A 72,089-nucleotide genomic window follows, 5' to 3' on the forward strand; every position below is an offset into this window, starting at 1 on the left:
TGGACCTAAAGTTTTATCCGAGTCCGTTTATATTTGTAAAAGTCTAACAACCTCATTTTAGGCCCTCCATATTATCTTTAAAAATATTTATATTATTTTAATTTAATTTTTTTTATATAGTAATCTTAATATTATTTTAATGTTTATATTAAAATAGTATTATATATTTAGTATATTTTATTTTTATTAATGTGTTATAAATTATATAATATATAAAGATAATATAATATAAAATATTATAAACTTAAAAACGGACTAGGCTTGACCTTGAATGTTCAAGCCCATGCCCGACCTAATATTTTTGCTTAAACCCATGTTTTAGGCGTAATATTTTTACCAAAATTTTCTCAAATTTCGGGTGAGCCATCAGACATGAATTTCGAGCAAGCCGTCAGGCATGGGCAAGTAACCCGACCCATGAACAAGTCTACTCACCATTAAATACTTAACTCAAACACTCACCTAGTTTACCCCAATTGTCCCTAAACTTTGAATAAATTACGTTTCAATCACCAACTTTCAAAAGTTATATAATTGTCATGAACATTATTGAATTGTTACATTTTTTTATTCTATATTTAAATATATAATAACCCGTCTTTCAGTGATTTTAAGACCACAAATTTTGACTTGTCAACTCATAAATATTAATTATTTATTATTATAGTCATTATAGTCGAGTTAAAATTTGGTTAAACATTTTCATTGTTTAGATAGTTAATTAGTTAAAAGGACTAAATTATAAAAGCTACAAAAGTTAGAAGTTAATTAAAAGTATTAAATCACTATGAAATGATGAATTGGTGGCCTGAAATGATAAAAATACCTAATATAATGATAAAAATACCTAATATAATGATGGTGGACGGTTAAGGCTAAACTTCTGGTTTTCCGGATTATGTAAAAAGAAAAAAAGAAGATAAATAAGCGAGCAATTAATAGAGTAAAATCTCAGCACAAATCTGATTCTGCAACACATGAGCTTTTTTTTACAACTTGAAAACGAGATATAAACATACTCTCTTTGGTTGGTTTTATGAACAAACCATATACATTTCTCAAGTCTAAATATGTTCCTTCTATACAATGCGAAATATTTGAAAAGGCATCTATCAATCAACCATTATTAAATTATTATTTAGATAATTTTGCATCATTTTGGGTTTCAGCTTTATAAGAGCTATGCAGCAAAACCAAATGTGCGTGTATTTTATATCAGAAACTGAAAGTTCACTAGAGATGGATTTACACCTTTTACATCTTCTCCTCACCGATGATCCATCGTGTCAACCGACTTGGATCTTCAGTAAATGATTTGCATGACACAGGAAAAATCCCGAGATCAGCACCAATTAGGTCATATTCCTTTAGAGCTTCAGCCATCTCGGCTTCAACAGATGCATCATCTACAACATCAATCGTGTTCATTTGTAGAACATCAGTGTAATGCTTCTCCCTTTCCAGATCATGTTGGAAAGGCTCCATGGCCGGTCCCTGGCATTTCAAACATTTTAAGAAAAGTAGTTAGCAGCAAATGGATAAGAACCCAGCTCCCTTCAACAAAAACTTAAGGATCAGATTTCAATTTTGAATCCTCTACGCCTTGTTAAGAAAAAAAAAACCCTTTAATCAAATATATGTACGTCATCATCAAATTGATAAGTAGTATTACCTGACATAATTCAGCGTAATGCCTATATATCTCACTGCTTTCATCTTGATCACCAAGAAGTGTTCCACCATACCAGCCATTGGCTTCATCAACAGACGTCATTGAGAGGTACCTTAAAGAGCAGAAAATACGTTACTATGAAACCATAAACTAGCATTAGCATTGAAAAGACTTCCAATTACAATGTAAAATTGTATATTTTTATCCTAAAGAGCTAAAGAAATCAAAAGTTAGAAAGAATAGGTTCTCTCTTTCTGTCAAAGAAACGCACGTTTGCATATGGATTTTATTTCCTTACTGCTGTTATTTCATCAGCCTCGGGACTTACGCTTTCATAAATTCCAAGTACTTCACAATGACTGTACAAATGTCATAAGTTCCAAGAACTTTCACTATGCTGTAAGACCATATATTCCTTCCCACATTAAGGCAAGAGCTTTTTGAAAATTTTTCTTTAATAACAAGATTAACAAATAATATAGAATAGTATATATATTTTTCATATAAACTCTTAAAATATTCCAAAAAACTGATAATACACAGAACTAACCTTATACTTCTATAACTACGCCTAAAGGTCCTATTCTTTCATGACTAACAAGCCTTCATCTACTTGGGAATCAACAAATGATATCATCTTCAAAATGTATAGTTTTACGTGTTATGGCAATTTGTTGTCACCTCGCATGTAATTACACTTGGCTAATGCATTCAAGACAAAGGGACCACGTTCACGCATGCACATTGGTGTCACTTTGCATGCAAGCACATAGGGTCTCAAACATTAAACAATCTATCAACCCCACCTTTACTCAATTTTCAGGCCTTGTTCATGCAAAGCCAACATTAGTGGGACACAGCAACAATCTAAACCAATATGATTCCTTCATGCTGTGAAAAAAAAAAGATCATGCATTTTTCCTGAGGTAAACAAGAATGAATGATACGAAAATACCTCTGGAAAATATCCTGTTCATCATCAACATAGGAAGAAAGCCAATTTAAGTCACAGAAATCGTCAAGTTTCATTTCACCATTTGCCCCTCCATTTTTAATTTCACGCACAGAGACTTTGGGGGCTGAGCCAACTTCTTCAAACTTTCTTTGGCCAAATAGCCAATTTGGACTTTTAAGCTGTATTTCACTGCACCAAAATTCCAAGGTTTAGGAGCAAGTAAAAGAATTTATCAATCTTGCCCTAGATATCAGTTGCAGCACGAGAACTCTAGTGCAGACCAAAGTTCCCACCCAAAATTTAGGCTAAAACAATTAGATAAATCCACTTTATCCTCAAAACCCTAACTGGCACTTGAGGGAGAAAAGAATTTCAGCCAGTTTACGACAAACTTGGGAAGTCCTTAAGCTGAATAAAAAAAGGTTAGACCACGTGAAATTGACATCCTTGGGTTAATATTGTATTTTGGAACTGGTACCATAGATGGTGGTCTAGTAAAAATGAACACCAGCACAAACAAGGTTTAAACTCCTCAGCAAGTGGTGCCTCAAAACTTATTTAAACAGCAGAACCTAGATGCAACTAAGATAAGCTTCAACTAGCCAACATAAGGTAAGACATAGAGCACATCCTGGCAAGAAATCAGGACCTAAAATACTCACAAATGGTTCAATTTTAAGGAAAAACATTGACTGCAGATAAAATATCAAAAAAGTATCAGATCAACTGGAATAGGCATGAGTATTGCTATTCAACAAAAGATAAGACAAACGCAAAAGGTAAAAGTAAAAAGAGCTACAAACAGAATATCAAAAAAATTATATAGCAGAGATAAAATGATATTTACGCTGCATCAGGTGCAACACCAGAATTTGCTGTAGGACCACCGGTTCTTTGATCTGGTTCACTACAAAGTCTTACATTTTTTATTGAACTACATGTTCGTTCTATCAGCTTATCAAATGATGTCAACTTCATCCGTGAAAAGTCTTCTCTACAAGCAGGAATGGGGGCAAGGATCTTTCCCACTACTCCTAAAGGCTTAACATTGTCCTCCACACTGCATATGGCAATTGGAAACAGTGAAAAAAGGTAAAAGAAAAGGTCCGAATTTTGATGACGATGATGATAAGAATAATGATGATAATATAAAAAAGGATTATTTATTATCACTGGCAGCAGAGTTCATTAACTCCACAAGTAGGGCTAAGAAACAGCCACAGGTATTTGGTTGATGTTTAGAAAAAATAGTAATAGCAATAATAAATGAGACATGTCGCAGTCTTTTAACCCCTTGTGGAGTTAAATAACTTCACTTCCAGTGTACCTAACAACAATATGGCATCATCAACAACAACACTGATATATGGATAGCTTGAAGATGAAGAGCGTAGCTTTACTGGTCAAAATAGATATGGAAACCTTACCACTTATCAGGGAATAGGTCATCTCCTGCGCCAGAAACATGAAGATAGTAATCAGAATCCAACTCCCAAAGAGCAGGTTTTCCTTCCTGTGGTTGGAAGTAGCCCAAAAATCTGGAAGAAGGAAAAATGGCTGATAGTTATAAGACACAAAAATTGCACAAAAGTACCAAGGCTATAGCATATACTAAATTGTCTCAACAAACCTGAAATGCCCCTACTTTCGGAAGGCACAGTTATCATGAAGATTAAAACCTTCAAGAATATCATTCACTAAAGAACATAAAAAAATGATAGATGGAAATGAATTACAAGTTTATAGCATCTTGCTTTTCACCGTCAGTGTAGGCATTACTATAATATCGCTTGATAGACTTGAGAAACTCTCTAGACTGGGTTGTAGCTTTCCACTTTCCCTGCCTCTCAGGAAAAACCTGAAGTTTGTAACAAATTCAATATTCTATGAGGATAATTCAAGAACATATGAACAACTTAAATACTGAATATCTTATGTTTTAGCTTTTCTTCTTTTTCTCCCTACCAACACAGGAATGGTTAAGATGATAATCTTACTGTGTTATGAGCAGCAGAACCTCCATACTGTTGGGCAAGAGCATCTCCCATGCTCTGGTACATGTCCATGAGAGCAGCAGCAATGCTACTATCAGGGTCCACTTTGGGCTTGTCTGTCAATCCCATTGCATGAAGTTGGCGACCTAAAGCTGCCAAGCCATAAGCATACTGCGCAACATTTGTGCGATCCAAACAGTCGATGCAGTTAGTTCGGAGTACTCCACTCTGAAATCTCGGAGGATCACCATCACAATTATCAGTTTTAATTTGCTGACTTAAATCACCCTCTCTTTCTCTACTGGTTAGAGAATTTGAATTCTCACTGCCGCTTCCAATCTTAACAAGATCGCCAGATTTACCTCTCAGATCTCTAAGAGATGCATCCCTGTAGTAATTGAAACAAAACTAGCATGCTGTCAATAAACTATTAGCAAATTTTATAGAGGTTACAAAGAACTGCCAAATTTCAAAATGAATAAAAATAAATCCTCGATATTATGTCCATAATTGGAAAATAATAATAGCTCTCTCTAAGAAATCTTTCTAGGTTTGATCTTTTCAAAGATATATTAAGAAGACAATAACGTCTTAGCAATCCTTAAAATTGTAACTTAATGGCCCATTTTTAATTCGAACTTCTTTTACTCATATTTGTTGGAATCAAGTGAGCATCATTTTTCCTAAAAATAAATTAGAAAAACCTAAGTATCAACATCTACATCAATATAAACAGGTTACTTCCCAAAAAAACTAAATAATAAGAAAAAAGAAAACACAATCATAAAATACAAAAATTGTAAAGAAGATGACATAAAGATTTGAATTTACAAACACAAATGAAAAATTGGCAGCAAATGAATTAAATTATATAAAACGAATGAAGATGGTACCTCCCAGTGCTTGTTCTATTAAGCTGATTGGCTCTTTTCTTAACAATGGAGGGTTTACCACTATAGTAAAAACTGGTCAAATCAAGAGCTTCACTAGCCACAGCACCCAAAACAGCCAAAACATTGGCAGACTTGCTTGAGATCAGAAAAGAAAACACAATAACATCTGTATAAGCTCAAATTCAGAGAGGGTGAAGGGAGGAAACCGAAGGTTGTGTCCATTTCATGGGAAATTTAACTTACCTCTTGGCGAACTTGTGAAAATCCCAGTGAATAAATTTCAGTTGATTCTCTTCTGAGAGAATTGCGTTCAAATACCCAACTGCATGAGCAAATTCACGCCTCAACATCATCTCTCTAGGTCTTTTCTCAACAGTCTGCATTTCCATATTTAATTTAATTAATAGATAAAAACTATAACAAAACTCAAACTGGTGAATAGTTAATTCGACAAAGAAGATAAACCATATAATTTCAATTGGCTTACATTACAAATTAACGAATCCAAATTGGCAGACCGGTAGTTGACCATCTTTTAATGGTATTAACATAATCATATAAATAAACATATTTGACAAGGAATCCCTAAGGATTCTTAAGTGGTGAAGAGTCGAGCTAACACCTCCTTTGTTGTATACAAAGAACTAGCAGGCTTTGTGCTCCTATACAGCGAGAGTAATATTTCTTTCAGAGAAGACTTTAAGAATATATTTCATGACATACTATTATGAAGTGTAAGAGATGCCACACTACTTATGGTCTGACTCCACAACCATTCCTAATTATTCTCAAAAGTGTTACTGTTATTATTCTAAATTCAGATCACACTTTGTAGCAATAAGAAGCCCACTGATTTTTTTTTTTTTTTTTGGGGGGGGGGGGGGCAAAACAAAAGCACCAAAGAAGCATTATGAATATGAAAGAATCAAAAAAATGTAACTACAAAGATGATTTTGCTACTAGAAGTCATCAGCAATGACTTTGAAAATAACCTTGATTAAATTAAGTACAATTATTGGATTGCCGTATCTCTTTGCCAAGTCCTCAAAATGCAATTTGGTTGCCTGGTATGTAGGATCATACCTCTGTACTGAAGCAAAAACAAAAATAAAGATTTTATTTACCTGAAGTTAGGGGTATGAAGATGCAGAAGGGTATAACAGAACTGTGGAAAAAAATATATAATTAAGCTGATTCCTTACATATTATATCAGGTTTAGGACTAAACCTTGAAGCTTCTTGGGACCAGAAAAGGGGAATTGAGCCACGCATCTGCACAACAGAACTCATCTTTCCCTTGCAAGAACCAGCCTCTTCATCAAGGATAATTTGTTCTGTTTCAACATCATTTGCAACCCTTCCTCGATCATTCACTCCCCTTTTCAAATACCTGAGATTAATGAAAAAGACACATGACTTACAAAGTAAACTATAACTATAAACTAGCAATTTTGGAAAGATTCCAAATCAAACCTCCCCCATCCCTTCTTTCTCTTCTCATCTCCTGGACCAGAAAAGTAGAAGCCAATGACAAGAAATTATTTGTATTTTCCAAGTTACTCTTTGCAATAATATTCAGCAAAGCTTCAAAGGATATAATTGAACAGATAAAAATATGTGGTTACTGTTGAGAATCTTTGATTATTTGATATTATTAAATAATATTTTTAGAGATTACAGCTGATATTTTTTAGAGATTCTAATTAAGAGATATTATTTCCTTAGTTGTTAAATCCTACATGTATATATAGTTCATATTTCTAAAAAATATATACTTTGAGAGAGTATTTTCCTCAATACATTAGAGTTTTTTCCACCCTAGCCCTATTTTTTTTATCTCACCGCCCCTACCATTGGAGTAGGCATCCACTCGCTGGTGAAACCCCAAACTCCGGTGACCAGAAGCCCATGCGCTGCCGCAAGTTTCTACAGTTCTGTTTCACGCGACACGTGTGGACTCCACCTGCTGCCGCCGTGTTTTTTCCGACGCTGTCGCTGTACTCTCTACTCTCTTCCGGTCATTCTCCTCTAAGTAGTTTTGTGTTTTGGCTAAGTTTTTATTAGTGTGGGATCTATTTGGTGTTTTTTTTTTGGCTGGTTTTTTATTCTAATTGTCCAGCATTATGTCTACAGACAAGAAGATCGTGATTCCAACCGATAATCCCTTGTTGCAAATTAGCCCTATGAAGCTTGAAGGACATAATTACTTTGCTTGGTGAAGATCCTGCTTGTTGTTTATCAAGGCTCGTGCCTTGCAGGGATATATCATTGGTAAATCGTCGAAACTTGAACTCACTAATTCCACCTTTAGTCAATGGGATTCAACGAACTCTCTTGTTATGGCATGGCTTATCAACTCTATGCAACCTCATATTTCCAAGCCCTATTTTTTGCTTGATGCTGCGGAAAAGATTTGGAATGCTGCTGCTCTCACCTACTCTTGTGTTGGGAATGATGCGCAAATTTTTTAGATTCATAATAAGGTCCATAGTACAAAACAAGGGAGTTAACGCTTTCTCAATATTTTGTTGAACTAAGTGGGTTGTAGCAGGAACTTGATTATTATCAAGATTTACAAGCGAATTGTGCCAAGGATGCTGAAAAATTTTAGAAGATGGTGGAAAAGGAGCATGTTTTTGATTTCTTGGCTAGGTTGAATACCGAGTATAATCAAATTCAAGTTCAAGTTCTTGGCAAGACTCCATTCCCTTCTCTCCATGTCACATACTCCTATGTACAACAAGAGGAGAGTCGTCGTGTTGTTATTCTCTATAATCCACCTTTACAGAAAGCTAGCCTCGTTGCTAACCAGGATGGTCCATTGGGTGGTAAGTCTACCAAGGATGACTTGACGTGTGACTACTGTGGAAAGCCTTGGCACACTAAAGATTCGTGCTGGAAACTACATGGTCGTCCCACTCTAAGTCGTGGTAGAAAAATTTGCTCGACTCTATGACAACAGAGGATAAGTCCACTTCAGCTGGAAGTTTTACCTCGAACAAGATTCAACATTTTCGACACATCTTGTCTCAATTGGATTCTACCTCAATTGCCAAGTCTTATCATGCGAACTCAAGTACTGTTTTAAATGCTCCATCCAAGGATTTAAATTGCGGTTGCGCCCGCGTTTTCGGTCGCGTTGCGTTTATTGCGATTGCGGACATAACGGATGCTATTGCGGTCACTGCAGGTATTGCTATCTTGAATTTTTTTTAAATTCACACAACCAATAATTAATAACAAAGTAAAAAAATAGATATCAACGGGAATAGCGGAAAAATAACGGGAATAGCGGCCCCTTATTGCTGCAATTGGTCGTTACCCGTTAAATTGTGATCGCGATCCACCGCTATTGGTGCGACTCCACTTCCCACCGCTATTTTCAGCAGTAGCAGTTTCGGACGGCGCCGCTACCGCTATATAACGGCCGCTACCCAACCGCTATTTTAATCCCTGGCTCCATCTACTTCTTGAATTATTGATTTCGGTGCGAACAGACATATGACAGGGTCAAACAAAAGCTTATTTAACCATACTACTTGTCCATCTAAAGATAGTGTGCGACTAGCCGATGGCTTTCTTACCTCCATCTTTGGAACAGATTCTGTTGTTTGTACTCCCAATATCACTTTATCCTCTATCCTCCATGTCCTTAGATTCCCAGTTAACCTTTTATCTATTAGTACTATCACTAAAGCCTTAAATTGCAAATCTGAATTCTTACCCGATCACTGTGTTTTTCAAGACCTCCAAACAGGGAAGACGATTGGCAGTGGTAGATTGTACAATGGCTTATATATTCTGGATCGATCGTCCAATGTCTCAAGCATTATTTGGAGACAATAAAGATATCAACCGGGAGATTATTCAATGGCATAGGCAGTTAGGACATCCATCATCATTTATTGTTCTTACCAAGGTGTTTCCTAATTTGTTTTCAAGAACTCAATTAGACTCTTTAGGTTGTGATGCTTGTGAGTTTGCTAAGCATACAAGAAACAATTATCCTTTGCGTAATAATAAAAGTACTATTCCTTTTGAGATTATTCATTCAGATGTTTGGGACCGTACTTGCCTTACTTCTTTATCTGGTAATCGTTAGTTTGTTACTTTTATTGACTGTTGCACTCGGATGACATGGATATTTTTATTAAAGTCCAAAAGTGATGTTTTCTCATGTTTTCGTTCTTTTCATAAATTGATTACTATTCAGTTTGATGCTAAGGTTAAGAGTTTGCGAACTAGTAATGGAACCGAGTATAACTTTAATGATTATTTGAAATCATATGGATTGTGCATCAGACCAGTTGTCCAAGAACAAACACTCAGAATGGTGTTGCTGAAAAAAAAATCGACATCTTCTGGAGGTGGCTAGATCACTTATGTTCACTATGAATCTCCCAAAGCCTTATTGGGGGGATACGATTTTAGTTGCGGCTTATCTTACTAATCGAATGCCTCTTAGGGTCCTTGATTTTAAAAGTCTCATAGAAACCTTACGGGGCAAGACAGATTACCCAGTTTCACTGAAGGTCTTTAGTTTTGTTTGCTTCGTTCATCTTCGACATGGGAGCAAACTAAATCCTCGAGTAGTCAAATGTGTTTTCATTGGATACTCTTCCATACAGAAGGGTTACAAATGTTATCATCCGCCACCTAGAAAGTATTATGTAAATATGGATGTAACATTTCGTGAGGATGAACCCTACTTTTCTTCATCACACCAATCTCTTCAGGGGAAGGTTATTGAAAATGAAAAGATGACACCTTGTTATGTTACTCTTCTGAGGGAGAATTTAATTCCAGCAGAGATTTTGTTTCAATATAAGACTAGTGGACGATTGTTGGATAAGCCTGATTTAAGGACATACACTAGAAAAGGCAAGAAAAAAGATGCCATCTTACAATCTACTTTATTCCCTGACTCCTCACTATTAGGTGAGTCTACTTTACCTCCGATTGCTACTGATTTGGAATTACCAATAGCCCAATGAAAAGGTGTTAGAACTTGCACTATACATCCTATCTCTTATCTCTGACTCTATCTCTTATGATTCCTTATCCACATCTTATAGAGCTTTTGCTTTGTCTTTATTCTTTATTTCTGTTCCACAGGATTGGCGAGAAGCTATCATTGATCCAAGATGGAAGAAAGCTATGATTGAAGAAATGAGGGCTTTAGCAAAAAATGAGACGTGGGAACTAGTTAATCCTCCTAAGGGGCAGAAAATGGTTGGCTACAAATGGGTGTTTACCATCAAGTATAAGGATGATGGTTCAATTGAAAAACTCAAAGCTAGATTAGTAGCGCAAGGATAGACTCAGACATATGGAATGGATTATCAAGAAACATTTGCTCCAATTGCTAAATTGATCACGATTGGGATCCTTTTATCGTGTGCGGCAAATCTTGATTGGGACTTACAACAATTTGATGTAAAGAATGACTTCTTACATGGAGACCTAGAAGAAAAGAATGTATATGAAAGTTCCTCCAGGATTCGAGGATAAAAATACTCAAGGGAAGGTATGTAGACTGAAAAAGACCTATATGGACTAAAGCAATATCCCATAGCCTGGTTTGACAGATTTAATAAGGCCATGGCGTCATTTGGCTATCAACAAAGTAATGTTGATCATACTCTCTTTATAAAACATCACAAGGGTAAGATTACTTTCCTTATCGTTTATACTGATGACATAATTGCGACAAGAGATGACAAGGAAGAAATGGCCTGGCTTAAAAAAAATTGGCTGATTAATTCAAAATAAAAGACTTGGGAAAGTTACAATATTTCCTCGAAATAGAAGTGGTCAGATCGAAAGAGGGAATTTTTATTTCCCAAAGAAAATATGTCTTAGACCTTCTGACAAAGACTAGCATGTTAGGTTGCAAACCAGCCGAATCACCTATTGAGAGTAATCACAAGTTACAAGCTTGGTGAAACGATGGATAAAAAGAGATATCAAAGGCTCGTCGGATGTTTGATTTATCTCACTCATATTCGACCTATATAGCCTATGCTGTTAGTTTAGTAAGTCAGTTTATGCATAATCCTCGCGAAGCTCATATGCAGGCAATATTGCGAATTTTGTGCTATTTGAAGTCTGCACCACGCAAAGGTATTATCTTCTCAAAAAATAGTCATCTTAAAATAGAAGTATTTACAGATGTAGATTGGGCTAGCTCTCTTGATGACAGAAGGTCTACAACGGGTTATTGTACTCTTGTGGGAGGAAACTTAGTCACTTGGAGGAGCAAGAAACAAAGTGTTGTGGCTTGATCAAGTGCAGAGGCTGAGTATAGGGCCATGGCACAAGGAGCTTGTGAGCTTTTATGACTACAAAAAGTATTGGAAGAGCTGAAGTTGTTGAACGAAAATGGATCAACCTTGTACTGTGACAACAAGGCGGCCATCAACATAGCTCAAAATCCAGTACAGCATGATAGAACCAAACACATCAAAATAGATAATCATTTTATCAAGGAAAAAGTAGCCAGTGTTGCCTTAAGTCTATCTTACCTAGCATCCGAAAAATAGTTGGCTGATGTTTTTACTAAAAAGCTTAACTGTAAGAATTATCATAATCTTCTTTCCAAGTTAGGCATGCAAGACACCTATGCACCAACTTGAAAGGGAGTGTTGAGAATCTTTGATTATTTGATATTATTAAATAGTATTTTTAGAGATTACAGCATTTTAAAGATTCTAATTAAAAGATATTATTTCCTTAATTGTTAAATCCTACATGTATATATAGTTATACATATTTCTAAGAAATATATACTTTGAGAGAGCTTTTTCCTCAATACATTAGAGTATTCATCTCTAATTTCATCAGTTATTGCTTTTTTTTCCAAATTACATCTTAAACAATTATAAACAAGCAAAAAAAGAAGAATAAGAAGGTAAATATCTTGGAAACTCGAGACAGGTACAAACCATCATAGCATGCTTGCTAATAACACATTTAGAAAGGATTTACCTATTCTAGCACTCGAATAATCACCCAGGAAGTAAAAACAAAAAGAGAAGCAACAACAGAAGCCTTCAAACCCAAACAAAACCAAATAATAATTGTAATAAATCAAATACTGATATTTGAACCAACCAAGGATAAAAGGACAGCTAACACACGTTGAAATGTGGAAGAGTGATATATGATTATAAAAGGCATTGCAAAGGAATTCTGGAAAATCACTGATTTTTAGTTTATCTTTCCATTTTGGAGGAGAGTTCAAAATTTTCCCATCCTTCAAAATTCCAGAGGATCCAATCATTCACTTCTTGTTGTAACCATTATAAATAATAACTAACACAAAGGCAACATGAAAAATTATATCCTCATTAATCTAACCACCATCATTCTCATGAATCTCATTCATCGCGGCTAAATGCAGAAATCAATCGCCCTTAGGAACTGCTGGCCATCATATTCAACTCTTTCTTCATTTGTTATTATACCACCAGGTTACCGTTAAACCTACTGTCTTTAGATTCAGTTTTAGCCCTAATTAATCAATCTTCAGATTCTGAGCATTCTTTCAACTCTAGTGTGCAGTTAACTCCCTCTTGTCAACTAACCCTTTTTCTCTGCAAAAAACTCATCCAGAAATATAAGCTTCAACATGGTTGTTAGGTTCATCCATACAAATGTAATAAGGATTTAGATAAGACCATTAGGTTAAAGCTATTGTACTAGGAAATATCACACTTCTAATTCCTCCTTATTCATATCTGTTAATAATATATATCTCTAACTGATACTCTTTTTCTCTAAGACCTACATTAAAGCTTCCCCAGGAAATCCCTCATAAACACTTTATAGATAAATGAAGCCATATGAAGATCTTTTTTTATTTTCCCCATACTTCTTCATCAAGCTCTCAAGTAAATTCCACTGAATATAAACCAACTGATATTATGTTATGCGCCTTGGCGTAGGATCTAGTCACAGGTCTAGACGAGAAAGAATTCTTGCTTCGACCTATGGTTACTCAAAAGGCAAATTCGTCCTTGACTGAACCCCCTCTCAAAATAACGTTTCTTTTGATAGAACAATTGCTTACCTCTTTATTTCATATTGGCAGCCTATTATAGATGGTTAATAACAAAGGAAAGAGTCCTAATTGACATAAAATAGAATTCCTAACTTAGTTTATGAAGGAAACAAAAGCCTAATATAATAGATAAAATAAGTAAAACTAAAACTCTTAGTAAAACTTGATATAATAAATAAATAAAACTAAAAACTCCTATTGCAATTAAAGCGTCCATATCATATTATCACTCCTACTCCTACTCCTACCTCAAACTACTACATATGACATTATAATGAGGTTAATGCCTATCAGTCATAAATTGACCCTTTGACTAATAAAGTGATACCAACATGCCTAAAATTTTAAATTGGAGAAAACCGAGCAAAAAGGAGACTTTATTTCTGACACTTTTCAAGAAAAATGTATTCAAATATTTAGTGCACCAAGGTCTGAGTTAGAAATATCCAAACAAACCAAGTAAAGAATACAATTTCTGAACAAAATGGCAGCCCTTCAAGTTGAAAACATATGTCAATATATTCCAATGGTTGAATTGAAATGGCCTGTAAAATAAAAGGATGAAAGATGCATGCAAAGCAGACCTTACCGTGTTCCAGCAAAATGCCGAGATCGTCTAGAAACTAGGGTAACACTAAAGTCCCTCCCAAAGATTGATAGCCGAATCTGCATTAAAGTAGCCAGAAAGAGAGAGAGAATTGGTTGAATATGCAACAAGTATTACAGCAAAGTTAAATAAAAGTTTTATATACATAACACATCGTTTTAAACAAAGACTTTCAGCATCACTAAAAATTAAACATCAAAGGCCAGCTTCCTTTAAAATAAATGAAAAATAAATCGTAAGAAAAGTATTCAAAGTTTGTTGTGTAACTGTATCAAATATTATCAAAGTTACAGTAAATTATATCTCAAACCTTTCAGAAATCTTACTTCACATTCAAGATTCCAGATTATTTAATTTTACTATGTAGGAACATACGTCTGAATTAAACCTGACTGAAATTTTTCTTGTCCATGTATAGAGGCAAATGGAAAAAGAATATAAATAAAGGCCGACATAGCCAAAAAAAAAGAACCAGAAGCTTATGGCAGTAAACGTAAGACAAGAAGAACCTAACAAGGCATAAATGATGACTTATTACAACTAGCCGTAAAACTAATTCTACAAAATGAAAATGAATAAAAAGTATTCAGTGCAGCAAAAATATGCAGCCAATATTTTAATTACCTGTTTAAAATGCCCATGAACTAATGCAATTGTCCAAATAGTGTTACTGCATCTTGAGCGTATGGCTTGGGTTAGATAGGCATTCCAAACAAATATGTTATCATATGGCATCCTTTCTTCACCCATGGCTAAAACATTTTTTTGCAAACTTTGCATTATGGGATATGTATAACTGTAGAAAAAATCTTTGGTCAAGTCCACACTGGAAAGCAGCTTTTTGTACCTGAAACCAAAAACAATAGATTAAGAATAATTAAAAAGCTACTAAAATTAGACCCTAATTCCATTAGAAAGTGAGAATTATGTAAAAAGTATGGGAAGAAGAAGAAAAACTTAATAGCAGAATGCAAGAAAAAAAGAATAAGGAGAAGCCTACAACATAAATTATGTACAATATTATTTAGTTTCACAAAAATCACAGATCTAAATGGCAAATATAATTGTTGATAAACATATAAGGATTGATTTTCATGGCAGCCCTTACAATTACTAAAAGGTATTAAACAAAAGCAAGATCTTATTAAAATAGATAAATATCCAAACAGGTCTCCACACACAGCACTATATGGCATTCAAGATTGGAAAACTACATATCTTTAAACTTGGGAGACTGTTCCCATAACAAATTGCTCTATGTTCTTATAAAGCAAAGTAAACAAGGCCTGAAGGTAATTTTGCCTGTTGGAGAAGATAATGTCACTGATTCTCTGTTCAAATTAAAGTAGATAAGCAGAGACCAAATATGGAAAGGGGAGATAATGCATTTCCATGTTTCTGCTGCCTCACTGCTTACAAGTTACAACATAATATATCTACAAGATGATTTAGTTTTAACATTCTTTTTCTGATGTAGTTACGGAGAGAAACCATATATTAAAATGATGACTATCATTTCTGATATAGATATAAGGATAAATTTGCACGATAGCAGTTATATAATTACTTTAAAGAAAGCAAGATCTTATTAAAAGGAATAAATCTCCAAACAGGACTCCACACGTATAGCACTAAATATGGTTTAACATCGGAATATCACTAATCTTTAAAACTGGGAGCATTTGTTCATTTAACAAATATCTGTAACCTCTGAGTTCTTATAAAGCAAATGAAGCAAGGCCTGACGGCTGATTCAAGAAGATCAACACAACTGATCTCCATTCAAATTAATTATATTAGCAGAAACCAAAAATAGTGAGAGCAGATAGAGGATTTCCCTATTCTACTCTCATCACTTCTCCGTTGACCCACTTAGGTAACAAAAATAATTCATTATCTCCATAAAGTAAAAATTATGAAACCAAGAAACTATAAATGCTACCTAGCAACCTACTAATAGTAAAAAAAAAACCACTTCTAATGGTACGTTTCAGTGTCAATATATAGATTAGTCTTCCAATTGCATCCATATTCTACAAAAATATTTCTAGGAATGCAAGAGAGATAAATGAATAAATTGGATGCAGGTAATGTCAAAAAGATATAGAAATTCTAGTTTCAAACTGAATTAAAAAAAAAAAAGGAATAAATAAGATCCAGAGGTTTTCACCAAATCCTAAAACTAATTATGAAGCTTGCAAAGTAAAGGAGATACCTCAGCTCAGTTTTAGAATGCGCTATGTCGGATTGAACAGAAACATGAGGAACTGTGATCAACTGACTCTCATCTATGCTATATATTGCATGACCACATATACTACCAATTTGCTGTCGCTTTGTAACCAGAATCAAGTAGTATGATTCCAAAAACTTGATGCAACCTAAAAAGATTCCGACACGTAGTACTGAGTTTAATAGAAACAATTCCTTCAATACCTCAAAAACAAAACAAGAGAGAGTAAATTGTCACTAACCCACAATCCCGAAAACTTTTGCCACAAAGTTTAAGCCCCCAGTGGCACGATTTCCTTCGGCAATCCGCTGAAGCAAGTTTTTGATCTCTTGTGGTGAATAAACCACTGGGTCTTCACTGATATTAAGATCAGATCGTTCAGATCTATCAATTTTCAAGACCCGAAAGAATTTCTTGTTCCTATCACTCCCAATTAAATAATACCTCTGTTTAAAGAAACCAGAAAAAAAAAAACTCAATCCTGAACAAAACAAGATTAAAATCATACATAAAAGTAATCTAATTACCCAGATTGCAATTTTCAGAGCGACCAAACAGCAGCCTCAAGATTCCTTGATAATCAATTTTAGTCGCTTCAGATTTAAGAGAAATTCTTTACTTCTTTCACTTTTTTTTTTTAATATTGTGATTTTGGTTTCTTCTGCTCGAAATTTCTCCTTTTTTCTCCCGCAGTAAGCAGAAAACTTGAGAATCGAATACAAAACCCTAATTTCCACTTTTTTCCATCTTTTTATCTTAAAAGGATACTAATTCAAGAACAATTACACAGCAACTAACCTTATGCAAAAATGAACAAAAATAATAATTTAGAGCATTCTCTTCCTTGTTGCTAAAATTAAGAGAACTGTATGATTTTGCCATGAGAACAAACACAGAAAAGAAAGGACTGTTACCGCTCGGGTTTCGTAAAGCCGGAACTTTTCAAGAGAATAGGAATTGGGATCGGCCTCCGGATCAATGGAAGGATGGATCTTAGCGTATGGAAGAGACAAATTGGTTTTCAAATTCTCCAATTTTGCCATTTTGGTGGAAAAATTTTGGGACTCAATTCAATTTATGCGTTATGTCTTGGACATTTGGTTTTGGTTTTCTAGTTAGTTTTCTTTGACGATTAAAACATTTTTGGATTTCTGGGACTCTTAACAGAGTTGGCTTTGGCTATATAGTCTTTGCCTATTCGATTCCTAACCCACTGTGTTGGCGCCGGCCGCGTGGTGTCATTGAAGTAACTTACAAATATAGAGTAAATTATACAGAGAGTCTTTTAACTATTATTAAATTTTATTTTGTTATAAAATAATTATTTAACTATTCGATTTTGTTATTTTAATTATCTACAGTTAAATAATTAATGGAAATATAACTTGTTATCTTTTATTTGTATGCATATAATAGCTTTTTTATTTACGATGCATATATTAATTGTATGCAATAATTAAATTATATTTGATTATTTCTTATAATTTTCATAAATTTTTAACGTGTTATTAATAATATGGTTATGAAATTAAAATATAATAATATTTAAGTTTAATTTTAAAAATATGATAATTAATATTAGACTAAATTTAAATAAAAATATTTTTAAAAATATTTTTAAAATATAAATATTATAATAATAGATTGGGTGTTTAAATACACAAAGAAAACAAAAAAAAGGGGGGAAGGAGAGTACTTATTTTATATCAAAAGCTCTAATAATCTCAATAGGATTAAGCCTCACATTTATACAAGAGAATAGCTAATGAACCAACCAAGAAACTCAGTCTAACAATCATCCTAACCGATTCTTAGCTGATACATTAACTGAAATTGAAACAGATTACATTGAACTAACTAACTTAACTAATAGCAACTGCTAACAGAATTACCTAACTTACTTAACTAGCAACTACAACATTTACTGGTCCTCCTAGTGACTTATTCTTCTTCTTGTTTTTGTTTATACTTGCTAACAACACCAAAGCTAAACCTAAACTTGTTGAAAAAAGGTGTGAATAAAGGTTTGGTAAGCTCATCTCCAATCTGATCCTGTATTGGAACATGATCAACCATCAATTTGCTTGTTTTCACTTTCTCTTTAACAAAGAATAAGTCCAATTCTACATATTTGAACTTGGAATGCATTACTGGATTGGCTAAAACAACCACTGCACTTGAATTATCACACACACAACAGTTTGGCCTTTAATTCTAACCTTTAACTCAACCAACGATGATTCCAACCAGATAATCTCAGCAGTAGCATAAGTTAAACCCCTATACTCAGCCTCTCAGTGGAACGAGATGTAACACCCCTTACCCGTATTCAACGCTGAAAGAGGGTACGAGGCATTACCGGACTTATCACATTAACAAACATACAATTTTGGGTTATAAATTTTGCACCCAAATTAGAACCATTAATATTCAATCACAATGTGTAACACCCCCTAACTCATATCCGTAGCCGGAATAGGGTTACGGAGCATTACCTGATATTTGGAATCAAATATGAACATTACATAATTATCTAACAACCATATTCTTTCTCATATGATATCCTAATCAATTCAATATTACTTCATTCAAATCAAATCTAATTTTCATACCAAAACATAATATTTATAATCTTAACATAGTACATAAAATTATATATATATATATACATATGTATTCAATAACATTTTATAACATATTTTGCAACAGTTTTCAAAATGAAAAATACAAATGTCATATGTACATGCCTTTACCAAAAAGATATGTACTTCACCATAATGAGTTCGGGATTGGCCTTAGATACTAATTCAGCAATTTGACTTTAACCTAACCTGCGCATAAAAACAAACCATACACTGAGTATAAAACTCAGTGGTATTTCTATAATCCGAATACTTTAGAAAAAATAATATTTTAAAGCATACACATTTTATCATACGGTAGACATAGTTTTACAAATAACCATTTCATAGATAAAGTATTTGCACTCATTCTATTCAATCAATTTACTATCCCGATAGCTTTCACTATATGACACAATCATGTGTCTCAAATCACATTTCAATTCATTCTTCGATTTCAATCATAGCACTATCTCATTCAACAACCATTCTATGAGCACATGGTTCATACATTTCATTTTCATGTCTCAATTCAATTCATTTATTTACCCCTATTAACATGAATCAGACTCAGATGGATACATGGATCCAACCAAAACACACCAGTATGGCACCCAGTGCCTCATCGAATAATTCGAAGTAATAGAGTGACACTCAGTGTCTCATCGGCCTTGCCGAAGTAAGTTGGTACCCAACACCTCATCAAATTTATCCGAAGTAATAATATGACACTCAGTGTCTCATCGACTCGTGGTCGAAGTATCCTTGAACACTTCCAATCCTATGGCATACCAACTATATCCGACTCAGCCCGACTAGTTAATAGGGTATTTAAATCACATATAACCTCAATTCAATCACAATTTCTCACATTTTCAATTTAATCATTTTCCACCTTTCAATCAATATTCAATCCATATATTCACACAGTTTCACAATTCAGTACATTTTCATTCAATTCAATATCAATACTCACCTTAATTTATCTTACCATGCATATTAATCATTATTCACAATTAATAATAAATAAATTTGAATTATAATAATATAAACCAGGAATTCCGAGCTATTCCACGTCGACTTTATCTTTCTCCTTTTTAGTCGAGGATTCTGGTATGGCGTTAGCTACGAAATTAAAACAATTAAAATTCATCAATACAACACAATCTATTTTCATATTGAAAATTTTAATTTTTACTCAATATTTGCCTAAATTTCAATTTAGTCCCTAAATCGAGACTAACTTTATTTCTCACATTTAATTTTTTATTTTCATGCAAATTCCACTTTAGACTAAATTCAACTCCCTATTTTCACATAAATTCCTAAATTTTGAATTTTTCACAATTTAGTCCCTATTACATAAAATTTACAATTTATTCTACAGTTCATTTCTTTTTCATTTCTAACTTGAAATCTATCAATTTAGTCCCTAATACTCTAATTATTCAACATAGACAACATTTAAAAAACTCAATAATTTGAAAATCTATCAATTTAGTCCCTAATACTCTAATTATTCAACATAGACAACATTTAAAAACTCAATAATTTCTAAAATTTTGACATGGGTTGGATAGCATTTAATATCGAGATTCCAAAAACATAAAAATTACAAAAAAAACGACTAAATTGACTTACCAATTAAGTTTGGAACCCTTAAAAATCCTAGCTTTTTCTATTTATTTATTCTTTCTTTATTTGTTTTATATAATATAATATAATATAATATATATTTATACTTATATGTTAAGTAAAAGATATTTTAATATAATATATATTAAATTCAAAAAAATCTTCCTTATGCGGCTTCATTTATGAGCAATGACATAATTCCTTATTTAGCCCCTTTAATTTTCTTTAATGTATAATTCAACTTTCACCTTATATGCAATTTAGTTCTTATACCTAATTACTTTTAATTCAAGCAAATTCACTTAATTGAAACCTAATTAACTACATAACTAGCTTTGTAAATATTTTTAATAAATATTTACGAATCCGATTTTCGAGAACTGAGTCTCGGGAATGCATTTTTTTAATTTGATCCTTTTTAATTAATTAACTATCAAAACGTTAAAAATTTCCTAACGAAACTTTAATACTAACTCAATGACACTCCGTAAATATTTATAAAAATATTTACAACTCGATTTATGAAATCGAGGTCTCGATACCTCGATTTCAAAACTAATTAATTTGATAAATATTTCTAAAGAACAAATCACTAATTCATAAGCTTTCCTAAATTCACGATTGCCTCATAAATACTAAATAATAATTTATAAGCTCACTTGTCAGATTTTAGTGGTCTTGAACCACTTTTTCTGACATCACTGAAAATTGGGTTGTTACACAATGTCCCTATTACGAGCCTACAAGGCCGAAAATGTGCATTGGAAGTTATTCGGGACTAAAGCGAGTACTTTAGAAATTTTTACAAAACATAAAAAATTTTCCACTAAAAAGGGGTCACACGCCCGTATGGATATAGGACATGCCTGTATGGGTAGGCCGTATGGTCACACACGCCCGTGTCCCGACCCTATGTAACTTTTTGACTTGTAACTCATGAACAAATTGAGATCACACGGCCAAGTCACATGCCCGTGTGCTAGGCCGTGTGGAAAATTAATTTTCATAAAATAGGTGCAGATTCACACAGCCAGGGCACACGCCCATGTTCTAGACCGTGTCATCCACACGGCTGAGACACATGCCCGTGCCTCTGCCCATGTGCTCAATTCTGAGCATTCTGTTTCTCAAAATTTAGGTGCAGGGGACACACGGCTTAAACACATGCTCGTGGGGCAAGCCGTGTGTCGTACACGGCTTAGAGACATGCCTGTGTGTCTACTTGTGTGGACAAAAATAAGGCTATTTGTCAAGCCATTTTGCCACCCTTTAATGCACACACCTACACAACATAACATAGCACTAATCCAAGCATATACATACAACCAACATCCACAACCAAGACATCAACACATCATCCAAGAAAAGCATCATTTGGCCTTATTAGCCCACTTCCAATGGCCTTATGCAAAATGAACTTCTAACCAATATAAGCCAACACATTTGGCCAAATCAATTATGACACATAACAAAATGACCAAGTCCCCTATACATTCCATAACTCAAAATGTTGAATTCATTGGTACCAAAATAATTTTTGATAGTGTGAGTAGATCTCCGACGGTCTCCGAACCCCGAGCTAGCTTGGTGACATTATAAGACAAGGGAAAGAAAAGGGAGTAAGCTATATAGCTTAGTGAGTTCCTATGCAAATAACAAGCATCATAACCACACATGTAACATAAAATTAACATGATGAAGATTAGCATGAACATTATCAAAATCTCATAGTCATAACTTACTCAATCATAATCCTACCAAGAGTTCATCACATATCGAGCTCATTACTTGTGAGTTTTACGTACATACTTGTACCAACTTGCAGTATAGCCATATCTTTTCACAACTTTGACATTTCCGTTGAACACTAAGAATATTAACGGATACTCGAAAATCTTGCACATAAGTGCCATATAAGTAGCCGAAGCTACCTCATATCTCATAATACATATGGGCTCGTTTTTTAGCTATTCAGAAGCCTGCTCACACAAGCTGTCAGTTAGGACGTAGCTACACAGTGCTGCTCACACAAGCTGTCAGGTATCCGCAACACATGCCGGACTACCCAGCCATTGGTAGGACGTATAAAACTAGCACCCGGATTACATAATCCCATATACACATGGGTTCCTAGTGACATGTCACTAGTATCCTATTCTATTCCTAGGGTTCAACTGGGATTTCTCGCTTGTCAAAACTTTGTCGAATACATCCAAAGAGTCAATCACAATTCATACAATATTAAAGCATTTAAAACATAAATATAACAATGTATTATTTACATACGAACTTACCTCGGTATAAAAATAGTAGAATTGGACGTAATCATCAAACACTTTATTTTTCCCTCGATCTAGATCTAAACTTTATTTTTCTTGATCTATAATAACAAATTTAACTCATTTAATATTCACATTATTCAATTTGGCCAAAAATAATATTATGGAAAAATTACATTTTTGCCTTTAATGTTTTAATTTTTACAATTTATTCCTAGGCTCGTAAAATGAAATGTATTCGATTTCTTCAAAACCAAAGCCTAGCCGAACCATTTTCATACTCATATTAGCCCACATTTTCCACTTAATCACACTTTTACTACTCATTTTATAACTTTTACAAATAAGTCATTTTTTTACATTTTTACTGAAAATCACTTAGTAAAAGTTGTTTATCTAACACCAAACATGCATTTTCTACCATTAGACATCAAAATACACAAATATCTAACATGGTTAAAATTTTAAACTTCATCTTTCTTTCAAATTAGTCCTTGAAAAAGCTAGATTAGGTTACAAGGATCTCAAAAACATGAAAATCATTAAAAACGGGGCTAGAATGGACTTACAGTCGAGCTTGAAAGCTTGGCAAACCCTAGCTATGTCTTCTTGCAATATTCGGCAATGGGGGGCTAATTTGAGAAGATGGACACTTCTTATTTAGATTTTTTGTCTTGATTTACCAAATGACCAAAATGCCCTTCATGCATAACTTTAAAATTTCACCTAATCATGTCTATTTTTTGTCCATCTAATTAAAAAATGATCTAATTACTATCTAAGGACCTTCAATTTAAAATTTCATAGCAATTAAACACCTCTAACTTCTAGAACACACATTTTGCACCTATTGCAATTTAGTCCTTTTAACTAAATTGAGTGCCCAATCGAGAGGTGTTATTTTTTGTGGTCTCTCGTGTAACTGTTCCGACTAGACCCAAAATCGAACTGTTACACGAGAGATGACATGTTGCTTCTTTGAACCTCATGACACAGGATTGCCTTCTAGAAGAACACAAAATCCTGTTGTGGAACACATGTCATCCAAACCAGTTCCCCAATTGGCATCAGAATATCTAACTAGAGATAATCGAGAGGAAGCCTTGAAAGAGATACCATATTCTAAAGTTCCTTATAGATGTCTTAGGATCCTTTTTAGATTACTTTAAAATGTTAATCAAGTGGCTTATGCATGAACTATACCTTGTTAATAGCAAAACAATTTTTGGTTAAGTAATAACAATGTACTGTAAGGTACCTACAGTGCTCATGTACTCAGAATCATTGCCAAATGGGCTACCATTACGAGTTGATAAATTATAAGAACTAACCATGTGAGTGGTAGAGTTATTTGAGTGATCTATTTTGCATATTTTCAACAAATCTAAATTGTATTTCCTTTTATTCAAAAATAAACCACCAGAAATGTAAGACGTCTCCATGTCTAGGAAAAAATGTATCTACCTCCATGTCTAAGAAAAAATGTATCTTCACCAAGTCCTTAAGTGAAAACTTTAAGTCCAAAGGCTTGAGAAATTCATAAATATAAGCTGGTTGACTCCCTGTGACAATAATGTCATTAACATATACTAAAACATAAAGAACCACACCTTTGGAAATTTTGATAAACAAAGAAGCATCAGCCTTAGACAAGACAAAACTAGTGACAACCAAATGTTTCCTAAGCTTGTAAAACCAAGCTCGAGGAGCCTGCTTGAGGCTATAGAGGGCCTTTTTCAATTTATACATAAGTGGATGATCACCTGCATGTGTCTCAAAACTAAGTGGTTAGACCATATAAATTTTTTTTAAGGTGACCATTAAGAAGGCATTGTTGATGTCAACTTGCCTTAGTTGCTAGCCATTATCACAACTAGAGTGAGAATAACTTAGATAGTAGTTGGTTTGACCAGAGGACTAACAGTTTCTTGGAAATCAATACCAGTTTATTGGAGATACCCTTTGACCACCAGTTTAGCCTTGTATCTAGCTATATTCCCATCATTATTCTTTTTTAGCTTAAAAATCCACTTTTAGCCTTGGTTTGACCAAAGGGCTAAAAGTTTTCTGGAAATCAATACCAGCTTATTGGAGATACCTTTTGACCACCAGTTTGGCTTTATATTTGAATATAGTCCCATTAGCATTCTGTTTTAGCTTAAAAATCCATTTATAGCCTATTACTCTCCTATTGAGAGGCAAAGGAACAAACTCCCAAGTGTTGTTCTTGAGAAGAGCATCATACTCTTGTTGAATAGCTTTGGTCTATTCAGGACTGGTGAAAGCTTCTTCAATGGTCAGAGCCTCTTGTGTACAAAGTTCAACTGAAAGCCTTTGGTTTAGAAATGTTATTCTTAAACCGAGTTTACATTGGATGAACATTGGAACCAACTTGAGTGTGGACTACTAGAATTGGATCAAGGGAGATGAATAGGACATATTCAACTTGAGGAGAGGCGATTGAGACTAAAACAGGTGCTAGTGAGGACATATTATCTGTAGGAGTTGAGAAAGCAACTACAGCTGACCTGGCTATAGCTACAACTACAGAAGACTCTAACCAAGATGTTGGAGTAGTTGTGTAACAACCCATTTTTAGTCAAATAAAAAAATGGTTTCGGGACCACAAATCTGAGGTTAAAATAATTATTTTATTATTATTTTAATGTTTACAATATGATATCATGTTGGTGTGAAAATTTCGTTAAGAAATTTTATCGTTTAATTGCTCAATTTGAGAGAAAGGACTAAATCACGTAAAATGCAAAAGTGGAGTTCTATTAGCTAAAAGTATCTAATTGCTATAGAACCTTAATGTTAAGGTCCTTATGTTGAAATTAAACCATTTTATTGGTAAGTGGACAATATTGGACATGTAATATGTGATTTTAATGTTTATTAACTAAGGTTAATTATGAAAAATGTTAAATAACATAAGATAAATGAAAACAAAATAATAAACGGTGTCTATCTTTCTTTCTACAACCGAAAATCAAAAGAAGAAGAAGCCATGGGAGACATTTAGGGTTCGTTCATTGCTTAGCTCAATTGTAATCCATTTTTGTTTGGTTTTTAATGATTTCTATGTTTTTGAGATCGTTGCAGCTAGGTCTAGCTAGCACAGGGACTGTTTTGCAAAATTGTTAAAGATTTTGAATGATGTCATTAATGAATACATGTGTATTTTGAATTTTCTTGATAGATTATGAATGCTTGTTGATAAATATACAAGTTTTGTTAAGTGATTTTTAGTAAAAATGCAAAATAGGGATTAAATTGAGAAAAGTGTAAAGTTAGTAGTTAAAATGTGAAATAAATAAAAATTATGGGCTACTAGGGGCATTATGGTAATTTGGCTAGCATGGGTCTATTGTGAATTTTTATTAATTTGTGACTTTATGAAATAAGGACTAAATTGTAAAAAATGTGAAATATATGGGGAAAAAGTGTAAAAATGCCTTAAAGTATGTTTTGGACTAAATTGAATGAATAATTGATTAAATAAGTTAAGTTTGATTATTTATAGATCAAGAAAAGCGGAATTCAGACTTAGATCGGGGAAAAAGCAAAGTAATTGAATAGTTGATCCATTCTGTTATTTCCGTAAACGAGGTAAGTTCGTATAATTGAACTTAAATGTGTATCTATTTATTTGATTGATGAAATTGAGATAGTATTTATTATAATAGATAAATGTGGAGATATTAAATTTAATGTACGGTTAATGTAACACCCCAAACCCGTGACCATCACCGGATTCGACCACGAGGTGTTACCGGGCTTACTTCCCTTATTTCCCTCTTGGAAATTATGAAATTTTTGTTTCAGGCAGGCTAGCTAACTGCGTCACTGTTACCTTAAAAATCATATCTCGAGTTCCAGAACTCGAAAACCAATTCCGTAAATTTTCCCTGAAACTATACTCATATATCCATCCATGGATTTATTTCTAGAATTTTTGGTCAGGCCAATTGGTACAGTTTATTAGTTAAAGTCACCCATGTTACAGGGGTCGACTACACTGACCTTCGCGCATTACAACTTGAATATCTCTCTGTACAGGGCTTTAATACTGGTGCCGTTTATTTCTAATGAAACTAGACTCAAAATGGAATCTGCACATATAAGGCATGACTTCTAATTCTTTCTGGATAATTTATAGTAAATTTTCAAAGTCGAGACAGGGGATCCAGAAACCGTTCTGGCCCTGTCTCACGAGAACTTTAATATCTCTCAGTATACTGCTCATATGGTCGTTTCGTTTCGTCCATATGAAAATAGATTCATCAAGGTTCAATTTCATAATTTATTTACTATTTAATTCTACTTCTACTATTTTTAGTGATTTTTCAATCTCATATCACTGCTGCTGTCCGCAACAGTTACTGCAGAGACTATGCCAATTTCATGAATCTTTCCTTGACCTTACTAATCATCCATCATACATGACACAAATTATGGCCACCTTATCAAAATTAAAGTTTCTAAGACTCGTGGCTATAGGTTCTAGCATCCCACTCAACGACCACATAGGCCATTTTCACATGGCTTAAAGTTTACAACCCATAATTCAACAAAACATAATAGCCTATACATGCCAAATGTTCTCCTAGTTCAACTACGAAGACAATACCAAAAGATTTCCAGCCGGTGTGATGACTTCAATGACGGTTCCTAGCACGCAAACAATACGAGTCCAAGAGACCTAAAAGGGTGACAAGAAAACACCGAGTGAGTTTATAACTCGAGAAGTCATAAGCATTCAACCACCATCCATTAATAAAGTTATCACAACATGAAACAATAAACGAGGCTAGGTACTCATCCATACCGAAACTATACCATAATTCCTCTGACCTTTCGGTTCAATCTCATACCAAGTCATACATCCACATTTCATATTCTGCACGATAAGATATTTGAGGCATTTTCACACACTAACTCATTTTCACCACAATCACACAATTGCAATCATCACATAGATTTAAAGCTTACCAAGCTCAACCCCGAGCATGAACATATTGCCTATTCGTCATGAGCTCAAGGTACTTACCCGATCCGCTGTCCGGATTAACTCGATAATGTCGCACACTCAGTGCCAATTGTAATGCAAGAGCATATAGTGAATCCGCACACTTAGTGCTATAAAATCAGCTCGCACACATAGTGCTATATAATCAAATTCGCACACTTAGTGCTGTACAATTTTAAACCCGCACACGTAGTGCCAATCTTGTCACCGTGTCCATTTATACCCGCACACTTAGTGCCAATCTTGTCACCGTGTCCATTTATACCCGCACACTTAGTGCCGAGACCAATACTTTATGCAATTTACCACCTTTATACATTCAACGATGGCATCATTCCATACACATACATTTCCATTTACACATCAATTCATTAAACACAATTGCATATATATTATGATCATTTAAATCAATACCAAATATATGCTTAATGACTTACCTCGGATGTTGTCGAATGTCTTCAACGGCTATTCAATTACTTTTTCTTTCCCCTTGTCCAACTTCGATCCTCTAAGCTCTTGGGCTAATTCAAACAAATTTATCTTATTAAAGTCCCATCATGCTAGCTTATGGCGAATACCCATATCAAATAAGCAATTTACCTTAACTCGTAACCCACATAGCCAAGTTACACATATAACCCTTATGACCGAATATGAATATCACCAAAATCTCTATGACTTAACCTTCACCTTCATAGCCGAATATATATATAGCTTATCAAATAGACATTTATTCACCTTCCCTTAACACATATTAATCAATTAGTCCATGCATTATCCCTTGACACACCCGGTCATTAAAGCAATAACCTATTAACATCCAAGCATATTATACTAAAATTTCTTCTAAGGCCAATTCATGTACCATCCTTAATACTCATACAATTATTTTATTTTAAATAATTTACACACACCATTTACCTAACATCAATTAACTAGACACTTTAAGGATTTCTTCTTTGACTATACACACATTCGGCAACTATCCATACACACACAAGCCGATTTTTTCCTATCACCCAAACCATCTACATGAACACTTAACTAACTCAAACTTCACCCATCCACAAATACTCATTACAACACAAAGACAACAATCCTTTTCCTCAATTTCTTCCATGGCCGATTACCCAATATTACCACACAACCAAGATTTTGACATGGCTAAGTAGGAAATTTTAGTAGCTAGCTTAAAGTATGCTAACCTTTCAAGAACTAACATGAACTCACTTACCTTAATTCAAGCTCAAGGGTGACCAAACCTTCTCTTGCTTTCTTCTTCAATTCGGCCAAGCATGTTCAAAGATGAACACTTTTTTTTTCTTTTTCTTTGTTCACTTCACGGCAAATGGGGGAGGCATCCACACACTTTTTTTGCTATCATCATTTTCCTTTTTTCCCTTTCTTTATTACTAGCTTTTATTCTATTGTTTTCTACATACCCCACTAACATAACATGTTGGAAACATGTTTCCTTGCCCATAATTTTGTCATGGCCGGCCACTATCCTTGTCAAATGGATTATTTGACATGCAACTCCATTTATTTTACTTCATTCCTTTATTAACCTCTTAAAATTAGCCACATATAATTGAATCCTTTCACATGAGTCCCTTTTCTTTCAATTCACATTCAAATTAACTAAATCAAAGAATTAAAAATTCACACATGCATTTTCACATATTTAGACAGTAACTATCATACTCAAATGATTTAGTGACTCGGTTTAGCGGTCCCGAAACCGCTTTCCGATTAGGGTCACTTTAGGGATGTCACAACTCTCTCCCACTTAAGAAATTTTCGTCCCCGAAAATCTTACCAGTAAATAGGTTTGGGTATCGCTCTTTCATAGAGTTCTCGGGTTCCCAAGTGGCTTCTTTAATTCCGTGTTTATGCCACACCACCTTCACTAATGGGATTTTCTTATTTTGCAACTCTTTTACTTCACGCATCAGAATGCTAACCGGCTCTTCTTCATAACTCAAATTAGGCTGAATCTCAATCTCAGATGGAGTGATTACGTGCGACGATTTGCCGGATCTATATCGTCGAAGCATCGAGACATGGAAAACGTTGTAAATCTTTTCGAGCTCAGGGGGTAAAATTAATCGGTACGCTACTAGCCCAACTCGTTCAGATACTTCATACGGACCGATGAATCTCGGACTCAATTTGCCCTTACGGCCAAATCTAAGCACCTTCTTCCAGGGTGAGACTTTGAGAAATACCTTGTCTCCAACCTGATATTCCATGTCTTTTCTTTTCAAATCCGATACGACTTTTGGCGATCCGGCGACTTTCAAACCTTCACGAATTACTCGAACTTTTCGCTCGGCATCCTTAATCAAATCAACCTCAAGACTTTACTTTCACTAAGTTTAGTCCGAATAATGGGTACGGCATTTACGATCGTATAAAGCCTCGTGAGGCGCCATCTTAATACTTGATTGAAAACTATTGTTGTAAGTGAATTCAATCAAAGGTAATTACCGTTCCCATGAACCACTAAACTCAAGGATGCAATATCTCAACATATCCTCGAGCATTTGAATTATCCGTTCGGATTGACCATCGGTTTGGTCTCTAATTCGACTACTAGCACCTCATCGGGTGAAACGGATAGATGAGCATCCATCGCCTCAAAGCAAACAAAGTGCCTTGCGACTTAAAGCATCGGCCACCACGTTGGCCTTTCCCGAGTGATAATCAATGATGAGTTCATAGTCTTTCAACAACTCAAGCCAACGTCTTTGTCGCAGGTTTAAATCTCTCTGAGTCATCAAATATTTTAGACTCTTGTGGTCCGAATAAATATGACACCTTTCACCAAACAAGTAATGCCGCCATATCTTCAAGGCGAACACTATGGTCGCTAGTTCAAGGTCATGGGTCGGATAGTTTCTCTCATGCGGCTTTAGTTGTCTCGACGCGAAGCCACAACTCGACCTTCTTGCATCAACACACAACCTAACCCAAGCAAGGATGCGCCATCAGATATGACAAACTCTTTACTGGACTCGGTTGTACTAGTACCGAGGCCTCGGTTAAACAGTTTTTAGTTGATCGAAACTTTCTTGACAAGCGTTCGACCACTCGAACTTAACATCTTTTGAAGTAGTTTTGTCATCGGTGCAACTATCATCGAAAAACTTTTCACAAATCGTCGATAGTATCCGCAAGCCCCAAAAGCTCCTAACCTCGGTAACATTCCTTGAGGTTTCCAATCGACTATGGTCGAAATTTTGTTCGGGTCCACCTCGACACCGATGCGGACACCACGTGCCCCAAAAGCTAACCTCTTTCAACCAAAATTCACATTTATTGAACTTATGATAACTACTTATCTCGTAAAATTTGCAACATTAGCCTCAGTGCTCAAGATGTTCGGTTTCATCTCTCGAATAGACCAAAATGTCATCGATAAATACAACTACGAACCGATCCAAGTATGGCCTGAAAATTCTATTCATTAAATCCATAAATACCGCAGGGCATTAGTAAGCCCAAACGGCATCACCAAGAATTCAGAGTGACCGTACCTCGCTCTAAAAGCGGTTTTGGTATGTCCGATTCTCGGACCTCAACCGATAGTACCCGACCTCAAATCTATCTTTGAAAACACCGAGGCTCCCTTTAATTGATCAAACAAATCGTCAATTCGTGGAAATGGATATTTATTCTTTATCGTCACTTTATTGAGTTGACGATAGTCGATGCACAACCTCATGGTTCCGTCCTTCTTTTCACAAACAATATAGGTGCGCCCATGGAGAAAAACTCGGTCGAGCGAAACCTCTATCCGTCAATTCTTGCAATTGAACCTTTAATTCCTTTAATTACGTTAATGCCATACGACACGGGCTATTGAAATCGGCGTAGTACCGGTACAACCGATGCCGAATTCCACTTCTCGAACGGTGGCAATCCGGTAACTCCTCGGAAAACATCCGAATACTCACAAACCACGGTACCGATTCAAGTTTCCTTTCCGTCTCTTTACTTTCAAACACATACGCAAGGTATGTTTCACACCCTTTTCACATACCTCCGAAGCGGTCATAAAGATATTATCGTTGGCGCTCCTTTTAAATCAAGAGACTCGACTCGGACTACCTCATTATTTGCACTCCTCAAATCAATGGTTTTCCTTTGCGATCCACCATTTGATCATGTACGGTCACCAATCCATACCAAGAATAACATCGAATTCATTAAATGGTAGAAGCATCGATCGGCCGGAAAACAGATTCTTGAATTATTAGGGGCATCTCTTGCACACTTTATCAACGAGCACGTATTGACCCAAAGGGTTTGACACTGAATTACGAACTCAGAGACTCAACAGTAGAGTCTTATGGATGCTAAGGTTTCACATACATATGAGTGAGTAGAGCGGGGTCAATCAATGCAATCACACTAGTATCAAAGAGAGTAAAAGTACCAGTGATAACGTCAAGGAGGATGCCTCCTCTCGTATGCGGATGGCATATGCTCTAGCAGAGCACGGGTCTCGGATCGGACAGCCAGATTAGAGGCTCCTCTCGATTACCACCCCTACCTCCAGAGATTCTCGGGGCCTACCTCCACCGTCGTTCCACTAGGTCTTGCACCTTGCGCCTTATTCTTCTCATCTAGCTCCGTGCAATCTCTAATGAAGTGGTCCTTGAACCGCATCCATAACAGCCCTATTAACAGACTTACCCCAACATTCACCTAGGTGTCGTCTTCCACATTGGGGGCATTCAGTCTCTCTTGACGATTATTGCCCACACTAGCTACCAAGTAGCTCGGAGTCCGTCAATGGTCGGGCTCTAATGGAAATTCCATGATCATCCTCGACTTCATCGGTGTCCTCCCCGAACCTCTTTACAGCCGAGAACGGAGCTTTACTCGTCGATCTTTACGGTAATCTCTTGCTTCAAATTCAGCCTTCTTCTTCTCCTTCCCAAGTTCTTCCGCCGCTTTGCAGCTCGTTCGACTAGTGTCACGAACTCCTTTATCTCCCAAATTCCCACTAGTAACTTTAACTCTTCATTCAATCCTTTTTCAAATCTTTTGCACATCGCAACCTCATCAGCCACACACTCCCGAGCATACCGACTAAGTCTTACGAACTCATGTTCAGATTCAGATACTGATCATCCGCCTTGCTTGAGTTCCAAGAATTCCTTACGCTTCGATCGATGAACTGTTGACTAATGTATTTCTTTCAAATTGGATTGAAAGAAATCCCAAGTAACTCGCTCATTTGGGACTATGGAAATTAAAGTCCTCCACCAATAGTAAGTCGAGTCTCGCAACAAGGATATAGCACACTTAAGACATTTATCGGTGTGCATGACAGTTCATCTAACACTCTAATGGTGTTATCGAGCGAACTCGGCCTTTTCAAGCATCATCAAGAACTATGGCCTTGAACTCCTCGCCCCACGCTTCCTAATCAAGTCCACAGTGGTTTACTCACCTCACAGGATCAAGAATCGGAGGCATTGCGGGCTCTTGGGGTGGAGTATTTAAATTCGGGAATGGTTGGACAGCCGGATTGGTTCGGGCATATTATGCGACCCACTCATTCATCATGGTGAAGAAGGCTTGTTTCGCCCTTCATTTTGATTATTCGCGGATGATCGAGGCTCAACAGGCGGTGTCCCTTGCGCGGAGCAGCCGCTACACTTTCAACGTCATCCGCCAAGGGTCTCTACCCGGGTTCCATTGCTAATCAAAACAAAAATTTCAACCGTCAAGTCATCACATTATTAAGCACTAACAATTTGGCATGTATAGTTAGACTCACACGCGCTATGGTAGTCCTAGAACCGACTAAACCATAGCTCTGATACCAATTAAATGTAACACCCCAAACCCGTAATCACACGGATTCGACCACGAGGTGTTACTGGCTTACTTCCTTATTTCCTCTTGGAAATTATGAAATTTTGTTTCAGCAGGCTAGCTAACTGCGTCACTGTTACCTTAAAATCATATCTCGAGTTCCAGAACTCGAAAACCAATTCCGTAAATTTTCCCTGAAACTATACTCATATATCCATCCATGGATTTATTTCTAGAATTTTTGGTCAGGCCAATTGGTACAGTTTATTAGTTAAAGTCACCCATGTTACAGGGGTCGACTACACTGACCTTCGCGCGTTACAACTTGAATATCTCTCTGTACAGGGTTTTAATACTGGTGCCGTTTGTTTCTAATGAAACTAGACTCAAAATGGAATCTGCACATATAAGGCATGACTTCTAATTCTTTCTGGATAAGTTATAGTAAATTTTCAAAGTCGAGACAGGGGATCCAAAAACCGTTCTGGCCCTGTCTCACGAGAACTTTAATATCTCTCAGTATACTGCTCATATGGTCGTTTCGTTTCGTCCATATGAAAATAGATTCATCAAGGTTCAATTTCATAATTTATTCACTATTTAATTCTACTTCTACTATTTTTAGTGATTTTTCAATCTCATATCACTGCTGCTGTCCGCAACAGTTACTGCAGTAGACTATGCCAATTTCATGAATCTTTCCTTGACCTTACTAATCATCCATCATACATGACACAAATTATGGCCACCTTATCAAAATTAAAGTTTCTAAGACTCGTGGCTATAGGTTCTAGCATCCCACTCAACGACCACATAGGCCATTTTCACATGGCTGAAAGTTTACAACCCATAATTCAACAAAACATAATAGCCTATACATGCCAAATGTTCTCCTAGTTCAACTACGAAGACAATACCAAAAGATTTCCAGCCGGTGTGATGACTTCAATGACGGTTCCGAGCACGCAAACAATACGAGTCCAAGAGACCTAAAAGGGTGACAAGAAAACACCGAGTGAGTTTATAACTCAAGAAGTCATAAGCATTCAACCACCATCCATTAATAAAGTTATCACAACATGAAACAATAAACGAGGCTAGGTACTCATCCATACCGAAACTATACCATAATTCCTCGGACCTTTCGGTTCAATCTCATACCAAGTCATACATCCACATTTCATATTCTGCACGATAAGATATTTGAGGCATTTTCACACACTAACTCATTTTCACCACAATCACACAATTGCAATCATCACATAGATTTAAAGCTTACCAAGCTCAACCCCGAGCATGAACATATTGCCTATTCGTCATGAGCTCAAGGTACTTACCCGATCCGCTGTCCGGATTAACTCGATAATGTCGCACACTCGGTGCCAATTGTAATGCAAGAGCATATAGTGAATCCGCACACTTAGTGCTATAAAATCACTTCGCACACATAGTGCTATATAATCAAATTCGCACACTTAGTGCTGTACAATTTAAACCCACACACGTAGTGCCAATCTTGTCACCGTGTCCATTTATACCCGCACACTTAGTGCCAATCTTGTCACCGTGTCCATTTATACCCGCACACTTAGTGCCGAGACCAATACTTTATGCAATTTACCACCTTTATACATTCAACGATGGCATCATTCCATACACATACATTTCCATTTACACATCAATTCATTAAACACAATTGCATATATATTATGATCATTTAAATCAATACCAAATATATGCTTAATGACTTACCTCGGATGTTGTCGAATGTCTTCAACGGCTATTCAATTACTTTTTCTTTCCCTTGTCCAACTTCGATCCTCTAAGCTCTTGGGCTAATTCAAACAAATTTATCTTATTAAAGTCCCATCATGCTAGCTTATGGCGAATACCCATATCAAATAAGCAATTTACCTTAACTCAGAACCCACATAGCCAAGTTACACATATAACCCTTATGACCGAATATGAATATCACCAAAATCTCTATGACTTAACCTTCACCTTCATAGCCGAATATATATATAGCTTATCAAATAGACATTTATTCACCTTCCTTAACACATATTAATCAATTAGTCCATGCATTATCCCTTGACACACCGGTCATTAAAGCAATAACCTATTAACATCCAAGCATATTATACTAAAATTTCTTCTAAGGCCAAATTCATGTACCATCCTTAATACTCATACAATTATTTTATTTTAAATAATTTACACACACCATTTACCTAACATCAATTAACTAGACACTTTAAGGATTTCTTCTTTGACTATACACACATTCGACAACTATCCATACACACACAAGCCGATTTTTTTCCTATCACCCAAACCATCTACATGAACACTTAACTAACTCAAACTTCACCCATCCACAAATACTCATTACAACACAAAGACAACAATCCTTTTCCTCAATTTCTTCCATGGCCGATTACCCAATATTACCACACAACCAAGATTTTGACATGGCTAAGTAGGAAATTTTAGTAGCTAGCTTAAAGTATGCTAACCTTTCAAGAACTAACATGAACTCACTTACCTTAATTCAAGCTCAAGGGTGACCAAACCTTCTCTTGCTTTCTTCTTCAATTCGGCCAAGCATGTTCAAAGATGAACACTTTTTTTTTTTCTTTTTCTTTGTTCACTTCACGGCAAATGGGGGGGGGGGGAGGCATCCACACACTTTTTTTTGCTATCATCATTTTCCTTTTTTCCTTTCTTTATTACTAGCTTTTATTCTATTGTTTTCTACATACCCCACTAACATAACATGTTGGAAACATGTTTCCTTGCCCATAATTTTGTCATGGCCGGCCACTATCCTTGTCAAATGGATTATTTGACATGCAACTCCATTTATTTTACTTCATTCCTTTATTAACCTCTTAAAATTAGCCACATATAATTGAATCCTTTCACATGAGTCCCTTTTCTTTCAATTCACATTCAAATTAACTAAATCAAAGAATTAAAAATTCACACATGCATTTTCACATATTTAGACAGTAACTATCATACTCAAATGATTTAGTGACTCGGTTTAGCGGTCCCGAAACCGTTTTCCGACTAGGGTCACTTTAGGGATGTCACAGTTAAAGTAAACGAGATGCTGAATAAAACCATAGTTGAACTATGGCAAATCAGATAATAAGACCATAACCGGGTTACGACATGTGAATGTAAGACCATGGCAGGGCCTTAGCAATGTATGTGTAAGACCATAGTTAGGCTATGACATCGAAAAATTGAAGTATTTATATTGTAAACATTTATAAGCCGAAGTGGTTTGATAAGAGAATTGTTAAGAAATAGATAAGTATCGGTATAGGTAAGTACGAAAAACTATTTTCAAGTAACGAGTTAGAAGAAGTTGAGAACTTATGAGTTATGATATGTATAAACTTTATGTTAGCTCATTGTTTGATGCTTTAAATGTTAATTATGTTAACCATTTTGAAATGTTAATGAATGTTGTGATTATTTCATATTTACATATGAACTTACTAAGCTTTATAGCTTACTTAGTTTAATTTTTGATGTTTTATAGTTTTACGAAGCTAGATCAGATCCGTGGATTGTCAGAGACTTCATCGCACTATCGGACATCTATTTGGTACTTTTGAATTGTGTAAATATGGTATATGGCATGTATAGGCTTGTGTCATTTTGGTATGTTTGATGAACATGTAATTAGGCCATTTGAGTTGGCTTGTGTTGATGATTTTGTTAAGGTATAAAGATGTGTAAATGGCTTTGTTTTGAGTTAGGTAATTGACCTATATTGAGTAAATGAGGTTGAATTAATAATGCATGTTTGGAATGGTTTAACTAAATGAAATATATACGTGAATTATGTATAGTAAGGCAAGTTGAATTGATAGGTATTTGAATAGGTAAATGGTATTGAATTGAGTATTGAATTGGTTGAAATGGATATAGTATGATTGTGTATTGGTTGATGACTTGTGGTTGCATATTTATGTCTTAAAATGGTACCAATTGATCTTGTATAGATAAGTGCAAAATGGGTGGCAAAATTGCTTGGTAAATGACCTATTTTTGTCCACGGGCGTGTGTCTCAGCCGTGTGTGACACACGATCATGTTACACAGCCGTGTGTCCCCTGGTGTTAAAATTGAATTGAAGTCAGTATGCTCCACACAGTCTCACACATGGGCGTGTGACTGGCCGTGTGGTACAAGTCAGTATGCCCTCCTAATTGGCATAGCACAAGGACGTGTGACTTGGCCATGTTGCATAAGTCAGTATACCCTACAGGTTTGGCACGGCCTCACACACGGGCGTATGTGGCCACTTTGAAGGGCACATGGGTTAGACATACGGGCGTGTGGTTGGCCGTGTGACCCAAGTCATTATGTATGCCCTGTTTCCAACCGACCAGTGACACGGGCGTGTCTAGAGCTGTGTGAGGCACACGGCCTGTTCACATGGGCTTGTGCCTCCTATATGGTTGAAATTTTTCTAAGTTTCCAAAATTTCCATATGTTATCGATTTAGTTCCGAACAACTTCTGAAGCATGTTTAAGGCATCGTATGCCTTTATGAGGGACAATGTGATTATATTAAATGATTTATGAGAATGAATGCTTTATGCTTGATAAATGTATGCTATATGTTGTGAATTGATCGGTAATGCCTCGTAACCCTACTCCAGCGACGGATACGGGTTAGGGGTGTTACAAGTTGAACCAAGTCCCTGGTAGGACACAATAGGAACATAAAACCTCTGATGAGCCTAGTGATGTGGCATTGAATGTCCTACAGAGAACTTGGTCAAATTGGAAGCAAATGGAAAACAACTTTCCAAAATTGACATGTTTAGAAATAAAAAAATATGTCTGAATCATCAAGACACTTGTATCATTTATGAAGAGTTTTATAGCCAAGAAAGGTGCACGTCTTGGATCGAAACTAAAATTTGTACTTGTTGTAGGGTATCAGATAGGGATAACAGTAACATTAGAAAATTCTAAGATGCAAGTAGTCTGGCTAAGTTTGATATAACAACTCATTAAGAGACTTTCCTTGTAAGATAGGTATAGGAAACCTATTGATCAAATACATGGCACTGAGAAAGGCATGTGTCCACAAATGCATAGGAAGAGAAGCTTGAGCTAGTAAGGTTAAACCATTTTCAACAATGTGTCTATCCTTCTTTTCTACAAGACCATTCTATTCTAAAGTGTGAGGACAAGTGAGCTTGTGTTGAATACTAGATCGATTCAGCACCAGTAAAAAAGTCTTGAACTCACCACCCCAATCATTTTGAAACATTTTATTTTAGAATTAAACTAAACTTGAACATATTTTTGAAATTAAACAAACTTTTCAACAGCTTTTGAATCATGTTTGAGTAAGTATCTCCCTGTATACCTATTGTATACATCAAAAAAAAAATGTAATACAAGCATCCCTATAAAGTCGCATAAACAAGACTCCACAAGTCTAATACAATCAATTCAAACACAATCTTAGAGGCAAAAAAAGGAAAGTTTGTGAGATTTTCCAAGTTAATTAGCTGAATAAACACTAAGATGTTTAGATACTTATGATGCAATATTACAATTAGAGATTACTTGATGAATTACTTTATTACATGGATGCCTCAAACATTAATACCACAAATAAAAAAATTAAACTAGAAGCTAATTGAGCATGATTGAGTGAACTAGTCCACTTTGAGGATCTACTAGAAGAAGTAGCAACAGTTCCTTGTTGTGGTGAAGAAGTGAACCTGTACAAGCCCTTATGAATGTACCCCACTAGCAAAACAACCTTTGTTTGTAAGTCATTCACAAAACAATGAAAAAGGGTGAAACTTAAAATAAACTTGATTATCCTTGGCAAACTGAGGAACAAATAACTTATTTTTGCAAACATGAAGAACATAAAAGACATTCTTGAGATGCAAGAGCCTGTTACCAGAAGGATTGAATGACGATCCTACATGTGCAATAGGTACACAAGTACTATTTCCTATAACTAACTTATTAGTACCTGTGTATTTAATAGTTTTATTGAGAGTGGAAAGAATACTGGTCACATATTAGTAGCCCCTGAGTTTGGATAACAAACTTGATCACCAACATTGGTAAAAACCAAATGACTTTCTGACTGAGAATATCCTGACGGAGGAAAGCTGCTTGCCTGAAACTTTACATTGACTGAGGGAAGCTGCCAACTCTAATGAGAGGTACCAGGGACAGTCATCTGGTTATGAGAATGAAACACATTACATTGCATTCTATGAGCACAACATTAGGCTTGACCCTAGTAAACAGACTGATGATAATTCACTTGCATCTGCCTCATTGGTCCAAATCAGATACACCAAAAAATGTTTCATCAAACCTGTAGTAGCACTTTTACACTACATGTCCAATCCTGCCACATAGTTGCCACCTTTAAACTGCTGTCTGTGGCCTTGGTTGTAGCTTTTATTATAACCACTATTGCATTCAGTATGCTTAGACTGATCCACTTGACTAAGCTTCAATTGTTGAACCATATTAGCTTGCATGGGAAGAAATGGTACAAGTTCTAATTTTCTTGAGTCACAATCAGTCAACAGTTCAGCTAAAAGTTCAAGAGGAACATTAGTGGCTGAAGCCACCACTCTAACTAATTCATACTCAATTGGAAGCCCTGCAAGAATGATACTTTTCTTGATCAGACTCAAAACTCCTAGCTATAGTTAAGACACCACAAATACCCTTGATTTTGGATAAGTATTCTTTTATGGTCACCTGACCTTTTTTCTGAGAATACAACATATGTCTTAGCTCGAGATATTAAAACTAGATTGAGTATCAAAATGTTTCTTAATAATTGACTACACATCAAAACTGGTGCTAGAACTAGTCAAATGGGTAATAAATCATCATTTACAGTGGATAACAACTATGAGGCCAACAATTTATCTTGTTGTTTATGTAATAGAAAGTCAAGATTGTCAACAACCTGCCATTTATATCAACTGTAAACTGAGGAACATTAACAAATCCTAGTATATCATCTTGCAAACCATGTCCTTCAAGAATGAGCATAATTTTATGTTTCCAAAAAAGAAAGTAGTCTCACTAAGTTTGACAATTTTATGTTTTGAAAATTGTTGAACTCTTTTGACTACCCGATACACAATTGTCATTGGTTCTAGGTGAAAGTCGAACATCAACGTCCATCAGGTTTACTTCAGCCTATATAGATTTCGGAGTGGAAATAGGAGCGGATTACGATAGGCTTTGTTTTGGCTCTACCTTTGACTCCGACACGTAAGTATTTGATCTGGGTGATTATGGATAGATTTAAGTCTACACATTTTTTCCAGTTCGTACAACTCTTAATCTGTATCAGTTAACTGAGCTCTACATTTGAGAGATTGTTCGTCTTCATGGAGTTCCTATTTCAATCATATCAAACCAAGATCCGCTATTTACTTTGAGATTCTGAAAAGCATTGCATGAGGCTTTGAGTTTGAAGCTTCATTTCAGTTCAGCTTATCATCCGCAGTCTGATGGTTAGTCAGAGAGGGTGATTCAGATTCTTGAGGACGTGCTTCGTAGTTGTGTTATCGACTTCAGAGGTAACTAGGATCGTCACTTGCCATTAGTTGAGTTTGTGTATAATAATAGCTATCAGAAGAGTTTTCAGATGGAACAGTTCGAGGCTTTGTATGGTTAGAGGTGTAGAACTCCTCTTTGTTGGTTTAATATGAAGGAGAAGAGGAATTTGGGTCCGGAGTTGGTTTAGGAGGTTTAGGATAAGGAGAGACTTGTTTGCAAGTGGTTGAAGGCTGCTTTTGATCGACAGAAATCCTACGTTGACCTGAGATATTAAGACATCGAGTATCAGGTTAGTGATAAGGTATTTCTGAAGGTTTCGCCATGGAAGAAAGTTTTGAGGTTCGGGCGAAAGGGTAAGCTCAGTCTGAGGTTCATTGGCCCTTATAAGGTTGCCGAGCGGATTGGACCGTTTTCTTATCATTTGTTGTTGCCACTTGATCTAGAGCATATTCATAACGTTTTCCATGTCTCCATATTACGGAAGTACAGGTCTGATCTTTCTTACATTATTCCTGTTGAGGAGATCGAGGTTCGATCTGATCTTTCGTACGATGAGGAACCGGTTGCAATCCTAGATCGTGAGGTCAAGGTGCTACACGATAAGACGGTTCTGTTGGTGAAAGTTTTGTTGCGCAACTATAAGACTGAGTAAGCCACCTGGGAGTTGGAAGATGTGATGCAACATCAGTATCCGTATCTGTTTGATTTAGGTAAATTTTGAGGACAAAGTTTCTTTTTAGAGGGGGAGAGTTGTAATATCCTTAAACCGAGTCTAGTAGTTTCGGGTATATTTTTCGAGTTTCGAGTGTGAAACTAGTAGTTTATAGGGTTTCTAGTAATTTTTAATTTAATTTAGGAGATTAATTTCATCTAAAATTGATTAAAAATAATCCGAGAAAAATAAAATTATTTTTGGGAAATTAATTTTAAAGTAATTAAATAATTATTAGTGAAAAATAATTAATTTAGGTCTAAAAAGAATTTTAAAATAATTTTAATTGGGGGTTAATTTGAGTTAAATTTAAATGTTAATTTAATTGGATTTAATTGTAAAGTAATGGAAATTTTGAGTACATATTTGACAAATAAACCTTAAATTTTAGAATTTTGGAGGGAAAGGATCAATTGGTAAAGTAAGGGAAATGTGGGAATGGCCATTAGGGAAATTTCCCAATTTTTAAAATTCTGGTGGGTTGTTTCAGTGTTAAATACAATATATCTAACCTACTTTTCACACCATTTACATCTGATTAGAGAGCTATAAAATTTGTTCTCTTTGTATGGTTTTAAAAATCTATCATCAAAGAATAGATCCAACCAATTTTCTTCTCAAAATACTCTCTCAATTCACCCGAAATTATTCTCAAAAGCAGCAAAAAATATTCTGAAATTTCTCAAGATTCTTGAATCAAAATTTTCAATCAAATGATTTACAACGAATCAAAGGTAATTATTATTTCTGAACTTATTTTTATGATGATTAGAAGCATATTTACATGATTTGAGTGATAATTACATGATTTTTTTTATTAATGTAATCTCCTTCAAAAGCTTAAGGTGCTTTAATGGTGGATCTTGAATTTTGAGAGGAAATCCACAAATCAATGGATGTTCCAATTCAAAATGTATCTATTAAAAGGTTTTGGGTCTTATTTATCAAGATTAAACACGATTTGTGAGATAATTTGAAGAAATCCGAATTTCATCATCTTTATGAACTGATTTTCTGAATTTTTGTGAAATTGATGCTTTGTACATGTGTATTTGGTCTAGTATTGATGTTTGGAAGTGATTAAGAGGGCTGAAGAGATAGATTTTTTGAGGAATCAAGTTTTCGACTTGATGTTACAAATCTAGTAAGGTATCTTTGTGAGGGAATTTCAATTACTGTAGTTAATTAAAATTTGTGTTTATTATAGCATTGGAAAGGTGGTAATGTCTACTTTACTCTATTGAAGCTCCGAATCTTGAAGAGGAACAAGATAACCATAATTGAAGCTTGGAATTGCTTAGTTGATCACCTGTTGTGATAGAATAAAATTTTGTTGTGAGTGTTTCTAAGAGAGATTTGGTAAATTAACCCTCAATTATGTTTAATTAGTAGTTTAATTAGTGATTTCAATTAATTAATTATGATTGAATGACTAATTCTGCAAGATTGGTATTAAATGTGAAAAAAATTGAATTTGTATTGAAAAATGGTAAGTAAGCTTTGGGTGGTGTTTGTGCTATTGAATTAAGTTAATTTTAGGGATGATTTAAAGCATGTATACTAAAATTTTTATCATGATATGTTGGTGTTACAATTGGTAATTGAATATGGGAAATTGGTAAATGAATTGCTTGATTTAATTGGATGTTAAACGGCTATGTTACAAGTTACACATAAGCATCTTGCCACATTAAATTGAGCACAAGAATGACTGATTTATATGCTATGTTTGATTAAATATATTGGCAACATGCATGGTGGATCCATTGGATATAGTAGGCATGCCATAGGATTTGTGAGTACTCACATTTATTTGTGACATTGTGAGCATATGACTCTAGGTGGACCGATTTGTTCGGAGTAGATAAGGGAGTGTTGAGCATGAGTCTCCACTCAATAGGTTGTTTGAGGAGTTATAAGGGAGCGTGAGTTTTGGCTCGCTCAACTCGATAGACTGTATTTGATATTTGTGGGAGTTCGGAGATTTGTTTATCCTATGTATGATCACCCAATTAAGCCATGAGAAAAGAATGCCAATATATTTATGTGTAATGGTTGCTATATCAATTGATGATTGAAAGCCATGAATAATTGATTTTTGGTATTGAAAATGCTTATGGAAATTAAATTAACATGTTTAATTCTGACAATTGGTGAATGATTGGTTGTGAATTAAGCATGAATTAAATGTTAATCTAGTCGTTTCTATTAACATTCATTGAGTTTTTTAAAACTCACACCCTCACAATTTGTGCAGATAATCGTTGGGCTTGAGGAGTTGTGCAAGAGAATTCTGAGAGATATAGGCCTGGTAGAGACTTTAATACACATTTTAGAGATTGTAATCGGACATTGTCAAACTCCCGAGAATTAGTTTGTTTTTGGTTGTAATTGGACTTTGGACATTGGACATTTATTTTGGTTGGTTTTATAATAACTTTGAGGTATGTTTGACTTTAATTATTGAATGGTTTACGGTGTATTGTTGCTTGATAACACGATGATTGATAACACGGTGTGTGAAGCATGAAATTTATACTAACGATTGTTTAAATAAAGCTTCCATGCAGTGGTTTACTAGCGACTAAGGTACGTCACTTGTTTGATTCATTTGGTGTTTGATGTGCATGAAATTAATTACCTAATTCTATTTAATTGAGGCTTAATTGATGTCAATAAATTCAATTGAAGGTGTATGTATATATATGTTAATTAATCGTAGTTAAATAGGGTTTAATTGGCTATTAAAATATGCAAAATTAGGTTTTAAAATGAGTTTTTTTGCAAAAATAGATATAGTGGCTTTCACACGGGCGTGTTCTTGTCCAAATGAGCATGTGAGGGGTTGCACACGGGCATGTAGAAACTAGAGCTATCACACACAGGCATGTGGGATTTCCACACGCGCATATGCGATCTGCCTAAATGTTTTTCATGACACGAACACGATTATTTAATGAAACAAGGTCTGGGGGGCACGAACGTGTAAGTTTTTGGGGTTTTAATTTTTATCTTTTTAAATTGGTATTCTAATTTGTTTAACTTACAATTTAGTCCTGAAAATTGATTAGTCTAATTAGAGCCTTAAATGATAAGGAAACTTGGTAAAATTTTAGGATTAGTCTTGTAATGGGTAAAATTCGATTGAAACACACTTAATTTGTAATCTGGAATAGGTCATAATAGTTTGTATTTGTTACAATTTAGTCCCTAATAGTAAAACTTGAATTAGACATAGCAAATGAACTCAATTTAAGATGAAATTGTATTCTTCCATAATTTTGACTTAAAAAAGGTTGGTAAACATTTAGATATAAAATTGCATTAGTTTTACTATAGGTGGTAAAATAACAAAAATGCCCTTAGGTTAAATTACCTAGAAAAAAGTTTAAATTGGCTCATAATTTGATCCCTCGTTAATAAATAATTAATATCCAGATAAGATTGAGGTGTTATAAGGTTGGGGAGTGTCTTGGGTGATCGTTAGCCGGAGAGTCATTTAGGTGGCTAATGTAATGCTTGGAATTATGGTTGGTCCATCCCAGTCGGTTTTGGGGTGTCACATAATTGACATTCTATGTAACGCCCCAAAATATAACTCTTGTTTGTTAAATCTATTATAATTAAATATCTGATTCAGTAGTTAAGGGCCTTGATTGTGTATTTAAGACTTAGGGTTCAAGTCACAATTTTGGAAATTTTGTTATTTCTTTTGACTTAACTTTCATTTGAGAGTTCCTGATTTAAGTTTAATTATGTGTAAATTTGTATCAAGAATGAGCCTGCTGGTTTAATGGCTAAACTTCTGCATACCCTCTGGTCTTGTGTTTGAGTCTTTGTATAAGCGATGAGAAAATATTTCCTTTAGTTAATTTAAAATTTCGTTTCATTTCATGTTTAACATTTTTTTATTGTTTTGTTCTTCTTTCCTTTTCTATTTTTTTTCTTTCTTTTCTTTTCCTTTCATTACTGTTGTTTTATTTTTTCTTCTTTTTACTTCTCATTTTGGTATTCTTCCGTTCTGTTTGCATATCTTGTTGTTTTCTTTGACTGAAAGAGACTAATTGGGTAAAATTTGGTGTTGAATTTTCGTTAAATTTCGCTTTTGTTTGTTTTTTTTTTGTTAATAAACAATTTTCTGCTTGTTTTGTTGTTACGTGCAAAGTAAGTGTGGGAATTTCGAGTTGGGGTTTTATGTCAAAACTTTTTGACATAATTTTGGGTTGTATGTTAATTCTAGTGTTTCATTGAGAAAAATTGGTTAATTGGCCATTGGATTGTTGTTTTTAGGTTTTGGATTCACCTTGGGGCTGCTATGTTGAAACTGTGTCAGGTGTTGACGCCACACGACTGTGTGAACTACATGGCCATGTGGTAGGCCATGTGAGCCACACGACCATGTGGTAGGCAGTGTAACTCACTAGTTTGGAATTAGAGTTATACTGGCTAGAGATACAGGTGTGTGTCCAAGCCGTGTGAGGGAACTTTTGGGTCTTGAGTCACACAGGTGTATGCTTAGTCGTATGCTAGATCGTGTAACTCACAATTTTAGGTCACATGGGCGTGTGCTAGGCCGCTTGACGGGCTGTGTGTGAGACTGAGGTGGGCTACATGGGCGTGTGCTAGGCTATGTGAATCCACACGGGTGTGTGGGCCAAAAACTGAGATTTTTTTTTAGGGTCGTAAACATCGTTCTAATCGAATGTACGTCTACCATAGGGTTCGTGTGATTTGAATTAGGCTTTACAACTTGTCATATGATGATCTAATGATGAATAAACCATTATCTGTGTTTATATTCGTTGTGATATCTATTAAATGAGTATAATCTGTTTAATTTGAACATGATCTGAATCTAAATAACTGTATGAGCATTTCTAATATTTGGCAATTCTGTGATTGCATTGGGTTGAAATTTGTGAAAAAGGAAGAAGTGTAAACCATTACTTATCTGTTGATTCTGGTGGCTAAGCCACATACACATTATGATCTGACAGCTAGTCTGCAAGTATTTTGAAATGTGACATACCGTTACTATACGGTGTATAGGGATGAATGGGTACTTGATGCCCTATATGGTGTGTAGGGATGGACAGATATGGTGTGTAGTGGTTGGGGATAGGATTTGCATCTGTACATTATAAGTTCAATATTTGGATCTGTATACTCTGTTTCTGTTTCTGTATCTGAATCTGAGAATTGTCTGGAAATGTTAACCTGAAGACATGTTTGACATGTTTTCGCTTAACTGAATACAATAAGTTATACATTAAGTTGTAAACTCATTTAGTCTGTTTGTTTGGATTTTAGGTAACCCGTAGACTTAGGTGGATCGATGTAACAGGAGCTCGGTCATCTCCGTTTATTTACTTTGTTGTTTTATTTGAAACTATACTATTGTAGTTTTTCTTTTCGGTTTGTTGTTTTTAAAGACTAAAATTTTATGGTTTGTTTACGATATTTAAAATGGCTTTGAATTGTTTGAATTCTTACTATTAAGTGTTGGACTTTCCAGAAGTCTTTAATGTAGCTTTCCAGATTCAGCCATAACGTCTAGGCTGGGTTTGAGGTGTTACATCCTACACATTTAAATAGCTCATTAGCCGCTCATGAGGCTCGAGTCAGCCTCATGGGTTATCGAAATGGCAGAAAATGCATAAAAATACTTAGTTTATTAACTTTTAGATCCTAACCTACTAATACTGAAAATATAATAATTAATTATAAAATGGCTAGAAAGCAAACTCATTAAGTGCGTAAATGACCTAAATCAACTACTAAATTTGATGTTAGGTTAGCAATGCATTTATCTAAAACATTATTTAAAATTATTGATGAAATAATATTTGAAAGATATAAAAAAGTTAAAAATATATACTTAAGTTTAATTTGAAAATGTTTTGTTATAAATTTAAAATATTTTTTAACATTCTTTAAAGTTATATTTAATGTATATAAAATAATTATAATTTAAAATAGATGATTGGTAACAAGATTTTCAAATATATATTAAAAATAATAAAAATAAAGAATTAAATAGGAATAATTCAAAAATATATTTTGAAATTATTTGTCAAATTATTCTACATAACTATAATAAAAATCATAAATATATCATATATTTATAAATGTATGCCAAATATTAAAAGAAATCAATTAAAAAGTAATAAGCAAATAAATGAATTTGTAAGTAAATTTAAATAAAAGAAAATAAAATATATTTTCCAAAACTGAACTAAATATTGCTGTTTATTTTTGCCAACAATAAATTCTAAAGGAATCAATATCATTAAATAATGAAATCATAAAATGGGTTAATAATGGGTTAATATGCAATTTATATTTGTCACTGTACTATTGAACTAAAGATGAATTTAACTTTCATTTGATTGAATTTTGGTATCAAAAATTTTATTTTTGTTTAAAATTTAACCTTCAGCCCTCGGTCCTTTTTTTTCACAGATCCCTTTATTTTGCTACCGTATTTTATTTCTTTAATAAGTGATGGGATTCAAGACGCACAACTTTAACATATAAATTGTTGAGTGATCTGAATTATTGATAATATGAAATTGTCATTATGAATTCTGAGATACTATTGATAGTTAATCTGAAAATTGAAACTCTTTCAAATTTTACTTAAGATTTTAAATTTTATTTATTTTAAAATTGGTATGAAAATTATAATACAAGTGTCATTAAAATAAGTTTTCCACACAATATATATATATATATATATATATATATATCATATTATATTGTATTAGGTCTTGGAAATTTTTTCTTCACATTGTATTTTTATATCATTTGGATATTTTAGTATTTTTACAAGTGACAAATAATATTTAAATTATTGCCTTTTAAAATTTTCATTTATATATTTATTTTATAAATTTAAAATATATCTTAAATATACATATGTGAGGAATCTCTTAGAAAGTTTAAATTGAATTCAATAAAATAAATGAATTCAAGGTGAAGATATTTTATAAATTTAATTGTTAATAATCAATGAATAAAACCATTATGTATAGAAAGCAATGAAAAAAACTAAATTAGACCTTTAAAACATTAAATTTATTTAGAAAAATAATTATTCTTTTGATTCTATCAATTGATAAAAGTTTAACTCATTACACAAAATTCTATTTAAAATTTTTTTATTATACTCAAATCATGTATATAAAATATCTCACTATATATTTATTTCATAAAATTTAAATTTTAATAATATTGTAATAGGCTATTTTTGTCCGGGCTGTAAACAAAAAAAAAAGAAAAGAAAAGAAAACAAACAAACAAAATAAAAATAAAAATAATTAACAGTCCAAATTTTTACAAGCCCAAAAACAAAAGAAGCTCAAAATTACAAGGCTTGACAGGCCCAAAAAACTTAAAAATTTTCAGAAAGCCAGAAACCTTAGGGTTTCTGGTTAGGGTTTCTGGCGCCGCTACTCTTGTGCCACGTCAGTGCGCCTCGTCCCGAAGCCTGACATCCTTTCTGTTGCTGTTTCACTAAAGTTGCAAGAGGTTCGCTTCTTTCCTCCATTGATCGAGTGCCGAACTTGCAAAAAAAAAAAACCAATAAGAACGCAGAAATGGAGCAGAGAAACATAGCAGAAACGAAAGCATAAACAGTAGAAAATATAATATCAAATATACTATTTAGCTATAAAAGCCACGAAAATAGGCTATAATTTGGACACAGAGAGAAATAAAAAAAAGTATCAAGTTTCAAAAGGTAGCAAATTTATTTTTTTCTCTGATTTTATTCTCGAAGCAAATAAATAATAATAAGTAAAACAAAAAATAAAACCCATTATTTGCCTCCATTCACGAAAGCCATGGAAGCCCTTTAGGGTTTCGTTTGGGCTTCGTAAAAAAGGTATACAAGAGGTCGAAAGGCAGAGAAGGGTGTCGGCCGAAATTTTTTTTTAGGCTTTCGCCTTTAGATCTAAACCTAGGTTTAAAAAGGGTTATTTTCGTCATTTTTGGGCCACCGGGAAGGGCAGAGCCCGTTTCCGGCAACCAGTGGCCACTGTGAGACTCGCCGAAACCTTAGGCCGGAAAGGGAGAGGGTTTTGAGATAAAAAAGAGAGTTTCAAATTTTTTTTAAATGAAGGCAGAAATAAATGTTTCAAATCGTGTCTTTTCAATAATGTATTTTTTGTTTATTTTAAGTTACTTTATCGTTTTAAATACTTATTGTTTTAAATATTACATTTGTTATTATTCAAAAAAGGAATTTTTAAAAATAAGGCAATGTTCCTGTAACACCCTAAACTCGGCCCAGACGTTATGGCCGGATCCGACATGTCACATTGAAGTTTTTAAGAAAACCCATGCCTCTTTCAACGTCCTTCTTAGTGTTTTAAAAGATAGTCTTTGCTAAGTTAATAAAGTGAATGGAAGCTGTGCACTAGGTAGGTATCCGAAACAGAGGAGGTGAGCCTAGAAGGCTGCTTAAGTACCAAGCTCTTGATTGGATCTAATCCTAGACATGCCCACAACCATTTCCACACTTTGGTGCTAGGTTAGGTTTTGAGAAAAACGAGTTGGAATTCATTTAAGTAGATTGTGACAGCCCAAAATTGACCCTAGTCGGAAGGTGGTCTCGGGACCACAAAACCGAGGCATAAAAATAATTTAAAATTTACTTCGATGCCTATAATATGTGTGTATCCATGTATGACATTTTTTGATGATTGATTTAGTGTTATAAAGGTGAATTTCACTAGAAAGGACCTAGTAGTGAACTTTGAAAGTATGATGGGGAAATGTGTGATGACTAGTTGCTCATGCATGCAAAAATAAAGGATTTGCATGTCAAATTTCCCCAAAAGAAGCTAGTGGCCGGCCATGACATGGTTTATGGGCAAAGAAAACATGTTGAAACATGTTTTGTTAATGCATGATGAATTAAATGATAAAATAATTAATGATGTTGGAGGAGAAACAAAAAATCAAGAAAATAGCTCATCCTCCCCCATTGCCGTGCAAGTGAAAGAAAAACAAGAAAAAATTGTTCATCCTTGTTCTTTCCTTTTGGCCGAAAATACTAAGGAGGAGATAGGAGTTTTGGCTTCATGCTTGGTTTGGAAGAGAACAAGAAGGAGATTTGGCTAAATTTGCATCAAGATTAAGGTATGTATGAGGTTGTGTTGGGAGTTTCATGCATGTTTTGGTTGCTAACTTGATGTGCATGTTAGCCATGGCTCAAATCTTTGTTATGCCATGGAAATGGTGTTTGGCCAAAGTTGTTATGGTGATAAAGCCATTGCATGCTAAGTGTGAAGCTTGATGATGATGCATGCAATGATGGATTGTCTACTCTTGAGTAAGATTTTGAGTTTTCTTGTTGTTTTATCATGATTGAAGTTGAAAAGGAGCATGATTGCCATATTCGGCCATGATGCATTCATGAGCATGGTTCATGCTTCTTGCATGTTAGTTAAAATTTGTGTTTTGGATGGCTATGGACACCTTGAAATTTGGCCATGCTCATATATGTATATATATGTTTGCACATGATGTTTTGGTTATGAAGGAAGTGATGAATAAGTTTGTTTAAAGAAGAAGATGTTGAAGAATAATTGTGAAATTGCAAGCACAATTCGCCTAGCACACATATAAGTGCTTGATGCTATATTATAAGTTTTGAGCCACAATATGCAAAGCATTAACTAGTAAAATGCATGCTGTTTTTGTGAGGTATTAAGTGCATAATTGGCCTCAACATGTACATGAATATTCGGCCTTGGGTAGCCTATTGAAGGCCTTAGCATTTCCTTGATGCTCAAATAAATTGTATTGAATTGCTTGATGTAGTATAAAATGTGCATGACCATTGTGTATTCAAGCTAAAGAGTGGCCATATGACCATTTAAATTCCTTGTCATATTCGGCCATAAGCTAGCACAATGAGGTTTTAATAAATTGAATTTGTTTGAATTAGCTCAAGAGCTAAGAGGTCCACAATTGGACAAGGGAAGGAAAAGTGATCGAATAGCCAGTAAAAGCCGTTCGACAACATCCGAGGTAAGTCCTCAAGAAGTGACCTTACTTGAATTATGTGAGATGAAATATGGATGTGTATGATTATTGATTATGTGTGTATGAGTATTTGAATTCCACCCGGGCTAAGTCCCGAAGGCGAATATGCTAATGATTATAATTGTGTTTGAGCCTTAGTAACGAAAATGAAATATGTATGTCCAATGATTATTGATGTATGTGTGCACGAGAAATTGAATGATATCCGGGCTAAGCCCCGAAGACAATTATGCTGAAAATTATATCCGGGTTAAGACCCGAAGGCAATTGTGCTAGTAGCTATATCCGGGCTAAGACCCGAAGGCATTCGTGCAAGTTGTTAAATCCGGGCTAAGACCCGAAGGCATTTGTGCAAATCGTGATATCCGGGTTAAGTCCCGTAGGCCTTGGTGCGGGTTACCATAACCGGGCTATGTCCCGAAGGTGATTGAACGAGTAGCGACGTCCGGTTAAACTCCAAAGGTATGTGATTTGAAAATTATAAGCTTGCTGGAAAATTTCAGCTAATGCACTTGTGAAATTTCCCAATGACAAGGTAAGTGCGGTGTGTGCTTGCTGCGCTAGGAGTAAGAGCGTATGAATATCCGCTCCTATGATGGAGCGAGTTATCGGCCTTAATGAAGCCGTTATTTGTGTATGAACATAAGTGTTGGGATGGTGAAGTAAATACGATTATGTGAATGTGCATTAATGAAATGATGCATTTGGTTATGTGAATGTATTGCTTTAATTAAAGCTGATTATATTCCTTGAGACTTACTAAGCATAAAAATGCTTACCCGCTGCTTTGGCCCTCTGTTTTATAGATTTATTTCGATAGCAAGCGGACTCGGGATCAATAAAGTCGAAGTCATCCACACTATCCACGCCTCTATTATGGTATAAATTTTGGTTGAACTTTGAAATGGCATGTATAGGACTACCCCTTGTTGGTTTAAAAATGTGGCGATGTATATGTATACGGCCATGCGAAAATGGCTCGTAAAAGGAAGCATGAACTTAGACTATTTATGGTTTGAATGTATATATATGGTGTCATGATGTGATTATGGATCGGAAATGGGAGTGTTGGTCACATGATCAGCCATTGGTTTGGTTAAAATGATCATATGTGAACCTATGTATGGCAAGACTAGTTGGTTGATGGAGACTACAAAATAGATAAGACCTACCTTAAAACAGATGCTGCCAGCTGCAGTGACGTGAATGTCAAAAATCACCAAAAATTTTAGGAATGGTATTAAATAGTGAATAAGCTATGTAAATGAACCTTGATGAGTCTATTTTCATATGGAAGAAGCGAAATGATCATAGGAGTTACATGTTAAGAGATATTGAAGCTATTGTGAAACAGGGCCAGAATGGTTTCTGGGTCCCCTGTCGCAACTTTAAAAATTAACTATAAATTATCCAGAAAGAATTAGGAGACATACCTTATATGTACAGATTCCATTTTGAGTCTAGTTTCATTAGAAACAAACGGAACCAGCATTAAAGCCCTGTACAGAGAGATATTCAAGTTATACCGCGAGAAGGTCAGAGCAGTCGATCCCTGTAACATGGGTGACTTTAACTAATAAACTGTACCAATTGGCCGGACCAAAATTCTAGAAATAAATCCATGGATGGATATATGAGTCTAAATTCAGGAAAATTTACGAAACCAGTTTCCGAGTTTTGAAACTCGAGATATGATTTTAAGGCGACGGTGACGCAGTCTTCCAGCCTGACTGGAAATGCCAAATTGGTGGGCAAAACATGTGAACTTGGCTTGTTAACCCCTCGTGTCCGACACCGGCGATGGTCTCGGGTTCGGGGTGTTACATAGATATTTTTGATAAACCGATTAATTGTATCGTTGCGTTATTTTGAAAACAATTATCATCTTGGAAACGCGCCCTAGGTCTAACTCATATTGTTATCAGAAAAATATAGGGTATAAGATAAAATAATCCCAAAAAATAATTAAAATGGCCTTATTACAACCCAAAACCAAATAATAATATTAATAAGATAAAACTTATAAAGAAATAAATCAGCTACTTATTGCAATTAAAAGAAAGAAGCAGATGAGTGTGGCCATCTCAAGTCCTTTGCGCTCCAAACCATCTAAGCTTAGGGATTACACTGCACGATTAGAAAGCGGGTGAGTTTACAAAACGGGTGTGTAACCCCAATAACAAACAAACAGTAAATAACACGGTATCAGTACAATCTGGGCCAAAGCCCTATTTAGTATTGACATATACTGGGCCGAAGCTTTTCCATAAATCATATCACTGGGCCGAAGCCTTTTCATAAATCATATCACTGGGCCGAAGCCTTTTCATAAATCATATCACTAGGCCGAAGCCTTTACTGTAAACAGTATGGCCCTTAGGCCCATTTTAATATCACATGTAATGTCAATGGATGTATGCAAGCCCATTTCAATATCACATGTAATGTCAATGAATGTATGCAAGCCCATTTCAATATCACATGTAATGTCAATGAATGTATGCAAGCCCATTTGGGGAGACTACTCGACCCACCATCCGCTACTCTCCACCCGTACCAACCAAGCTCTCCATGTGGGGAATAACTCAACCCACCCAACCAAACTCTCCACTGGCAGCATAGCTGCTTTATCATATAACTGGAGGCCTAGCCTCTTTTAATAACTGGGGCAAAGCCCTTTTTGATAAACTGGGGCAAAGCCCTTTTCGGTAAACTGGGGCAGAGCCCTTTTAGCACTTCCTCCATCAATATAACCCATATCCCATGCAATATGTCATGTATGCAGAATGTCATGCCCATATTTGAATCAAAAAATCACAGTCAAGTCATTCATATCACCAACATATATTCACAATCAAATCCGTCAACCACACAGTCCAAGTCAGTCACTTGCCCACAAAGGCAAAACAGTCATTTTTCATATTATAAGGGTATTTACGTAATTTTACCAAAAATCAGGGTTTTCTATGTTCATTACAATTGTCAATATTTCCGAGTGTTTAAACAATGATCTTTAACCCACTTATCAAATTTGGGCTTTTGGGCCCAAAACACCTAATGGGCCCTACGAATGCTGATTTAGCCCACTAAGCCTGTTTAACCCAAATTTTACAACAATATTAACCGTGTTAACATGCAACTTTTCCAAATTCCATTTTCTATCAATTTTACCCAAATGGGCCCAAAAGCCCATTTGGCCCAATTCCTGCCCATTGAGGCCCAACTTACCATCGTGCACAAAATTGAGTTCTTACCCGTTCCATCGATCCAAACACGAATCTTATCGTATTTATCGCATCTATACCCACACGCAACATTACAAGTTCTCGAAATTCAGTATTTTAGCATTTCGGCTTCTCAGCAGATATTAATCTAAGCTACTACGAGGGCTAGTACACACCTGTGATGGGTTGAAGTTGAAATGTTTCCATAATCAATCACCTACGATAACCACCACCTGTCACTCAAACTTAACTAATCCAATATCAATATATGTAAATCCTAAGCACATCAGTCATACGGAACATAAGGGCATATTCGTCATTTTACCATACAAGGGTATTACGGTCACTTTACCCTACAGGGGCTTTACGGTCTTTTTAACTATTAGGGGTATTTTAGTCATTTCATCCTACAAGGGTGTTTTGGTAAATCTACAAACCAAGGGTATTTCAGTAATTTTGTAAACCAATGGTATTTCTATAATTTTTAGAAAGTCAAGGGTATTTCTATAATTTTGTAAATCAGGGGTATTTTGGTAATTTTACAAATTGAGGGTATTTCTGTAATTTCACAAACCAGTGGTATTTCGGTAATTTTACAAACTAGGGGTATGTTGGTAATTTTACAAACTAGGGGTATTTTGTAATTCTATCCTATAGGGGTATTTCAGTAATTTCACAATCGAGGGTAAAACGATAATTTTCTAAACTGAGGGTAAAATGGTAATTTTGTAAATAGAGGGTAAAACGGTAATTCTGTAAATCGAGGGTAAAATGGTAATTTTATAAATCGAGGGTAAAACGGTAATTTTGTAAATCGAAGGTGAAACGGTAATTCTATAAATCGAGGGTAAATGGTAATTCTACAATCGAGGGTATTTCAGTAATTTGGTAAATTAAAGTATTCTAAACAGGGATAATAATACGAATGGGCCTAAAGCCTATTCTCGGCCCAAATGGGCCCACACACTCGTGTGGCCCTTTTAGCCCAAATCTAGCCACAAATATGAAATTCACCTAGCCTAGTCCAATATTTACTACACAATCAAACAACTTATCCAATTGGGCCCGTAGGCCCACATGACCCCTTTCGGTCCATCGGCCAAGTAGCCATCCTGACTAGAGTAGCGAGAAAATACACACGATAGGAGATGGAGTTAATCCACGCTCCGAGCACTCTTAGCCGACGCCCAACCCAAACGAGCACGCCATACAGCGAAAGGGATCAGCCAAGAAAAGGTACCTTTACTCTCCTCATGGTTCCCTCTATTTAAAGCCGACGCAACCACTCTTATGTTAGCTTCCGATGTGGGATCCCTCCAACATCAGAGTTTAAATTCAACACCAACTCTTGCTGGCCCCTGTTAGCAAAATAAATACTCCTTACTTGCCATGGGATTCAAACCCATGCCTCCCCTCAGATGCTCCACACGCTACTTGCCACTAAGCCACAAGGCTTTTTGTGTCATATTTTATCCCCAATTAATTATAAGGTCTAAAGGCCAAAGTCCAGGTTCCCTTAAAAAAAAAAACCAAAATAAATTGCAAGAGCCAAGGCTTGAACCCAGGCTCCCATACAACCATAATGACGTCACAACCACTAGAACTACAAGCTTCCTTGTGTCATTTATTTAACACAATAATTTAAAAACCCTCATCCAAGCATCCAGTTTTTTTTCACTTAATACCAAAATTTTTGCTAAAGTCCAAGTTTGAACCCAAGATTTCTCTAACACTTCTCAGGGCCATTAACCACCAAAGTAGACATTTAATTGTGTTATTTCATTGCACAATTAAATACCTATATACAACCTCCTTACGGACCCGCACTCAAGGCCCAATACTTCTAAGCCCAAATTTGGGGTGTTACAGTTCCGTATTTGGAGATTCGAGAACTCGTTCCCTAACTTACGGGGTTTCAACTTTCTCGTTGAACCTAGATGACCGAATATCCTTTTAAAATTAAAATACATGAGATTTATTTAAATAATAAAATAAAAAGCGAGCTTATTTTCAAGAATTGAAGATATCGTATCCTAAATTACGGGATGTGACCTTTTGTTACCTCGAGAATAAAGGCCCTTTTGACATATGTTTTGATTAAAAATGATATTATGCAAAGTGGGGTCATGTCTTAAACTCTTTTCAAATTTTCAATTTCTCGATACTAAAGACATCAAGTAATTAATTGGTACCAATTTTTGGCGTAAAGAGGGCGCTAACCCTTCCTTGTGCATAACCAACTCTCGAACCTATTTTCTGGATTTTGTAGACAAAAAAAATTATTGTTTTATTAAATCAAATCTTTTATTAAAACAATCAAATTACGAGGTGACCCGATCACACCTCATAAAAAAAGATTGGTGGTGTAACACCCCTTACCCGTATTCAACACTAGAATAGGGTTACGAAGCATTATCGAACTTATAAAACAATTAAACATTCATTTAATATACATTTTTCTCATTACATGCAATCATCATTCAAACTCAATCACATTATCCCTAATACGAGCCTACAATGCCCTAAACATGCATTCGAGAAGGTTCGGAACTAAATCGACAACTTAGGAAATTTTTACTAAACTTAAAAAATTTTCCAAAAATACAGGGGACACACGCCTATGTGGCTTAGTTGTGTGTCTCACACTGCTAAAGACACGTCCGTGTTACAACCCGTGTAGACATTCGAAATGGAAGCACATGACCGTGTCCCAGCCCATGTCCAACCCCGTGTAACTCTCTGACTTGGGTTACACGACCAGAACATACGCCCGTGTGACATGCCGTGTGCTAGGCAATGCCAAACTTGTAGGGTATACTGGCTTATGCCACACGGCCAAGACACACGCCCTTGTGTTGGACCGTGTGGAGCATACTGACTTGATTTCAATTTCAACACCAGGGGACACACTGCCATGCAACCTGACTCCGTGTCACACACGGCTGGGACACACTCCCGTTTCTCTGCCCATGTGGACAAATGTAGGCTATTTACCAAGCCAATTTGCCACCCAACTTGCATACACCTAAACCAACCCATTTGACACCAAAACATAGCATATATAGGCACTCATCCAATCTCAACCAAGCATAAAACACCATTTCAATACCATCACCAACAAATCTCACATGTATCACAAAATGCTATTGCATTTTATACCAAATCCACATTCCCAATTCAACTACATAGACACTTTCAATCATGCATCAATTTGTCTAAACTCACAAACATACTTATTCTTAATTTATCAACCAATTGACATCCACAATACCTATTATCATTAAACATAACATATCTATGATTTAACACATAACCAAAGACATATGCACATATGTATACATGATCAACTATACCTAAAATAAGCCAACTTCTATGGCTATATACAAAACCAAACTTTAGATATTTACAAGGCAGCATAAATGGCCAAATTCATTACCAACACATATACCAAAATAAAAAAAGCTCCTATACATGCCATATACTCAAAATACTTTTCAAAAGTACCAAAGTGATAGTAAGATAGTGTGATGAAGTCTCCGACGATTCTCGAATTTAAGCTAGCTTTAAAATCATTATAAAACACAGAAAAAAAAACGATGTAAACTATAAAGCTTAGTAAGCTCGTATGAATTAATAAGCGAACTCACCATTTATTCACAATCAAATAATATAAACATAATATGCTACAAAACGTTCAAATCAAAATGTTAACTTGTATTCAATCACAATTATAATCATGAACTTATAACTTTCATAAATTCAATGCTCACATAGTTTTCGTACATACTTGTATTGTTATGTATCTATTCTCACCATTTCATATCTTTGATATACCCGTTGAACCATTCGAAATACTATCAGATACTTGAGAACTCGCACCCTAAGTGCCAATACATAGCCGAAGCTATCTCAATGAATCTCGCACATGAAGTGCCAATACATAACCGGAGCTATCTCAATGATACTCACTCTCGAGCTATAACGGGTGTGCTCACACAAGCTGACGGTCATGACGTAGCTACATGGCACTACTCACACAAGTTGACGAGAATCCACAATACATATCAGATAACTCAGCCTCTGGTAGGACATATGGACCAGCACCCAATCACAATGTAACCCCTAATGACATGTCATTTTGTATCCTAATCTATTCCTAAGGTTCAACCGGGATTTCCAATGCCGAATCTTCTTCGAATAAGTCTGCAATGTCATGTTCACAATTTATGTAATATTAAAGCATTTAATACACAAGTGTAATAATGTTTAACACAATAAACTTACCTCGGATGCGAAAATGGTGACTTAAGTTGATTAATCCGAAACTTTGTTCTTTCCTTGATCTAAATCCGTATTTCGCCTTTCTTGATCTAATCAATATAAAATTTAGCTTATTCAATAATATCTCTATTAAATTTAATCCAAAAACACACATTACTATACTTTTACTTTTTACCCTTAACATTTCACATTTTTGCAATTTAGTCATTATTTCATAAAATTACAAATTCATGCAATTCAACCAAAACCCATGCTAGCTGAATTTCAATTAGGTCCTTAGCAATCTATATTTTTCATTTATTTCACAATTTAACTATGAATTTTACACATTTCACAATTTAACCCCTAATTGACTATTTTGTCAAAAATAACTTTACAAATGTTGTTTATTTAACAACAACCATACATTTTCTACCATTAAACATCAAATACCTTAATATTCATCAATGGAAAAACCCTAAACCTTTAACAATTTTACAAAATATTCCCTGGGCTAGTTAGATTAAGTTGCAATGACATTAAAAACATAGAAATCATCAAAAATGGATTAAAAATGCATACCTAATCAAAGAAATTAGGGTTTCTGAAACTTTAAGCTCCCATTGCTGCCATTCTTTCTAAATTTTGGTTGTTAAAATGATAATAGAAGATGATACAATTTTTTTTATTATAATTAACCTTTAATAATTAATTTACTTAAATACCCTTTAATTAAACTATTAAAAACAACTTACACCATGTACATAAATATCCACTCATAATAAGAATGGGTTAATTACCACTTAAAGACCTTTAATTTAAATTTGTATAGCTATTAGACACCTTTAGCTAATAGAACACAAGTTTTATACTTTACGCGAAAAATTAAGCATTCAAACGATAAAATTTCTCAATGAAAATTTCACACAATCACAATATCATGCTGTAAACATTAAAATAATAATAAAATAATTATATTGACCTTGGATTTTGGTTCCAAAACCACTTTTCTGATTTGACTAAAAATGGGTTGTTACAGGTGGCGACTCCTATTTTTTCAAATTTTAAAAATAAAATTCGACTTTCAAAAAAGGTTTCAATAGCATGGCGGCTCCACTGGGGACAAAATAAGAGAGTCAAGCCGTAAGTTGATTACGTTTGGTCTTTTTGTCGAAAATTGATGATTTGATTTAAATTTATGATCCCTTCATTTTTGTTGTGTTACATAATGATATATTTGTTTTATCGGTTCAATTCTCTTGGCATATTTTTGCATATTGCATTTGCATAACCGTTCAGTTTTGCCCATCTTAAGTGGGAGTGAAAAACTATTCCTTCGTGAGGTCTTCACCTCCGTATAGGATAGTGGATCGCTTTAGGGATACATCTGTACCTCTGTCTTCGTGAAATTTTCATTTTCGTATAGCCATAGGGAAATGTATTCCCCTGAACCGAACTCGGTCAATATGAGCCTATAATGGGTGAGGATCGAGGAATATGCAATTCAAGTACCCTTTCTTTAGAACCAAACCTCATATAATGAGCCCTAAAAGCCTACCCTAAGTAGACCATACCAAACCCTAGTGGCCACCCAAATAGGTGCTCTATTTATTATTTCTTATTTGCTTTGAATTCTAGCTTTGTATGAAATGTATTGACTTGTTTTGTTTTTACTGTGATTGCAAGGCTTCATCATAAAAAAGGTGTTGATTCACGTTCAGTTACTAAATAGAGAGCTTGCCATGGAAAGGGATTTCTTGATAAAGTTGAAGATAATGCAGCTGTCCGAATATGGTCCAAGAAAACACAACTAGAGAAGGGTGATAGTCTGGTGGAGGGGTACGTGTCAGAATTGTGGGATTTCACTCGTATCAGTGTGACTCAGAACAATCTCCAAGATTTGAAAGAAATGTGGAACCAATGGGAAGACGAAACCAAACAGTTATTCTATGGTAACTATGGTGATCTACCCTATCTACTCGATGTCAAGGTGGACAAGCACTTATTTCGAGCTCTATCTCAATATTGGAATCCTACCTATAGCTGTTTTACTTTTGGAAAAGTAGATTTGGTGCCTACTGTGGAGGAGTACAGAACTTTGCTTCGTTACTCGAGGATTCAAGATAACAAAAATTATTCTACAGCCAATGTCTCGACCTACTTAAAGAAACTAATGAGTATCACAGGGATGAATGAGCAATGGGTCGTGGCCTGGATCAAGCAAAAAGGAGATAGTAAATGTATCCCTTGAAAAAGTTTGCGAGTTTGATTTTGGCACATCCAGACACGAAGAAAATAATCGATGTCTTCACTTTGAGTATTTAAGTATTGGTTATTTTCCCCAAAGCACTAGGGCACACAGATGATCAGATTTATTTGACTGACTTGACAAAAGGGTCACGCCCGTCCCGACAATTCTGGCTGAAACCTTTAGATCTTTGAGTGCATACCGAAGAATGGGTGAAGGAAGGTTTATCTAGTGTGCGCAACTCTTGTTAGTATGGTTCCATAGCCACTTTTGGAAGGTAGAAAAGGTTTCATATCGAGTATTTACTCTCCGTTAAAAGAGTTAGTGGCTACCTCAAGGTGAGGCAATATTTTAGAGGAGAAATGGATGGCAATTCTCCGAAGTCTCCAAAACGAAGACGTTGAGTGGAAAGCTCCTTTGATGATCCCTAATGAGATTTTGTATCGATGTGGAGACTTTGACTAGGTCCCTCTACTTGGGATACGAGGAGCTATTGGGTAGACCCCTCTACTTGTGTTAAGGAAGTATAGATCAAGGTAGTTCATACCGGCAATGCAAGGGTTGGCTCAGTGCGAGTTTGCATATAATAGTGATAATTACAAGATGAAAGTTTGTGAAATATCGAACACTTGGAACCAAACCCACAGAATGAAAATATTTGCCATAAATCTGATGACGACCCCCGAATATGATTGGTGGTGGGGTAAAAGAGTCAATGACAACATCCCTGTGCCAAGTCAAGAAAACACTCGACCGGTAGAAGAGTACTTACAAGTGATCCTATTTGAGCTAGAGATCATCGAGCAAGACTTTGAAAAAATGAGTTCCGAGATGGGAAGAAACAATAGAACAATTGGAAGAGGAAAAGATGCAACTAGGATTAGACATCGACGTTCAGAAGCTAAAGGCCGATTAATTGAGAAAAGGAAAGAACAAGGTCTAGGAAGGTTTGGACAATCTAAAAACAGATTATAAGAAGCTACTTTTGTTGATAAGACCTGCTGGTTCAGGTAAAACATCAGAGCAATTGCGGCAAGAAATGAAAAAAGAAAAGATTAGAGCCGATTAGTGGGAAAAGAAATTCCAAGATACTCGAGTTCGAGAAGATGCTCTAGAATAGAGTTTGTTAGAAAGCCGAAATGAAAAGGTGGGACTAAGAGCACAAGTAGCAGAGTTAAAAAGGTCACTACATCAATATCGTAGTCCTAACTCTGCGATTGAGTTGAAAGCAAGCCTAAATAAGATTGAAGAGTTGAAAGGAAAGATAGAAGAGCTCGAGACCGTACTGCAAAATTGTGAACTCCGAGTTAAACTTTTTGAAGCAAACGATAAACATTGGAAAGAGCAGCTCCAACATTCTCAAGGTTAGGTTAGAGATAGAGACCACATCATGGGCGAAGTTATGGCCCAAGTACGGGAAGTCGCTGATCATTTGCAAACCCTAGTAGTTCAAGCTACATGCTGAGCTTAAAATACGAATCAGAATCGGATCGGGGTCGAGAATTAGCTTGGCTTCTTAGGGAAATCAAGGCTTTGAGTATTAGGGCAAAGCCGTCTACTTTATGTAAAAAAATTGTTTTCTAGTAAAGTTGTTCTAATAGAATTGAATAAGAATCAATGCCTCTTTTTGTATTCATTCATCTGCATTACATTTCATCATATGCATTAAGTTTCATAAAAAAAGACCCTAATTAATCGAAATTATGACAGTTACCCTAGAAACCAACAAGAATCTACCAACTGAATATCGTTACAGTACCCGTGGCAGAACCAAAACAATGGATCAAAGATTAGAGAGATTAGAACAAATGCAGAAAGACATGCAATATCAGTTGCAAGCACAACTGTAGGAACAATTAGCCAAAGTATAACAAGATATGAGGGATCAAATACAAGAATCTCAACGAAGTATGATAAGCTAGTTGACCCAGTTGCTGGCTGGAGGAATCGAAAAAGGAAAAAGTATTGTAGTTAACTCAGGGGATGAAAATGAAGACCCTACCTACCCCCTAGGCTTTACCCCGGTAAACGTCCAGGCCCAACCAGATGCATATCCACGGAGGGTACCCATTACCATAAGACCTCAACAATATCAGGTCGGTACCTCAGATCGATGAACTACCCAACAGGTTTAGGTTCCAATCCTGGGGTTAATCTGACCAATCCCGTTGTCCCTAATCTAGATGATATGGCATAAACGGGTAAAGCAAGGGTAGAATTGCCAAATAACTAGACGATCAATGCAAGTGGTTGGAAGAAAAATTTAGAGTAGTGGAGAATGCTGATTACCATTGCGGGATTGATGCTAAGGATTTAAGTTTAGTCCCAGATATAGTACTCCCACCAAAATTCAAGACTTTAGAATTCGAAAAGTATAATGAGACTAGATGTCCTGAAGGCCATATCACTATGTTCTGCCGAAGGATGGAGGGATATGTCAATAACAATCAATTATTAATCCACTACTTCTAGGATAGTTTGATCGGGTCAGCTGCCAAGTGGTACAACCAGTTGAGCCATGCCAAAATCAACTCACGGAATGTAATGGCCTAAATTCAAGGTTATCAGAATAGTCGTTTCGTAACCACAAATCCGATTTAAAGAGAAATTTATTTCAATATTTTTGCATGAAAATTGATATGATAGGAAAATCGTATGAAAATATTGATAGAAATTTTTTTTACCGATTTAGTGGTTAGTTAGAAAAAGAAATTATTGAAAAAATTGGGTAAAAATAAGGTATCGGGACCTCTATCTTGTAAAACCGAGTCAAAAATAATTTTATAAATATTTATGAAATGTTAGTAATGTGGTATTAAAATTTCGTTAGGAAATTTTAATGTTTGGGTAGTCAATTAAATGAAAAGGACTAAATTGTAATAGGTGTAGCGCCCCGTACCCGAGACCGTTGCCGGAGTCAAACACGAGGTGTTAACGGACTTAATTCATTTACTTACACAGTTCATTTTAAAATTTACAGACCAGCTGGCTAACTGCATCACGGTCACTTTAAAAATCATATCTCGAGTTCCAAAACACAAAAACCGATTCCGTAAATTTTTCCTGAAACTAGACTCATATATCCATCTACAAATATTTTTCTAGAATTTTTGGTTGGGCCAATTAGTACAGTTTATTAGTTAAAGGCTCCCCTATTTCAGGGTTCGGCTACTCTGACCTTCATGCATTACGACTCAGAGATCTCCCTGTACAGAGCTTCAATACTTATGCTGTTTGTTTCTAATGAAACTAGACTCAATAAGGAATCTGTTCATATAAAACATGACTTCTAATTATCTCTGGTTAATTTATGGTAAATTTTCAAATCAGAACAGGGGATCCAGAAAACGCTCTGGCCCTGTTTCACGAAAACTTAAACATCTCATAAAATACGGCTCATATGGTCATTTCGTTTCTTTCACATAAAATAGACTCATCAGGCTTCGGTTATATAATTTATTCAATATTTAATTCCATTCCTACTATTTTTAGTGATTTTTCAAATTCACATCACTGCTGCTGTCAGCATCTCTATTAAGGTAAATTTTACCTATTTCAAATTTTCCATGAATCAATTAGTAAATTGACATACATTATTTTCAAGTATAATCACGATTAGCCATGACGTACGTAGCACCAATGGGACCATGATTGGCCATTCCAATGGCTAATCATTACCAAACATTTCCACACCACTTAATAACCATATCATAAGACCATATATACAAAATGACCATAATGTTATAGTCAAAATAAACAAGCCATTTTCGCATGGCTATACGAATATACATTACCAAAAGATACTTAATTAACATCAGGGGTCAGCCCTATACATGCCATTATCAAGTTCAACTGAAGAGTACCAAAAAGTGGCTTAGATAGTGTGGATGACTTCGACTTTGACACTCCCGAGTCCGATAGTTGACGAACAAAATCTATAAAACAGAGAATTAAAGCAGAGAATAAGCATTTCGATGCTTAGTAAGTTTTAAGTAATGAAATCATTTAAAAGAATGGCATAATAATATCAAGTTTGTTTGTTTCATCCCTTGGCCGATTAGAAACATAACCGAAATATCACTTTTATCATTAATATCACAAAGGTGAAACCAATTTATCCAGCTAAATCCAATCCATAACCGAATGCGCTCATCTCAAATGTCCATGTCAATTTCATGCATATACACATACATTTCATAACTATGACATTGAGCTCTCTAATTCGGAACTCATACATCATAATCGGATCATAAACGTTCGGATGATTTAAATAATGTGCTAAGCATTCCCATCAAATTCCAAAGTCTTAATTGAAGTATATTCATATTCTCAGCAAGAGTAAATTACTTACCTGGTTATCTTACAGTAAGTAGCACATGTGATTAAAATTATTCCAACATGTATTATATGATTTCTCGTACGAACACTTATGGGTTTTCACCCTCAAATATTATGCTGGCACAAACATCCTTCAGAATCAAGCCCGATTCTTAGCACTGCTCAAAAGCCCTTCGAGACCAAGCTCGGATTAGACCACTGGCTCGAAGGCCCTTCGGAACTAAGTCCGGTTATGACACCGGCTCTAAAGCCCTTGAAACTAAGTTCGGTTATTAGCACGGCTCAAAAGCCCTTGAGACCAAGCTTGGATTTAGACCCGATTAGCATTCACACATATATGCATATGTATATATCATATCACATCTGGATATCATTCACGATACTCGAATACAATTACTGACATGTTTACTAACCATACATCGTTCGATTCATTATTCCTAAACAAATAACATGATCCCGTTTCGTTAATCCACAAGATTTCCATAACCATTCGGCTACAAGTAAATACCTTACTTATTTATTTTATCATGTAATTCAAGTAGAATCGTCAGGTCACAAGTTAATTATTATGCTCATAGACAAATAATTGCCTTATTAAATCATAAGCTAAATTTCATTACTCAAAGACTTACCTCGGATGTTGTCGAACAATTTCAACGGCTATTCGATCACTTTTTCCTTTCCTTTATCAGATTTAGTTCCCCTTTGCTCTTGAGCTTAATTTAACAAATAAACTGATTTAATCATTTTGAACATCAAAGAGAAATTCAAGGTACTTAACCCTTATTTTTAATAATGAAACCAACTATATACCTAATTACATTAGACATTAGAGTCATCACATGGGTACAAAACATAGCTGAAAAATTCTTTAGATAAATACCTATAATAACATCCAAATCATTAATTATTTTAACACACGCATAACACATAAAGTTAACTAAAGCTACATTCACTTATAAGGTAGTATCCCTAATGAGCTCATACCATGACTATACCTAACCGAATTCAAATAGGGAATTTAGTACAATCACACATTTTCGCTAATGTATAATTCTAGCATTCTTTAATATCTTATATACCTCATTCGGCCCTAACCGCTCAACTTAGCTTATATATACAATTTCCATCTCGAAATTAAAGGTAGCGAACTACAATTAGGTTACCATAATGCCCATCAATGACCGAATCACTCAATCACATCTATAACTGACTTTCTATCTTGTTCATATTAAGGTCATAATTCATTTTAAAAAAAAAATCTCTAATCTTTCATACTTTCATAGCCAATATCAACTATTAATGCCGAATGCTTAAGCACAACTAAACTAAAAATTTACCCAACATCATTTTAATTTGCCATTTCCTACTCTTCAAATTATCAATTACAAGGTGATTTACATCTATATATATTAAACCAAACTTGCTAGCACACAAACTTCCTTAACCGAATGTTATAAACCCAAGCCACACATATTGTTTATCAAGGCCCTTCAATGACCACATTCGGCACCTCCTTAAGAACAAACCAATTTCAACCTTCAAGAAAGAAAAAAAAAATATATGTACTAAGAACTTCAAACTACTTGGCCGAATATCAAACCTCCAAACAACCAAAACTTAATCCATGGAATGAATAGAACTTGAACTAACCACCTTATTTATACATAAATTTCCAAGAATTTCAAAGTACTTACCTCTTCCTAATCATCATCCAAGCCGAACATGAAGCAAGAGAACTCCTTTCTTCTTCCTCCCTCAAGTTACGGCAAAATGGAGGAGCAAGGATGAAACAACTTTGGTTTCTCCTCCCACTCCCCTCATATTTTATTATTCTTAATTCATTAACTCATTTTATAATCTAAAAATGTTAATAGAAAAATACATATTATCATTTATAACCCATACCATGCCCGCCACTATCCATACTTTGGCTAATTTGACATGCAAGTACACTTTTTTTACATCATGCACTATTAGCTCACTTTTACATTAGTCTAACACACTTCACAATTGTCTCACATAAGTCCCTACTAATAAATTTTACATATCTTGACCAAATTAAAGTATGAAACTTCCACACATTCATATTCACATATAATAAGCATCGAATATGGTATTAATTATTTTTATGACTCGGTTTCGTGGTCCGAAACCACTTTCCGACTAGGGTCAATTTAGGGTGTCACAACTCTCCCCACTTAAGCAATTTTCGTCCCGAAAATCTTACCGGTAAATAGGTTTGGGTATCGTTCTTTCATAGAGCTCTCGGTTTCCCAAGTAGCTTCTTCGATCCCGTGTTTGACCCATAACACCTTTACTAACGGAACCCTTTTGTTTCGCAACTCTTTCACTTCACGAGCTAGGATACGAATCTGTTCTTCTTCATAACTCAAATCAGATTGAATTTCAACCTCTGAGGGATTAAGTATGTGTGAAGGGTCAGATCTGTAACGTCGAAGCATCGAAACATGAAAAATGTTGTGAATCTTTTCGAGATCAGAGGGTAAAATCAATCTATATGCCACTGGACCAATTTGTTCGGATATTTCATACAGCCCTATGAACCTCGGACTCAGTTTGCCCTTACGGCCAAATCTGAGTATCTTTTTCCAAAGTGAAACTTTAAGAAACACTTTGTCTCCCACCTGATACTCAATATCTCTTCGTTTCAAATCTGCGTACGACTTCTGACGATCTGATGCTGCCTTCATACTTTCACGAATTATCTTTACTTTCTGCTCAGCATCTTTAATCAAATTAACTCTGAAAATTTTACTTTCACCGAGCTCGGTCCAAAACAATGGTGTACGGCATTTACGACTGTACAAAGCCTCGTAAGGTGCCATCTTAATGCTTGACTGAAAACTATTGTTGTAAGCGAATTCAATCAAAGGTAAATACCGTTTCCACGAACCACTAAACTCAAGAATGCAACATCTCAACATATCCTCGAGTATTTGAATTATCCGCTCAGATTGACCATCGGTCTGGGGATGAAAAGTGGTGCTGAAATGCAATTTGGTACCCAAAGCTTCTTGAAATTTCTTCCAAAATCACGATGTGAATCTCGGATCTCTATCTGACACAATAGAAACGGGTACTCCATGTAACCTTACAATTTGAGATACATACATTTCAGCTAGCTTGTTAAGGGAGTAATCCATATGTACAGGGATAAAATGAGCCGACTTTGTCAGTCTATCAACAACAACCCAGATCGCATCTTTCTTGCTTGATGACAATGGCAATCCAGATACAAAATCCATCGTGACTCGATCCCACTTCCACTCGGGTATCATGATCGGCTGAAGTAATCCTGAAGGCACTTGATGTTCCGCTTTCACTTGTTGACATATCAAACACTTCGAAACAAAGTCAGAAATGTCGTTTCATACCAGGCCACCAAAACTGACGTTTCAAATCATTGTACATTTTTGTACTACCCGGGTGGATAGACATTCGGCTACTATGAGCCTCGCTCAAGATCATCGAAATAAGTTCTAAATTTCTTGGAACACACAATCGACTTCTGAACCTCAAACAATCGTCATCGTCTATTTGAAACTCTGACTCCATATTCGAAATACATTCAGCCCGTTTTGCAACCAACTCATTATCGACTTTTTGAGCTTCACGAATTTGATGAATCAACAATGGTTTAGCCTTTAATTCTGCTACTAACACATTATCGGATAGAACAGACAAGTGTACATTCATCACTCGTAAGGCAAACAGTGATTTACGACTTAAAGCATCCGCAACCACATTAGCCTTTCCCGGGTGATAGTCAATGACAAGCTCATAGTCTTTCAACAACTCGAGCCAACGTCTTTGTCGCAAATTCAAATCTCTTTGAGTCATCAAATATTTGAGACTTTTGTGATCCGAAAATACATGGCACTTCTCACCAAATAAGTAATGTCTCCATATTTTCAAAGCGAATACGATGGCGGCTAATTCGAGATCATGGGTTGGATAATTTTTCTCATGTGGCTTCAATTGCCTCGACGCATAAGCTACAACTCGACCTTCTTGCATCAATACACAACCCAACCCAAGTAAGGATGCATCACTATAAATGACAAACTCTTTGCCTGATTCGGGCTGCACTAGTACTGGAGCTTCAGTCAAATAAGTCTTTAGTTGATCGAAACTTTTCTGACATTTTTCGTCCATTCAAACTTAACATCTTTACAAGCGGTTTCGTCATTGGTGTGGCTATCATCGAAAAACCCTTTACAAAGCATCTGTAGTAATGGCAGAAGTCCCAAAAGCTCGAACCTCGTTAATATTTCTGAGGCTTCTAGTTAAGTATGGCTGAAATTTTGCTCGGATCAACTCGAATACCGATCGCAGATACCACATGACCCAAGAAGCTAACCTCTCTTAACGAACTCACACTTATCGAACTTAGCATATAAGCGCTTATCCATAAAATTTGTAACACTAATCCCGGTGTTCAACATGATCGGTTTCATTTCTCGAATAGACCAAAATATCATCGATAAACACAACTACAACCGATCCAAAAACAGTCTGAAGATCTGATTCATCAAATCCTTAAATACAGCAGGGGCATTAGTGAGCCCAAATAGCATCACTAAGAACTCGTAGTGACCGTATCTCGATTAAAGCGGTTTTGGGTATATCCGAATCTCGAATTCATGGCGATAATAGCCCGATCTCAAATCTATCTTTGAAAACACTGAGGCTCCCTTTAGTTGATCAAACAAATCATCAATACGTGGTAACGGATATTTATTCTTTATTGTCACTTTATTCGGTGACGATAGTTGATGCACAACCTCATGGTTCCGTCCTTCTTTTCACAAACAATCTTGGTGCACCCAAGGTGAGAAACTTGGTCGAGCGAAACCTCTATCCATCAACTCTTACAACTGAGCTTTCAATTCCTTTAATTCTATTGGTGCCATACGATACGGAGCTATCAAAATCGGTGTAGTCCGTGTACAAGTTCGATGCCAAACTCTACCTCCGAGCGGTGGTAACCCGGTAATTCTTCGGAAAAACATCCGGATATTCGAAACCACGGTACCGATTCAAGTTTCTTTTCGGTTCTTTATTATCAAATACGTATGCAAGATACGCTCACACCCCTTTCTCACATATTTTTGAGCTAACATCGAGGATATTATTGTTGGCAATCCATTCAAAACAGTAGACTCGACTCGGATTATCTCATTATTTGCACACCTCAAATCAATAGTCTTACTTTTGCAATTCACAACTGCATCATGTACGGTCAACCAATCCAAACCGAGAATAACATCAAATTCATCAAACGGTAAAAGCATCAAGTCAGCCGGAAAACAGGAGCCTCGGATTATTAAGGGGCATTTCTTACACACCTTGTCGACAAGCACATAATGACCCAAGGGATTCGACACTCTAATAACGAACTCAGTAGACTCAACAGGTAAAGTCTTACTGGATGCTAAGGTCTCACATACATAAGAATGAGTAGACCCAGGGTCAATCAAAGCAATCACATTAGTATCAAAGAGAGTGAAAGTACTGGTAAAACATCAGGCGAAGAAGCATCCTCGCGTGCACGTATAGCATAAGCTCTAGCAGGAGCACGAGCCTCAGATCTGGTTGTAGCATCTCTAGATCCTCTCTGACTGCCACTGGCATTCCCCGTATTTCTAGATGGTCTACCCCGAGCAGTAGTAGCACCCGGTTTCCCACTCTGATTTACATTTTGTTCAGACAGTCTCGGGCAATCCTTGATAAAATGGTCAGCTGATCCGCACTTATAACAGGAGCGGTCATGGAATCTACAACTCCCCGAATGCCATTTACCACAATACTGGCACTCTGTTC

The 72,089-nt window shown here is 35.4% G+C and overlaps 1 protein-coding gene across 2 annotated transcripts; it reads right to left on the reverse strand.

Annotated features, from left to right (window-relative positions):
- Positions 1-966: 966 nt before the first annotated feature.
- LOC108456721 (phosphatidylinositol-3-phosphatase SAC1) lies at positions 967-17,702 on the reverse strand. Of its 2 annotated transcripts, none has more exons than XM_017755343.2 (16): positions 17,331-17,702; positions 16,658-16,862; positions 16,399-16,564; positions 14,808-15,030; positions 14,166-14,242; positions 6,717-6,904; positions 6,507-6,604; positions 5,758-5,891; positions 5,515-5,649; positions 4,625-5,009; positions 4,364-4,485; positions 4,055-4,165; positions 3,475-3,687; positions 2,628-2,816; positions 1,673-1,784; positions 967-1,494 (listed from the first exon to the last, which is right to left on the reverse strand). In XM_017755343.2, exons 1-16 carry the CDS (start codon positions 17,457-17,459, stop codon positions 1,255-1,257), a joined length of 2,727 nt encoding a protein of 908 aa, XP_017610832.1. In that variant the 5' UTR covers positions 17,460-17,702; the 3' UTR covers positions 967-1,254. The 2 variants fall into 2 exon arrangements, with proteins under 2 accessions (XP_017610832.1, XP_052881767.1); XM_053025807.1 differs by lacking the exon at positions 17,331-17,702 and adding an exon at positions 16,944-17,308.
- Between the last annotated feature and the right edge of the window lie 54,387 nt (positions 17,703-72,089).

The sequence above is a fragment of the Gossypium arboreum genome, chromosome 3, assembly GCF_025698485.1.
Source record: "Gossypium arboreum isolate Shixiya-1 chromosome 3, ASM2569848v2, whole genome shotgun sequence".
NCBI classification, from domain to species: domain Eukaryota; kingdom Viridiplantae; phylum Streptophyta; class Magnoliopsida; order Malvales; family Malvaceae; genus Gossypium; species Gossypium arboreum.

Coding starts and splice junctions, on each gene's coding strand:
- LOC108456721 (XM_017755343.2), bottom strand. CDS start 17,459: ATGGCAAAATTGGAGAATTTGAAAACCAATTTGTCTCTTCCATACGCT. Junction 1,785..2,627: donor GAACAGGATATTTTCCAGAG/GTATTTTCGTAT, acceptor CTGCTCTTTAAG/GTACCTCTCAATGACGTCTG. Junction 1,495..1,672: donor ATTACGCTGAATTATGTCAG/GTAATACTACTT, acceptor TTGAAATGCCAG/GGACCGGCCATGGAGCCTTT.